The sequence below is a fragment of the Stegostoma tigrinum genome, chromosome 25 (genome assembly GCF_030684315.1).
Source record: "Stegostoma tigrinum isolate sSteTig4 chromosome 25, sSteTig4.hap1, whole genome shotgun sequence".
NCBI lineage: Eukaryota > Metazoa > Chordata > Chondrichthyes > Orectolobiformes > Stegostomatidae > Stegostoma > Stegostoma tigrinum.
The window spans coordinates 4,652,436-4,724,524 of NC_081378.1; the positions used below are offsets into that span (position 1 = coordinate 4,652,436).

Consider the following 72,089-nt stretch of genomic DNA (forward strand, 5'->3'; position numbering starts at 1 on the left):
TAAATGCCCGTAACCAGATAATTAGCACAGGTTTCTGGGTGTCCAGCATCATCATCATTAGGATGCAGTACCTTATTAAATTCCTCAATTATTCTCTGACACATTTGTCATTTAGATATTTTTCCATTGTTATGTGACTTTTAAAATAATTTTATTCATGGGATTTGGGCATTGCTGGTTGGACCAGCATTTATTGTCGATCCCTAGTCACTGCTGAAAAGGGGGTGTTGAGCTGTCAAGTTCCAAATAGTAATACCCAAATTCTCAAAATGGATTACACATTTAACCAGTAGGAAAGTCAGACTAATCCACATAAGGTTTTGCTTAGGCCCAATTCTGCTCCCAACACTTTAGGATGTATCTAGAAGTTTGTTAGAGATTGGAGAGGGGATTTATTGAAAGGTTGGGTTGGTAAGTATGGTGTAGTTTTGAAGCGAAGGAAACTGAGGTGAGATTTGATAGAAGGTGAACAATATTACAACAATTGCAGATAAGGTAGACCGGCAATATCTTTTCCCATCAGCTGTTTCTACTAAGGACCGGGGAATACAGATTTAAAATCAAGAGATCCAGGATGAAGAATCTGCTGTCCATGAGAATGGTGGGTGTGGAACAATTATTTTAAGAGGAAATTAGATGTCCATTTGCAGGAAATAAACTTGCAGGGCTATAGAATTGAGTTGGGGAGTGGGAGAGACTGGATTGTTCCATGGGCAATTAGCAGAAAAGTCAATGGGCTGCATGGCCTTTGTGGTGCAAATTACTCTGCAAAATGGCTCAATTGACATGGAAGGTATTGGTTTACTCTATAAATTGAATATGTATTGCTTTGTTGTGTGGAGAATAGTGACTACGCAGTTCAGTTGTGTGGACATTTGCATTAAGTTCTGTACCACCAAAAGAAATAGACTTGTATTTATTTAGCATCTCCCAATGGGCATTGCAGCCAATGAAGTATTTTTGCCCTGTAACTACTGTTTTAGGGAATGTGGCAGCTCATATGTGCACATAAACAGTAATGCAATGATGAGAATATAAACTGAGGGATCAATCTTGGCTAGGGTGGTATTTTTTCTGCTTTTCTTCAAAATATGCTATGGGATCTTTTACATCCACTTGAGGAAGCAGAGAAAGCCTCTAATGTAACATTCCATCTGAAAGATAGTACGTCAACTTTGCACCACTTTGTCAGCACTGCATGGGACGGTCAGCCTGGAATCAGTGCTCTTGTGTCTGGAGTGGGACTGGAACCCATAACTTTGACTCAAGAGTCCCACCAGGTACAATTTTTTTGCAAATGAGTCAATTACATGCACGATTTTCAGCAGAGACATTGTGAGTTACCTTTCATTGTAGATAGGGAATTGTAGGTGCACATACATCGGTGAAATAATGCTGAAAATCTTGGTATTTTAATTTATGGTCATTGAATTGGTTGCTCCTTCTAAAGTCATTCTCACATCTCTGTTGCTCATCTGGGAACTCTTTTAACTCAGAAGACTGAATGTTTATGCTCCAGTCCTGGATCTGAACACAAGATAAATCTAATAATTTGCTCTGCATTGCTGGGAATGGCACTTCTCAGATGAGATGCTATGCTCAGATGGATATTTAAAAACATAAGGCGCACTCGTTTGAAGAAGAGCGGGTGGGGGGGGGGGAAAGTCCTGTTATCTTAGCCAATCTTTATCCCTTGAACAACATTGGTTGATTAGAGTTTATCTTATTAGCCATGATGATCTTGAACGGAGGACTAAACTCGATGGGCTGAATGGCTTACTTCTGCCTATGGTTTTGTTATAAAATCCGTGATAGGGGTGCACGGTGGCTCACTTCTGCCTCACTGCACCAGGGACATGGGTTTGGTTCCAGGCTTAGGCGACTGTCAGCATGGAGTTTGCATGTTCTCCCCATATTGACGTGGGCTTCCTCTGGGTGAATTGGCCATGGGAAATGTAGGCGTACCGAATATGGTAGGGGCCTGGGTCTGGGTGGGATGCACCTGGTATGGACTCAATGGGCCGAATGACCTGGTTCCACACTCCAGGGATTCAACGATACTGTGAGTTATCCCATTTCTATCTGCAGGAGTGTGCTATGTGCAAAGTGACATTTCAAAAATATTTCATTCGCTGTACCGTGTAATAGGGAGAAGGCCGACGTTGTAAACGAGGCCTGAAGAAATGCGAGATTTTTCTAATTATCCTCGTCCATGGGAAGCTTCGCGTTATGAATTTTACACAGAATACGGAGTAAGGGCTGATTTGTTTGCAGAATTTTCCAAGAAGGTCTGGGGACGGTTAGTTGTATTTTGCAATAAAGACCAGCCTGCGAATAAGGCAGACTTTGCAAATAATGTTGAGGAGGTGTGCGTGCGTGTGTGTGTAATTGCATGTTTGTCAGAGGAGCGACAAATGCGCAATTTCCGAGGGCGTCCCCGTCTCTGGGATTGGAGTTCAGCGCCGCTCCGCTCTAGGTCTTCGTCTTTAGACGTTTCCCGTGCGATGTCAGCGGCAGCTCGACTGAAAATTCTTCAACAACATCTCACCTCCGGGCTCGTATCCTTTTAAACTCAATAGGACGCATTATGGGGGGAGGCGAACCAAAATTCCTCCCCCGCCCCCCTCCCCCTTCTCCATGTCCTTTCCGCTGCAATCTACTGGGGAACAGTCCTGTGGCAAGGCTAGCGGCGGAGTCCCCGGCGGCCACACAAATGCAGAGGGGGAAGCCTGGCTCGGTGGAATGTCACCGAGCGATATGTTGGGACTTTTCAACCCGTTTAAATTTTTTTTTGAAAATCATTTCCAAGCGCCAATCCTTTCGAGGTCTTCAAAAACAATTCGCATTTAAACGAGAGACAAGATGCACAGACAGAAAATTCCCCCTCAGCAATTAATAACCAAGCTTCGATTTGAAATCTTGCCTTGGTAAAGTACCGTAGGAAGTTCTAAAGCATCTTACAGCCCATGCATCCTTCTGAAGTGAAAGCATTGTTGTAACGTGATACGTTTGCAACAGCTTGTAAAGGTGGCTCAGTGGTTAGCACTGCAGCTTTCACAGCGCCAGGGACCTGGGTTCGATTCCGGCCTCGGGCGACTGTGTGGAGTTTGCACATTCTCCCCGTGTCCGCCTGGGTTTGCTTCGGCTTCCTCCCACAGCCCAAAGATGTGCAGGCTAGGTGGATTGGCCATGCTAAATTGCCCATAGTGTTCAGGGGTGTGGGTTATAGGGGGATGGGTCTGGGTGGGATGCTGCAAGGGGTGGTGTGGACTTGTTGGGCCGAAGGGCCTGTTTCCACACTGTAGGGAATCTAATCTAACAGTTTAGTCTTTAATTTGTTAATAGTATGTGGGATTGGGCCGAAGGGCCTGTTTCCACACTGTAGGGAATCTAATCTAACAGTTTAGTCTTTAATTTGTTAATAGTATGTGGGATAGGCCAGTATTTATTTTATTACAAATTTGGTACTTCAGTTGAAATTTCACCATCAGGATTCAAACCAGTTTCCTCAAAGTGTTTACCTGCGGTTTTAAATTACTATTCCGGTGACATCGTGGCTATGCCTCCACGTCTGTCCGATAACATTTGTTTTTGTGATGTTTACTGAGGGTTAGCTTGACCTGGAGACTGGTGATTGCTCCCCTGCATTCCTTCAACATCGTGTGATGGGGGTTTTCTTCTGAGCCTACCTGACAGAGGACAGTCTGGGCATCTCTTCTGAAAGGCTTCCCCTGTATCATTGCAGTACTCCCTGGGTACTACATCAGACTGTCAGCCCAAATCCTGGAGTGGGACTTGAGCCCATAACCTCTTGACTCATACAAGAGGGTGCTACAGACCAACTGAGTGAAGAAGGGGCTAGGCCTGAAACGCCAGCTTTCCTGCTGCTATGACACTGCTTGGCCTGCTGTGTTCATGCAGCTCTACACCTTGTTATCTTGGGTTAATGAACTTCAGTCAGTCTGTTGTCTTTGTCAGTATTAATGAGACCTTGCTGCCTGTAAATTAGCTGCTGTTACCTCTATTCCAACAGTTCAGAAGTACTTCATTAACTGTAAAGTGCTTTGGGACATCCTTGAGACCTGAAACTTTATAAATGTTCACCTGCTTTTCAAAGAGTTTAAGCTGAAACTGCAAATCTGATTACACAACAGTTGGCTACTTTTTCTTAGCTCTCACTGTGACCCAGCAAACATCCAAATAAAAAAACCTCATGACAGAGTGACACAGCACAGGAGAAGGTTCTGTGCCCATCAAGTCTTATGCTGGCTGTTTGAAGGGATTATCCAGGAAGCACCATCATCTTCTCCTTTCCTCTGCTCCTTAACAGATTTTCACCTTGAACTGTCATATTTGCTTTGAAAGATTGTGCCCTTACTGTCAGCACTGCATTAAAAATAAATTTACACCCAGAAATGGTCACTTTTTATTCGCCTAAAATGCCAAAAATACACACACAACATGCAGGGTCCATTCACAAAAGCTGATGTTACCTCCCTTTATCCATCTTTCAGATAGCCGTTCCCACCTCTGGAGAAATCAATCCAAATGCTCATCCTAGAAGACTCTGGTAAGTAATGAGCCAAGTCTTGCTGAGTTAATAATGACATGTTAGCAGTGCACTGCAGCAATTGCAGGTGTTTAGCAGAGATGCTCTAAATCGCTAGTCTCCTGAATCTGCCTCTGTCAATTTCCATTCCTCTGCTATTCACCTTCACAAGTTGTATCTCAGCCTGAGCCATTGTAGGAGCTTTCTGGATTTGCACATTAAAAAACACGGTGGGTCAGTGCTTAGCACTGCAGCCTCACAGCGCCAGGGACCCAGGTTCGATTTGTGCATCGGGCGACTGTCTGTGTGGAGTTTGCACATTCTCCCCGTGTCTGCATGTGTTTCCTCCGGGTGCTCCAGTTTCCTCCCACAGTCCAAAGATGTGCAGGCTAGGTGGATTGGCCATGCTAAATTGCCCATAGTGTTAACGGTTGTGTGGGTTATAGGGGGATGGGTCTGGGTGGGATGCTTCAAGGGGTGGTGTGGACTTGTTGGGCTGAAGGGCCTGTTTCCACACTGTAGGGAATCTAATCATTCACAACACTTAGGCCGGTGGTGAGCTGCCTCCTTGAACCACGGTAGTCCATTTGGCGAGGTAGACCCACGTTGGCATTTGGGAGGGATTTCCAGTGTGTTCACCTAACGACACTGAGGGAAAGGTGATATATTTCCGCATCAGGATAGTGGGTGCCTTGAAGGGAAATTAGCATCATCCACTTGCCCAAATACTGCCTGATCCTCATTGGCACATCGAGCAATATAGATTTTAAGTTAGCCAAAAGAAAGCAGTGTGATGTAGAAATTCACACTTCAATGAATTTTTAAAAAAATAGAAAATGCCAAAGAATCATGATTGGAAGAGTGACAGCCAACAATGCATTGTGGGAATTAGGCATGGGAAAGTCGTCAACACAGCAATCTGGGAAATCTGGATGGGAGGTGAGTGGGTGAATAGAGTAGAGTATCTTTTATTTGTCACATGCACTTGAATGAGTACAGTGAAAAGTTTGTAATGTTGTATCTCAGCGTCATCTTAGGTGCAGATACTTTAAAGAACAAAAACAGAAGTTGCTGGAAAAGCTCAGCAGGTCTGGCAGCATCTGTGAAGAGAAATCAGAGTTAACGTTTCAGGTCCGGTGACCCTTCCTCAGAATTCAAGGGTCTCAGGACCTGAAACGTTAAATCTGTTTCTTCCTCCACAGATGCTGCCAGACCTGCTGAGCTTTTCCAGCAACTTCTGTTTTTGTTCCTGATTTACAGCATCTGCAGCTGTTTCAGTTTTATTACAGATACTCTTAAGTATTGTTACAGAATTGAAATAGTAAACAAAAATAGACTAGTTTGGGAATAGAGAGTTTAAAAAGCCCAGAATGAAAATAAAAAGTATCTTTAAAGTGCTCAATTTATAGTCCCTTCTTGTGACTCTGTGCTAGCTGGGTTTCAGAACACGAAGCCTCGTTGCCGCCTTGCGTTAGCCTCTGGCCTAGACTCACCTCCGTGACTCGTCCATGTCAACACCACCACCTCCACTCCCCCTGGCTGGCCTGAGCTCGCTCTGAGTGACAGTGCTCTAATTAGTGCACAGTTCAACTAATAGTCACTGAAAGACATTTGATTTCAAAGGCTGTTTCCGTTATTCAGGTGTATTTCTCCAGGCACTGTACTTTGCATTTTCTGCAGTAATGTTATCAATCTTCACAATTTTAAACAAAAGTAATACTGAATCTGGAATTAAGTGCTGCTGTTTTAAATTCACGATGATTAAACTACCAGATAGTTAAATCTCTCCAAGAAACATAGAAAATAGGTGCAGGAGGAGGCCATTCGGCCCTTCAATCATGGCTGAACATGCAATCTCAGCATCCTGTTCCCACTTTCCCCCTATATCCCTTGTTCCCTTTCGCCTAAAGGGCCACATCCAGCTCTCTGTTGAATATGCCTAATGACCTGGCCCCAACAGCTTCCTGTGGGAGAGAATTCCACAGGCTCACAACTCTCTGAGTGAATATAATCCTTCCTCATCTCTGTTCTGAATGGTGTACCCCATTCTCTCCTGATTCACAAAAGTTTCTTTAAGGAAAGAAATCTGTTTCCCTGACCCAGCCTGACTTGCACTTGTTTCCAGGTACACAAAAATGTGGTTGCTTTTTACCTGTGCTCTGAGATGGCCGGGCTAGTTATTCAGATATATCAGACCCCTGTAGAATATCCACTGTCTGTGCACCACCTTGTCAGCAGCTAGTCAGGAAAGCAGCTTGCCATCACTGTCAAAGTTAATTAGAGATCGACAGCCCACCCCCAACGATGCTCACATCCCAAGAACATTTATTTCAGAAATTGAAACAAACAGTTATGGTTTCTGGATGATCTCAGTAGGCACAAAATTGAGCATTTCAATGCAGGAAATGTCTGATGAGAGCTGCAAAGTGTTTTAGACCCTCTGTTTACCGTAATAAATATCTAGTAATATTTGTTCTTATTTAATGATTAATTGGTGTGATTTACAACATGGTCTTGAGCTTTGGTCTGTTGTTATATGGGTTTTAGAGTCCCATCAGCCTGCTCCTGGCCTCCCTCCCTTCAATCATTTCCTAATCATATACTTATCCAAATGTCTTTTAAATTCTGTAATCCACCATTTTCTCGGGGAAGTCATTCCATACTCAAACCACCCTCTTGTGTGAAAAATTCACCCCCCCATGCCTTTTTTAAATCTCTCTCCTCTCACCTCAAAAATGTGCCCCCAATCTTGAAATCGTCCATCCTAGGGAAAAGACACCCACCAGTATCTGTGCCCCGCATTATTTCATAAACTTCCATCAGGTCACCTATAAATCTCCTAAGCTCCAGTGAAAAAAGTCCCAGCCTATCCAGCTTCTCCCTATAACTCAAACTACCATTACCTGGCTATGTCCAAGAAAGAAAAGTGTGTTTAATGAGAACAGATTGAAATCTTCTGAGTAATCTCCTGCTACAGTCACAGAATTATTACAAAGCCCAGAAGGAGGCCATTCAGCTTATGTGTGCCTGCAGTAACTCTGAACATTTGGATCTGGTGCAAAATTTGTGTCTTTTCCCTGTAACCCTGCAAATTAGATAATTATTTAAATAGAAACAATACCCTGTTGAATGCCTTAGTTGACTCCACTTCTGTTGCATTTCCGAGCAGCGCATTCCATGCTCTGACTACTTGATGTGTGAAGGCATTTTTTTTTCTCCACTCACATTGCTTCTTTTGCAAACCATTTTAAATCTGCACTCCCTGGTTCTTGATCCTTTACGACCAGGATTAGTTTCTCCCTGTCAGTACTGTGCTGAGTTTTGAAAACTTCAATCGGATCTTCTCCTCGCCAGATCCCACCATTCCAATCTGCACTCCAAACTGAAACAATGCCCTCTGTTTTTTAATGTAACCTGAAGAAGCTGGTGGAACTGCCAATAAAGGGGTGTCACATTTGTGGCTGAGTTTTGACCTAATTGAGTATTATAGAGGAAGAAAATGATTGAGAAATTTTACAGGATGTGTTGAGCAATGTAATGAGGGACTGTGCTAACTGAGTGAATGGTGAGTGGGAGATTTACCAGAGTTCCCAGCAACACATTGAATTAACATGCCAAGGTGTTGAACTGATTCTTGGGAATACAATTCCTGCTGTTGGTCAGCTTGCTGCTCAATTTGACTTTTTTTTAAAAATGGCATTTAACAACAAAAATTTCACCTACATTTTTGTTTAGATTAGATTCCCTACAGTGTGGAAACAGGCCTTTTGGCCCAACAAGTCCACACCGCCCCTTGGAGCATCCCACCCAGACCAATTCCCCTATAACCCACACACCCCTGAACACTACGAGCAATTTAGAATGGCCGATCCACCTAGCCTGCACATCTTTGGGCTGTGGGAGGAAACCCACGCAGACACGGGGAGAATGTGCAAACTCCACACTGACAGTCCCCTGACACTGGAATTGAACCTGGGTCTTTGGAGCCGTGAGGCTGCAGTGCAAATCACTGAGCCACCGTGCCACCCCTTACATTTTCTTTGAGAAATCCTGAATGGTCATATGAATATCTCTCTGTCATTTAACCCTTTAAGCTTTTTAAGTTTTATATCTTTGGGTCAAATGAGACTATCTTGGGCTGCTGCTGTTTGAGAACTCTTATGCTTGCATCAGTTGTTTACTGCTTGTTTTAAGATAGTTTGATTGCCCCATAGTATCTACAGGATAAGAGTGTTCAACATCAAGCTATGGACGCCAACATAAAACATCGTGTTCATTTTGTGTTCCAAAACTACATTGCATTCAGTCTCATTATTTTAAATTATCTTTTTGTATCAAGCTACACTTTGGAAAACAGAGTTCTGACCCCTGAGCAGAGACTGTTTTATGAAGAAAATGGATTCCTTCTTATTAAGAAGCTGGTGTCTGATGAGAATATTGAACTCTTCAGGTGAGCTCTTACATCTTGAGAACGAAAGCTGACGTTTATGTTGAACCTCATCACATCCTAAAAACATCCCAAAGCTTTTCACTTTCACTTCCCTCAGTACAATAACAGTACTATGATCCAGTCAGATCTTAGAGTGAAACCTGGCCTTGATAGATCCTGAGATAACACGGTGTGGAGCTGGATGAACACAGCAGGCCAAGCAGCGTCAGAGGAGCAGGAAAGTTGACATTTCGGTTCAATACCCTTAGATCCTAAATTCTACTTTGCAGGCTTTTACTGTGGTGGCTAGTCGCTGAACATATTCAGAAGAGTTGCCAGTGTTCTTTGACAAAAAAAAACACAATTTATTGCACAACAGGAAGTAACAGACAAAGGTAGAAATATGAAAATTTAGATTTTCACAAACAGCAAGACATAAGATGTAAAGTCAGAAGTGGGCTATTTGGTCCAATGAGTCTGCTCTGCCATTCAATGAGATCATTGCTGATCTGATAATCCTTAACACCATTCTCCTGCGTTAACCCCATAACCTTTGATTCCCTTAGTGATTAAAAATCTGTCACTGCCTTGAATATAGTTAACAACCCAGCCTCTGTGTTTGAGAAGTCTATGGATTTACTTCCCTCTGAGAGAAAACAAAGTTTTGCAACATTAACTGAAGAAATGTTTAAACTTTTTTGAGGGACAACAATAATTTTGGTTCAGTTCAGAATCAGGTTTCAATTCAGAAGGACAGTTTTAAACAGACAGAAGGATGTGGCTTTATTGTGTGGCGAAGTTTCCGAGCTATGAGACTTTCTGTAGAGATTCTGAAACTATCAGAAGCAAAAGCAAAAGCAAAAGCAAAAAACAAACAAACAAAAACAGCACTGGAAAGAAGTCTGTAAACCATCAAAATTGGAAACACAGTCAGGTAAGTCAGAAGTTAATGAGTAGTTAAAACAAGGAGCAACACTGCACCGTGACTAAATATCTGTAAAGGATATTCCTGGGAAAAGACTGAAATTGCAATTGTTCTCCTAGTCATTTAACTTAAGCCACATGCCTTATTTGAAATGATGTCCTTAGTTCACTGTTCCAAATGACTTTCTGACTTGTGGGGATTAAGCATAGAAGTGAAGTTACACATCATCATTACCGCCACTTTAAAGTCTAAATTCCCAAATAATAATATTGCAAACAGTAAGAGGCAAATCCCATTAGAAATGAAAACAGATTGAAAATTGAGGATAAAAACTGAAAGAATTGTAAATACTGTAAATTAGAGCAAGAACAGAAATTGCTGTAAAAGCTCAGCAAGTCTGGCAGCATATATGGAGAGAAATCAGAATTAACATTTTAGGTGGAGTAACCCTTCCTCAGAACTGATGGAAGCTAGGAAAAGAGATAATGGGAACTGCAGATGCTGGAGAATCCAAGATAACAAACTTAGAGAGCTGAAGGGTCCAGACCCGAAACGTCAGCTTTTGTGCTCCTTTGATGCTGCTTGGCCTGCCGTGTTCATCCATCTCTACACCTTGTTATCTCTTATGTATGACAACAAGGCCTGGTTGTGGGGCTTGGGGTAAGGACATGGGAGGGCTCAAGGCCTAAAGTTATTCGACTCGATATTGAGTGTGGAAGGGGTGCAGGGTCCCCAAGTGGAAAATGAGGCATGAAAACAGAAATTGCTCGAAAAGCTCAGCAGGTCTGTGGCAGCATCCGTGAAGAAAAGATTGAAGTTAACGTTTCAGGTCTGGAGACCCTTTCTTCAGAGCCGTAAAATGAGGTGCTGTCTTGCAGCTTGCCCTAAGTTTCGCTGGAGGGCTGCAGCAGGCCTGAGACACAGATGTTGGCCAGGGAGCAAGGTGCAAGTTGAAGTGGCAAAAATTGAGGATGAGTATTGACAGTAAAGATACCGAAAAAGCATTTCTTTCAAGTATTTCGATGGACAGGCAAATTTACCCTTTCTGTAGAAATAGCCTGAGATAATAGAAATGGTGGCATTCCTAGAAATGCTATAAAAACACACAGTTAAAACTAACATTGGTTCAACAAATGAAATGATAGTCATCCCAGATCTATAGTCAAGAATTGTGGAGCAGTGACGGTCATTATATTGGAAGTCATTACACAGGGGACAGGCACCTGTTGAATAGGATCAAATCTCTGTGGAACTCATATTCAGCCGAAAGGACTAACACAGACATATGTATCTATAAATCCATTTGTCTTCCATTCCACCTAAAATGAAATGGATTTGATTTTTCAGGAGTAAACTGAAGACTAACAATACTAACTACTAATTATTACCGTGATTTATGACCTGAGTAAATGTTAATTTTTTGTAATAAAGATGCACAATTTTCTTTACAGAGAAGAGTTTGAGAGGATCTGCCGGAGGACAGTTGAGGTTCCGGGATTAACGATAATGAGAGATGTATCCATTTCTAAAACGGAATACATTCCAGATCAACAAGCTACTTCTAAGATCCAAAGTTTTGAGAACAATGAAACCATGTTTAAATACTGTTGCTTGCCAGAGGTGAGAGATACAAATTGAGGACTGAGTACAAAGGCTGTGTTTAATTCATGTAAAGGAAGGTGACCCATGGATAGAAATATATCCGGCAGTTTTCTGGAATTTGCTGGTTGAGAGTGTGGGGAAGGTGGATTCAATGGCTTTCAGAAGCAGAAGTTCTTGAATTGGATTATTACTTGAAGGGAAAAAGCATGGTATGTCTATGGGAATAGAAGGGCTTTGGTGGTGCAGTAGAAGTGACTTACTTTTGAGTCGGGGGCCTGGGTTCAAGTCTCACCTGTTGCAGATGGTGTAATAACATCTGGAGTTTAATTTGGATAAATGTGAGATTTTGCGTTTTTGATAAAAATGATTCACTGTTTAAATAATTAAAAGGCTCCTCACACAGCACATTCCAAACCCATAACCTCTTCCATCTAGAAAAATAAGGTTAGGACTTATACCATATGACATAGGAGTGGAAGTAAGGCCATTCAGCCCATCGAGTCCACTCCGCCATTTAAATCATGGCTGATGGGCATTTCAACTCCACTTCCCTGCACTCTCCCCGCAGCCGTTGATTCCTTCTGAGATCAAGAATTTAACAATGTCTGCCCTGAAGACATTTAATGTCCCGGCCTCCACTGCGCTCTGTGGCAATGAATTCCACAGGCCCACCACTCTCTGGCTGAAGAAATATCGTCTCATTTCAGTTTTAAATTTACCCCCTCTAATTCTAAGGCTGTGCCCACGGGTCCTAGTCTCCCTGCCTAACGGAAACAACTTCCCAGCGTCCACCCTTTCGAAGCCATACATTATCTTGTATGTTTCTTCTGGATCTCCTCAACGTTCTAAACTCTAATGAGTACAATCCCAGGATCCTCAGCCATTCATCGTACGTTAAACCTACCTTTCCAGGGATCATCCGTGTGAATCTCTGCTGGACACGCTGCAGGGCTAGTATGTCCTTCCTGAGGTGTGGGGCCCAAAATTGGACACAGTATTCTAAATGGGGCCTAACTAGAGCTTTATAAAGCCTCAGAAGCACATCGCTGCTTTTATATTCCAACCCTCTTGAGATAAGCGACAACATTACATTTGCTTTCTTAATCATGGACTCTACCTGCAAGTTAACTTTTAGAGAATCCTGGACCAACACTCCCAGACCCCTTTGTACTTCTGCTTTATGAATTTTCTCACTGTTCAGAAAATAGTCCATGCCTGTATTCTTTTTTCCAAAGTGCAAAACCTCGCATTTGCTCACATTGAATTTCATCAGCCATTTCCTGGACCACTCTCCTAAACTGTCTAAATCTTCCTGCAGCCTCCCCACCTCCTCAGTACTACCTGCCTGTCAACCTATCTTCGTATCATTGGCAAACTTCATCAGAATTCCCCCAGTCCCTTCATCCAGATCATTAATATACAAAGTGAACAGCTGCAGCCCCAACACTGAACCCTGCGGGACACCGCTCATCACCAGTTGCCATTCCGAAAAAGAGCCTTTTATCCCAACTCTCTGCCTTCTGTCAGACAGCCAAACCTCAATCCAAGCCAGTAGCTCACCTCGAACATCATGGGCCCTCACCTTACTCAGCAGCCTCCCGTGAGGCACCGCATCAAAGGTCTTTTGGAAGTCTAGATAGATAACATTCACTGGTCTAACCTATTTGTTACCTCTTCAAAGAATTCTAACAGGTTTGTCAGGCACGACCTCCCCTTACTAAATCCATACTGACTTGCTCTAACCTGACCCTGCACTTCCAAGAATTTAGAAATCTCATCCTTAAAAATGGATTCTAGAATTTTACCAACAACCAAGGTTAGGCTAATTGGCCTATAATTTTCCATCTTTTGTCTTGATCCTTTCTTAAACAAGGGGGTTACAACAGCGATTTTCCAATCTTCTGCGACTTTCCCAGGCTCCAGACCATAACCAAAGCCTCCGCTATTTCCTCAGCTACCTCTCTCAGATCTCTAGGATGTAGCCTATCGGGGCCAGGAGATTTATCAATTCTTAGACCTTTTTAGCTTTCCTAGCACTTTCTCTTTTGTAATGCCTACCATACTCAACTCTGCCCCCGACTCTCCTTAATTGTTGGGATACTACTCATGTTTTCCACTATGAAGACTGACGCAAAGTATTTATTAAGTTCTTCAGCTATTTCCTTATCTCCCAATGTTTGGTTTGTTTTTGGAGACCCTCACGGTCCTGATGCAATGACATGACACTGACCTGTTTAGAAAAACACAAATCCTTTATTACAAAGCAAGTACAAGTTGTGGAGGATCACTGTACTCAACCCGGCACAGAGTGTAGAGTCTCGTAAGCAATTCTCCCCGAGCAGCGGACAGTCCCCGCTTTTTATACCTTATTGAGTGCATAATACATAAAGCAACTTTACATCTCACAATGGCATGACACATGATACAGTCACTACATTGGACACTGACATGAGACACAAACAATTACTACATTGAAAACATAAAGAGAGCAGGATCTAGGCCCGAAACGTCAGCTTTTGTGCTCCTGAGATGCTGCTTGGCCTGCTGTGTTCATCCAGCCTCACATTTCATTATCTTGGATTCTCCAGCATCTGCAGTTCCCATTATCACAGGATATAGTATCGATTGTTCATGAAGTGACTGCTAACGGCAGGAGGCGATTTCAATTTGCTGAAGTGACAGAATGTAATTTCATGCTGCCGAAGTGTCTGGCTTGAACAAAAGTCAGTGCACTGGCCCCTTTGTCAGAGACAGAAGGCACATACCTCAGAAGTCTCTCACCTTTACAAATGCTCCTCACTTAATCTTATTTGCGACAGTTTCCACATCCCCCCCATGCAGGAAGATAAAGATTTGCACAGTTTAACTCTAATTCTATTCAGGCAGGAAGCTTAAGGCAGTGTCTGCATACCTATGTGTAGGAAGACAAGGATTTACAGAGTTTTACACCTAATTTCTATTTGAACAGGAAGTTTCTGCATACCTATGTGTAAGCAGATAAAGGACATTAATTTATAGAAATATAGAAATCAATGGGATGTTATCCCAATAACATCTCATTCCCTCCTTTTGTCATTCCATGATAACCTATTTTGGGGCCGAGAATGGAGCTGCCAGCCTGTCAAACACAAGGGTGCAGGCATGCCATAAATGTACAGCAGGCAGCTATGATAACTACTAGAACAACTAGCCCATGTAGCAGGTATGAGCCCCAAGAACCACCCATAAGCCATCCCAACAAGCCCTCCCCAGGTCGGGGTCCCTCTCTGTACTGTTCCAACTGCCCCTGTATGGCTTGAATAGCCTGGGTAGTGTTATAGGACTCGTTGGTGACATGGATAATGCACTTGTCCCCGATAATAGTGCATACTCCTCCTTGCTGAGCCAGATGATAGTCCACTGCATACCAGGTTTGAACAAAGAACAAAGAAACCTACAGCACAGGAACAGGCCCTTTGGCCCTCCAAGCCTCCACCGATCAAGATCCTCTGTCTAACCTGTCATCTATTTTCTAACGGTCTGTGTCCATTTGCTCCCTGCCTATCCATGTACCTGTCAAAATATATCTTAAAAGACGCTAACGTGTCTGTGTCTTCCACCTTTGCTGGCAACACTTTTCAGGCACCCACCACCCTCTGTGTAAAGAACTTTCCACGCATATCTCCCTTAAACCTTCCTCCTCTCATTTTGAACTCATAACCTCCAGTAATTGAGTCCCCCACTCTGGGAAAAAGCTACTTGCTATCCACCTTGTCTATACCCCTCATGATTTTGTAGACCTCAGTCAGGTGCCCCCTCAATCTCCGTCTTTCTAATGAAAATAATCCTAATCTACTCAACCTCTCTTCATAGTTAGCACCCTTGATACCAGGCAACATCCTGGTAAACCTCCTCTGCACCCCCTCCAAAGCATCCACATCCTTTTGGTAATGTGGCGACCAGAACTGTACACAGTACTCCAAATGTGGCCGAACCGAAGTCCTATACAACTGCAACATGACCTGCCAACCCTTGTACTCAATACCCCGCCCAATGAAGGAAAGCATGCCATATGCCTTCTTGACCACCCTATTGACCCGCATTGCCACCTTCAGGGAACAATGGACCTGAACACCCAGATCTCTCTGTTCATCAATTTTCCCTAGGACTTTTCCATTTACTGTATAGTTCGCCCTTGAATTTGATCTTCCAAAATGCATCACCTCACATTTTCCCGGATTGAACTCTATCTGCCATTTATCTGCCCAACTCTCCGGTCTATCTATATTCTGCTGTAATTTCTGACAGTCCCCTTCACTATCAGCTACTCCACCAATCTTAGTGTCACCTGCAAACTTGCTGATCAGACCACCTACACCTTCCTCCAAATCATTTACATATATCACAAACAACAGTGGTTCCAGCACAGATCCCTGTAGAACACCACTGGTTACAGGTCTCCAATTTGAGAAACTCCCTTCTACTACTACCCACTGTCTCCTGTTGCCTAGCCAGTTTTTTATCCATCTAGCTAGCACACCCTGGACCCCATGTGACTTCACTTTCTGCATCAGCCTGCCATGGGGAACCTTATCAAACGCCTTACTGAAATCCATGTATATGCCATCTACAGCCTTTCCCTCATCAATCAACTTTGTCACGTCCTCAAAGAATTCTATTAAGTTGGTAAGACATGACCTTCCCTGCACAAAACCATGTTACCTATCACTGATAAGCCCATTTTCTTCCAAATGGGAATAGATCCTATCCCTCAGTATCTTCTCCAGTAGCTTCCCTACCACTGACGTCAGGCTCACCGGTCGATAATTACCTGGATTATCCTTGCTGCCCTTTTTAAACAAGGGAACAACATTAGCAAGTCTCCAGTCCTCTGGGACCTCACCCGTGTCTAAGGACACTGCAAAGATATCTGTTAGGGCCCGGCTATTTCCTCTCTTGCTTCCCTCAGTAACCTGGGGTAGATCCCATCCAGACCTGGGAACTTGTCCACCTTAATGTCTTTTAGGATACCTAATACTTTCCCCTTCCTTGTGTCGATTTGACCTGGACTAAGCAAACATCTATCCGAAACCTCAACATCTGTCATGTCCCTCTCCTTGGTGAATACTGATGCAAAGTACTCATTAAGAATGTCACCCATTTTCTCTGAATCAGCGCATAACTTTCCTTCTTTGTCCTTAAATGGGCCAATCCTTTCTCTAGTTCCCTCTTGCTCTTTATATATGAATAAAAGGCTTTGGGATTTTCCTTAACCATGTTTGCCAGCAATATCTCATGTCCTCTCTTAGCCCTCTTAATCCCTCGTTTCAGATTCGCTCTATATTCCAGATATTCTTGCAAAGCTTCGTCTGTCTTCAGTCGCCTAGACCTCATGCATGCTTCTTTTTTTTCTTTTGGCTAGTCTCACAATTTCACCTGTCATCCATGACTCCCTAATCTTGCCTTTTCCATTCCTCATTTTCACAAGAACGTGTCTGTCCTGCTAATCAACCTCTCCTTAAAAGCCTGCCACATATCAAATGTGGATTTACCTTCAAACAGTTTCTCCCAATCTACATTCCTCAGATCCTGCCGAAACTTGGTATAGTTGGCCTTCCCCCAGTTTAGTACTCTTCCGTTAGGACCACTCCTATCCTTGTCCATGAGTATTGTAAAACTTACGGAATTGTGGTCGCTATTTCCAAAGTAGTCCCCTACTGTAATATCAACCACCTGGCAGGGTTCATTCCTCAGCACCAGGTCCAGTATGGCCCCTTCCCAAGTTGGACTACATACACACTGCTCTAGAAAACCCTCCTGGACACACCTTACAAATTCTGCTCTGTCTTGACCCCTAACACTAAGTGAATCCCAGTCAATGTTGGGAAAATTAAAATCTCCCATCACCACCACCCTGTTGCTCCTAGACCTTTCCATTATCTGTTTACATATTTGTGCCTCTATCTCACGCTCGCTGTTGGGAGGCCTGTAGTACAGCCCTAACATTGTTACTGCATCCTTCCTATTTCTGAGTTCTACCCATATTGCCTCACTGCTTGAGTCCTCCATGGGGCCCTCCTTCAGTGCAGAGCATAGTTTGCTGAGCACAGAGCCGAAGTTCTGCTAATTCTTGGTTGACTGCCTTCAGTGCCGTCATTGTGCTGTTCCCCAGGGCGGTGAGCGCACATACAAGGTAATTCCAATTTTTTGCGGCCACCGCCCCTGGGGAGCCTCCCAAGCTGACAGTTCCCAGGAGGCTGTATCCCAAGGAAGAGCCCAAGGCAATCGGGTTCTGCCATGCAGCGCAAAACTCCCGGCTAAGGAAGCGTGTGACAATTCGCCGTTGAGTTCGTGCTTGTTGGGGACAAGGGACCGTGATGGGCCCAATGGTGCCAACAGCAAACAGCACCGGCAGGGTTGGAGTGGCAGTTGTGAAGGTCCCATTAAGGAGGAAAACAAATCCCTTCTTAGCCTGGTAGCAAGTAACAGACTCACGTATTCCTTGATAGCTATTCCAGGAGGACTGACCATTATGTTGATGGTAATCTGTGGAGTTAAACGGAAACATCCCACAGTCCGTTTCTCCATGGGTGCCATTACAACCCCCACATGCTCACTGTATGCCTGGGGTCACAGTCACTGGCTTAGATTCTAAACAGGGGCAGTTCAACACTGCTCCCTTAGTTGTGCAAGTCCTTTCTACGCACCAGGAAACATTATGGGGGTGATTAGTGACTAGGGCATGCACACAACAAGTCCCAGTTCCATTAAAGCAAAACAAATAACTTGGGATTTGTACAGTTAACCCTTTCCTTCCCATGCCTAGGTTTAGTGCCTATACAATCCGAGGGACCATTAACTACCAATTCCACACACCTACCCTGCACACCTCTCATCCAAGTTCCCCTCTCCCCTCAGCAAGGTTTACCGGAATACTCTAGTTCATAAAGCTGGTAGGGTTCCAGCCTGGTGTTGCCACAAATAATGCTTCTACAGACTGTGCTAGTGGGTAACATGCTGTCTGATTCCTGTGCAGCTAGACGTGTGTCCTATAAAACAGATTGTCCTGCTGGCCATGCACGGGCAGAATAATACTCAGTCCAATGGTTAATTGCGAGCTGATGAGGAAATCCATCGTTTGCAGTCACTTAGGTGGATCCAGCGATTCTGTCCTTTAACTTTAAGAGCTGTCGGAGTTTGAAGAAACACTTGATACGGTCCTTTCCACCTTGGTCCAAGCTTGGGACAATCCCAGTCCCGGACAAGTACTAAATCTCTGATCTGTGGCCATGAAGAGCAATCCTGGTCCTTGAGGCCTTGGTCCAGTGTCTGCGGAGGTGTTCCAAAGGCACACTTCACCTGCGAATGGAGAAACTTTAGAGATGATGTTGGTTGTTGGAAGCAGCTTTGCATTTCTTCTCCCATCACATTCAGGCCAATTTGGGTGGGTGGGCTGGTATTGGCCTCCCAGGGTGTTCTGCTGGGTCAGCCATAGACTATTTCTGCTGCTGAGAGCCCAATAGTCGCGTGGGGTGTTATTCGCATGTGATACAAGGCTAGTGGCAAAACCTTTAACCAATTAAGGCCGGTTTCTGATGTCAACTTGGTCAGTTTCACTTTGAGTGTTCAGTTAGCTTCTTTCTACTATCCCTGCCGCCTGGGGTGGTATGCACAGGGGAATTGCTGTTGGATGTGTAACATATCACACAATTCCTTATTAATCTTTCCTACAAAGTGAGGACCATTGTCTGAACTAATTTGTTGAGGCACTACAAACTTCGGTACTATTTCAGTTAATAATAGTTTTACTACTGTCGAGGCTTTGTTGTTTGTCGTTGGAAAAGCCTCTATCCACCCACTGAATACATCTACAATGACAAAACAATATTTGTAACAGTTTATGCTCGGTAATTCAATAAAATCTAGCTGAATGCATTCAAATGGTCCACCTGGCAAGGGTGTTTTTCCTGGTGAGCATCTCAGCCCCTGACCCACACTGTTTTGCTGGCATGTGAGACATGATGCTGTACCAGACTGGGCTGCCTCGTTCAGCCTGAGGTGCCACCGGGTACAGAGCATAATATCGCTCATTCCCTCCTTGCCAAGGTGGGGGTGTGTCAGAATACAGACAGTCAATAGCATCGGTAACAAAGTATCAGGTATACCCACTTGACCGACTGGGGTAACCCAAAGGTCTGAGGACACAGAATGCGAACATCCATGCACCTTCCAAATATGCTTTTCAGAAGCAGGGGCGTCCCCCTGTTAGTGCTGAACAGTGACCATATCTGGCATGCCCATCTTGTCTGAAGAAGGCGTGTCATTCACCGCCTGCTTGTTCAGAGGGTATAATAAAAATTTGGTCTGCATCCTGTTTGGCAGCCAGATCAGCCTGAGCGTTGCCCCGAGTAACTACAGAATCATCGGAGGCATGGGCAGCGCATTTGATAATAGCCAATCGTCTAGGGAGGAGGATTGCCTGGAGAAGGGTTTTTAACATACAGGGAATTCTGGATGGGTGTACCTGAGGGCGTTAAACATCCAAGCTGAGACCACAACAGCCAAAGTTGTGGGAGACTCCAAAGGCAGAGCGAGAGTTGGTGTAAATATTCGCTGACTTCCCTGCGGCTAAGATGCAGGCACGGGTGAGCGCAAAACATTCTGCCTTCTGAGCAGACACTGGGGGCTCAAACGCTGCCCACTATAATGTGGAGGCAGCATCGACAATCGCCTATCCAGAGAGGGGGGTACCCAAGGGAGACATGGAGGAACTGTCATCAAGAAACAGGGTAAGGTCCGGGGAAGGGAGTGGAGCATCAGTAAGGTCCAGGCGGGGAGAGGTTAGAAATTGGTCCCTTAGCAAGCAGTCATGTGGGGGTTCTAAGAGCTCGTCTGGGGATTCGCTCAGAAATGTGGCTGGGTTAATAGTGGAGCAGGAAGAGGTAAGGAGAGGTAACGCTGCCCATGCCTCCGATGATTCTGTAGTTACTTGGGGCAATACCCGGGCTGATCTGGCTGCCAAACAGGCTGCAGACCAAATTTTTATTATACCCTCTGAACAAGTAGAATCTGGGAACAAGGGGGTTATCCCTGAGCTAGTGTCCAGGCAGGTGGAGTAGTAGACAACTGGCCATTATGGTTCAAGTTTAAAGGGCCTACTGTAAATCTATCAGTTACAGTATGATGTATGCGCATGTGTAAATGATGTAGTAGACTGCGACAGTTATATCCTTGATCTCTGAAGAATGGCAGCACATACACAAGAGAAAGAAACAGGAATGTGGGGTTGAAACCCACAATGAGATCAGCCATGATCTTAGTGAATGGCAGAGCAGATTTGCAAGGCTGCTCCTGCTCTAAGTCCTATGTTCACTATTGAGGAACAGCAGGGCAGGGAAGCGGGGGTTGCAAAGTAACAGCTGACAAATCAGACAGACACAGTAGAGATGCTGCAGCATGTAGTGGTGGGTTCAGGATTGGCTGGCTTTAATCACATGGCTTCATTGTAGCCCTGGTGTATGCAGAAGCAGCAGAAGAGAGTAGGATGACTTCCCACTTACAGGCAGTAAACAGTGAACACTGGGATGGGGCAGGGGATTGGGTTCAGAACAGGAGCATTCTCTCCCTCACCTTGTGGACTTGAGGGGAGCACCAAGGAGCGTAGACTGACCCATGGCAACGATGGTGCTCGTGGTAGTGAGGCAGATCCACACACTTGGTGGGACAGCTTCAATACCCACTCCACATGATGATTACTATCATTTAGGAGGAAGGGCAACAGGGTTATTACACAGAGGGAATCTCTGCTCTGTCCCATGTCTTATTTGCACAGTGTCACAATGTCCCATTTGCCAAACTGAACCAGGGAGGCAGTATTGGCACTAACATTGCAATGGTGTCCTGAGCTTAGAGAGAGAGTGGCTGGAGGGGGACGAAAACGCTAGTTGGTTTAAAAAAATTACCAAGCAAGAGTTGGAGGTTTTGGAGGTGTGTGTGTACATCACCATCAGTCAACATCTAGTCAAGAATTATAGTGTAAACACTGTTTGAACAGGCCCAGAATGGTGGTTGAAAGATTCAGCATAAGATTGCTCTTAAACAGCAGCAAACACCCTTTCTGTCAAATAATTATGTCCTAGCACAATCAGGAAAATTGTGGCTCCAGGATTCCTTTCACTGGTTATAGCAGAAAAATACAACTGATTGACCAGATTATACATGCTAAAAAATTAACCAAATTTGTCATGCACAAAAATCATAAATTCTTGGAAAAAAGAGAGTTAATGTTTCAGGTCCAGCGACCCTTCCTCAGAACTGGAATGGATGAACGGATGATGGGCCCAAGGACCCAGCAGGGCCACAGCTGTGGGAGAAGTTTCAAGAGGTATCAACGACCTGGAGAAGTGATTGTGAATTTCAAAACAATGGCGCGTGCCATTGATGGAAAGGCGCTCTCCTGCCTTAAAGCCGGGGGGGGCGGAGGGGGGATGGTGGGGCAGAATTTCATGGTGCTGGATATCTCAAATGGTTTCTGGTCTGTCCCGGTTCGGCAGGACCAGTACAAACGCGCATTTACTTTTAAAGGACAGCAGTACATGTGGATAACAAAGTGTGGAGCTGGATGAACACAGCAGGCCAAGCAGCGTCTCAGGAGCACAAAAGCTGACGTTTCGGGCCTAGACCCTTTCATCAGAGAGGGGGATGGGGAGAGGGAACTGGAATAAATAGGGAGAGAGGAGGAAGCGGACCGAAGATGGAGAGAAAAGAAGAAGATAGGTGGAGAGGAGAGTATAGATGGGGAGGTAGGGAGGGGATAGGTCAGTCCAGGGAAGACGGACAGGTCAAGGAGGTGGGATGAGGTTAGTAGGTAGGAGATGGAGGTGCGGCTTGGGGTGGGAGGAAGGGATGGGTGAGAGGAAGCACAGGTTAGGGAGGCAGGGACAGGTTGGACTGGTTTTGGGATGCAGTGGGTGGAGGGTAAGAGCTGGCCTGGTTGTGTGGTGCAGTGGGGGGAGGGGGACGAACTGGGCTGGTTTTGGGATGCGGTGGGGGAAGGGGAGATTTTGAAACTGGTGAAGTCCACATTGATACCATTGGGCTGCAGGGTTCCCAAGCGGAATATGAGTTGCTGTTCCTGCAACCTTCGGGTGGCATCATTGTGGCACTGCAGGGGGCCCATGATGGACATGTCATCTAAAGGATGGGAGGGGGAGTGGAAATGGTTTGCGACTGGGAGGTGCAGTTGTTTAATGCGAACCAAGCGGAGGTGTTCTGCAAAGCGGTCCCCAAGCCTCCACTTGGTTTCCCCAATGTAGAGGAAGCCACACCGGGTACAGTGGATGCAGTATACCACATTGGCAGATATGCAGGTGAACCTCTGCTTGATATGGAAACTCATCTTCGGGCCTGGGATAGGGGTGAGGGAGGAGGTGTGGGGGCAAGTGTAGCACTTCCTGTGGTTGCAGGGGAAGGTGCCGGGTGTGGTGGGGTTGGAGGCAGTGTGGAGCAAACAAGGGAGTCACGGAGAGAGTGGTCTCTCTGGAAAGCAGACAAGGGTGGGGATGGAAAAATGTCTTGGGTGGTGGGGTCGGATTGTAGGTGGCAGAAGTGTCGAAGGATGATACGTTGTATCCGGAGGTTGGTGGGGTGGTGTGTGAGGACGAGGGGGATCCTCTTTGGGCGGTTGTGGCGGGGGCGGCGTGTGAGGGATATGCTGCGGGAAATGCGGGAGACGTGGTCAAGGGCGTTCTCGACCACTGTGGGGGGAAAGTTGCGGTCCTTGAAGAACTTGGACATCTGGGATGTGCGGGAGTGGAATGCCTCATCGTGGGAGCAGATGTGGCGGAGGCGGAGGAATTGGGAATAGGGGATGGAATTTTTGCAGGAGGGTGAGTGGGAGGAGGTGTATTCTAGGTAGCTGTGGGAGTCGGTGGGCTTGAAATGGACATCAGTTACAAGCTGGTTGCCTGAGATGGAGACTGAGAGGTCCAGGAACGTGAGGGATGTGTTGGAGATGGCCCAGGTGAACTTGAGGTTGGGGTGGAAGGTGTTGGTGAAGTGGATGAACTGTTCGAGCTCCTCTGGGGAGCAAGAGGTGGCGCCGATACAGTCATCAATGTAATGGAGGAAGAGGTGGGGTTTGGGGCCTGTGTAGGTGCGGAAGAGGGACTGTTTCACGTAACCTACAAAGAGGCAGGCATAGCTGGGGCCCATGCGGTTGTCCATGGCCACCCCCTTAGTCTGTAGGAAGTCGGACGAATCGAAAGAGAAGTTGTTGAGGGTGAGGACGAGTACACGTGGAGTTGTCTGCCACAGGGTTTCTATAAGTACCCCAGCATTTTCCACCAGTGTATGGCAGACTGTTTAAAAGATTTCAGTGAGCCGCACAGGCTTGTACAGTCCGTGGATGACATCCTGTTGTTCACAGAAAATAGTGAGGAACATGGCCCCCTACTTAGCGAGTTGTTACAACTCTTGTGCAAGAGCGGGTTGAAGGTAACCCTGAGAAGGCACAGATAGGGTTGAGGGAGGTCAAGTTCCTGGGACTGACCCTGAGGGCTGGAGAGCGCAGCATAGATACAGCACAGGCTGAAGAGGTCTTGGGGAAGTGGCTTGATACTTTTGAATAGTGCCCAGGATGTAATCTGTAAAATCTTCTGGGTTAGTCTTTCGATCGAGGGCCCTTGACATAATTAAACACATCTCTTGTGGCTTCCAAGGGGGATAGACCTGCATTGTATTTTGACCCCCTTGTGTGTTGGGTTTGGGTGATGGACCGTGAGATTAGGAAATTGTTGCTGATTTTTCTTAGGGGACGGTTTTCCGAGCGTCTCTCCCAAACCCTGTCCTCACATTCTCTATCCTCTGCCTGTGAATCGGGACTATCATACTCTTTGCTACTTGTAGAATCGCTAGGGAACACTAAACAGGTGCTGGAGGGTCGATTGAACTGCACATGGGACTTATGTTTTTCCGGGCTTCCCTTATGGGTTTTAAAAGAATCCTGCCGCCCCTCCTTTTGTCCACTAACGGTGTGTTCTGCATTCTGTTTCCTGTTTTGCTGTTTAGTTTTAGACGTAGTACGACAGGAGACAGGGTCTGTACAAGCCGCGGGTTTGTCAGGAGACTCATGTGGGCTGATTACTGAAGGGCTTGGAGATTCTATAGCAGGAGGCTTGGCTTGGCCAGTGTACGGTGGCGGTGATAGGGCTACGGGCAATTGCTGGGACTGATGGCAGTGTTGGCGTGGCCAAGGACGGGTAGAGTTGTGGAGGGGGTAGTGGTCCCGATGGGGCAGAGGGGTGCCTTCCCCAGTCATCCTTGTCTTGTTCATCTGTATCATTATTGATTTCTCAGGCAGCTCCTCAGCTCTCTTTCTCCAGGATGACATTAACCCTTCCCATTTGCTTCCCACTTTATGTGTCCATAGTGCCTCCTCGGCTTTAATACGTAGATCCATATCCCGCGTTCTCCCTAACGGCCAATTCTCATCTCCCAATTTTTTGTTTAGGCATGCCGAAAGACGTCTGTACTGTACTTCATTTTCGGGGTCATCCCGGCATAACCACTGTAAAGGGTTACAATCCGACACCCGACTTATCTAACGCACTTTTACTTCTTACTTATTTCTAAATACTTCACCAGTGTCCATAGTCTTAACCCCCACTTCAGGGTGCTGAACTTCGCGTGGGGGATTTCCCCTCTTAACAACCGGCCTAAGGCAGGGTGGCTGACGCAGACAGACGCTGTAACTATTCTATACCGACGTCTGAACACTTGTTCTACTTTACCATATTATACTAACCCCCGCCCCCGGACTTACTTTACCACTTTTACCTGGGGACTCTAACCCCGGCCTCCTGGGGACTCTAACCTCCCGGATTTCCCCAGTTACCTGACCTGGAGACGGTAACCTCCCGGATTTCCCCAGTTACCTGACCTGGGGACTCTAACCTCCCGGATTTCCCCAGTTAGCTGACCTGGAGACTGTAACCTCCCAGGTTTCCCCAGTTACCTGACCTGGAGACTGTAAACTCCCGGATTTCCCCAGTTACCTGACCTGGGGACTCTAACCTCCCGGATTTTCCCAGTTACCTGACCTGGAGACTGTAACCTCCCGGATTTCCCCAGTTACCTGACCTGGGGACTCTAATCTCTCAGATTTCCCCAGTTACCTGACCTGGGGACTGTAACCTCCCGGATTTTCCCGGTTACCTGACCTGGGGACTGTAACCTCCCGGATTTCCCCAGTTACCTGACCTGGAGACTGTAACCTCCGGATTTCCCCAGTTACCTGACCTGGGGACTGTAACCTCCCGGATTTCCCCAGTTACCTGACCTGGGGACTGTAACCTCCTGGATTTTCCCAGTTACCTGACCTGGGGACTGTAACCTCCCGGATTTCCCCAGTTACCTGACCTGGGGACTGTAACCTCTCGGATTTCCCCAGTTACCTGAACTGGAGACTGTAACCTCCCGGATTTCCCCAGTTACCTGACCTGGGGACTGTAACCTCTCGGATTTTCCCAGTTACCTGACCTGGAGACTGTAACCTCCTGGATTTTCCCAGTTACCTGACCTGGGGACTCTAACCTCTCGGATTTCCCCAGTTACCTGACCTGGGGACTGTAACCTCCCGGATTTCCCCAGTTACCTGACCTGGGGACTGTAACCTCCCGGATTTCCCCAGTTACCTGACCTGGAGACTGTAACCTCCCAGATTTCCCCAGTTACCTGACCTGGGGACTGTAACCTCCCGGATTTCCCCAGTTACCTGACCTGGAGACTCTAACCTCCTGGATTTTCCCAGTTACCTGACCTGGAGACTGTAACGTCCCGGATTTCCCCAGTTACCTGACCTGGGGACTCTAACCTCTCGGATTTCCCCAGTTACCTGACCTGGGGACTGTAACCTCCCGGATTTTCCCAGTTACCTGACCTGGAGACTGTAACCTCCCGGATTTCCCCAGTTACCTGACCTGGGGACTGTAACCTCCCGGATTTTCCCAGTTACCTGACCTGGGGACTCTAACCTCCCGGATTTCCCCAGTTACCTGACCTGGGGACTGTAACCTCCCGGATTTTCCCAGCTACCTGTCCTGGGGACTGTAACCTCCCGGATTTCCCCAGTTACCTGACCTGGGGACTCTAATCTCTCAGATTTCCCCAGTTACCTGACCTGGGGACTGTAACCTCCCGGATTTTCCCAGTTACCTGACCTGGGGACTGTCACCTCGCGGATTTCCCCAGTTACCTGACCTGGAGACTGTAACCTCCGGATTTCCCCAGTTACCTGACCTGGAGACTGTAACCTCCTGGTTTTTCCCAGTTACCTGACCTGGGGACTCTAATCTCTCAGATTTCCCCAGTTACCTGACCTGGGGACTCTAACCTCCCGGATGTTCCCAGTTACCTGACCTGGGGACTGTAACCTCCCGGATTTCCCCAGATACCTGACCTGGGGACTGTAACCTCCTGGATTTTCCCAGTTACCTGACCTGGGGACTGTAACCTCTCGGATTTTCCCAGTTACCTGACCTGGGGACTGTAACCTCCCGGATTTTCCCAGTTACCTGACCTGGGGACTCTAACCTCTCGGATTTCCCCAGTTACCTGACCTGGGGACTGTAACCTCCCGGATTTTCCCAGTTACCTGACCTGGAGACTGTAACCTCCCGGATTTTCCCAGTTACCTGACCTGGGGACTGTAACCTCGCGGATTTCCCCAGTTACCTGACCTGGAGACTGTAACCTCCGGATTTCCCCAGTTACCTGACCTGGGGACTGTAACCTCCCGGATTTCCCCAGTTACCTGACCTGGGGACTGTAACCTCCTGGATTTTCCCAGTTACCTGACCTGGGGACTGTAACCTCCCGGATTTCCCCAGTTACCTGACCTGGGGACTGTAACCTCTCGGATTTCCCCAGTTACCTGACCTGGAGACTGTAACCTCCCGGATTTCCCCAGTTACCTGACCTGGAGACTGTAACCTCTCGGATTTTCCCAGTTACCTGACCTGGAGACTGTAACCTCCTGGATTTTCCCAGTTACCTGACCTGGGGACTCTAATCTCTCAGATTTCCCCAGTTACCTGACCTGGGGACTCTAACCTCCCGGATGTTCCCAGTTACCTGACCTGGGGACTGTAACCTCCCGGATTTCCCCAGATACCTGACCTGGGGACTGTAACCTCCTGGATTTTCCCAGTTACCTGACCTGGGGACTGTAACCTCCCGGATTTTCCCAGTTACCTGACCTGGGGACTGTAACCTCCCGGATTTTCCCTGTTACCTGACCTGGGGACTCTAACCTCTCGGATTTCCCCAGTTACCTGACCTGGGGACTGTAACCTCCCGGATTTTCCCAGTTACCTGACCTGGAGACTGTAACCTCCCGGATTTCCCCAGTTACCTGACCTGGGGACTGTAACCTCCTGGATTTTCCCAGTTACCTGACCTGGGGACTCTAACCTCCCGGATTTCCCCAGTTACCTGACCTGGGGACTGTAACCTCCCGGATTTTCCCAGCTACCTGACCTGGGGACTGTAACCTCCCGGATTTCCCCAGTTACCTGACCTGGGGACTCTAATCTCTCAGATTTCCCCAGTTACCTGACCTGGGGACTGTAACCTCCCGGATTTTCCCGGTTACCTGACCTGGGGACTGTAACCTCCCGGATTTCCCCAGTTACCTGACCTGGGGACTGTAACCTCCGGATTTCCCCAGTTACCTGACCTGGGGACTGTAACCTCCCGGATTTCCCCAGTTACCTGACCTGGGGACTGTAACCTCCTGGATTTTCCCAGTTACCTGACCTGGGGACTGTAACCTCCCGGATTTCCCCAGTTACCTGACCTGGGGACTGTAACCTCTCGGATTTCCCCAGTTACCTGAACTGGAGACTGTAACCTCCCGAATTTCCCCAGTTACCTGACCTGGGGACTGTAACCTCTCGGATTTTCCCAGTTACCTGACCTGGAGACTGTAACCTCCTGGATTTTCCCAGTTACCTGACCTGGGGACTCTAACCTCTCGGATTTCCCCAGTTACCTGACCTGGGGACTGTAACCTCCCGGATTTCCCCAGTTACCTGACCTGGGGACTGTAACCTCCCGGATTTCCCCAGTTACCTGACCTGGAGACTGTAACCTCCCAGATTTCCCCAGTTACCTGACCTGGGGACTGTAACCTCCCGGATTTCCCCAGTTACCTGACCTGGAGACTCTAACCTCCTGGATTTTCCCAGTTACCTGATCTGGAGACTGTAACCTCCCGGATTTCCCCAGTTACCTGACCTGGGGACTCTAACCCCGTCCACCGGGCGACTCCAACCTCCCGGATTTTACTTTACTAACCTGGGAACTCAAACCTCCTGGCGTTAGGATTTAGCAGTGTTCAAGACCGTGAGTCAGCTCGGGGTTCCGTCAGTACAGAGCCCCGCAGGGACAAGAGGTCACATGGTGGCAGGTTAGTGAGAGAGACCAAGGTGAATCGTACCTTGCGGGCCCGTCAGTCTCACTCCACCGACACTCAATCGATCACTTATTCAGCCCCCCACGTGAGACTGCTGTTTCTGTTGGAATCCTGCTCACAGTGCCAAATGTTTGGTTTGTTTTTGGAGACCCTCACGGACCTGATGCAATGACATGATACTGACCTGTTTAGAAAAACACAAATCCTTTATTACAAAGCAAGTACAAGCTATGGAGGATCACTGTACTCAACCTGGCACAGAGTGTAGAGTCTCGTAAGCAATTCTCCCCGAGCAGCGGACAGTCCCCGCTTTTTATACCTTATTGAGTGCATAATACATAAAGCAACTTTACATCTCACAATGGCATGATACATGATACAGTCACTACATTGGACAATGACATGAGACACAAACAATTACTACATTGAAAACATAAAGAGAGCAGGATACAGTATTGATTGTTCACGAAGTGACTGCTAACGACAGGAGGCGATTTCAATTTGCTGAAGTGACAGAATGTCATTTCAAGCCGAAGTGTCTGTCCTTCCTTATTGCTCTCTTTGTTATCCTCTGTTTGTTTTTGTAGCCTTCCCAATCTTCTGATTTCCCAGTGCTCTTGGCCACTTTATAGGCTGTCTCTTTTCCTTTGATATATTTCCTGACTTCCTTTGTCAGCCATGGCTGTCTAATCCCACCCTGGATAATCTTTCTTTTCTTTGGGATGAACCTCTGTCCTGTGTCCTCAATTACACCCAGAAACCCCTGCCATTGTTGCTCTACTGTCCTCCCCGCTCGGCTCTGCTTCCAGTCGATTTTCGTCAATTCCTCTCTCATGCCCCTGTAATTACCTTTACTTAACTCTAACACCATTACGTCCGATTTTGCCTTCTCTCTTTCAAACTGCAGACTGAACTCTACCACATAATGATCACTGCCTCCTCAGTGTTCCCTTACTTTAAGATCTTTTATAAAGTCTGGCTCATTACATAGCACTAAGTCCAGAACAGCCTGCTCCCTTGTGGGCACCATCACAAGCTGTTCCAAAAAGGCATCCTGTAAGTATTCCATGTATTCCCTTTCTTTGGATCTATCGGCAACATTATTCACCCAATCCACCTGCATATTGAAGTCCCCCATGATCACCGTGACTTTGCCTTTCTGACATCCCTATCTATTTCTCGGTGTATCTTGCGCCCCTGGTCCTGATCACTGTTAAGAGGTCTGTACATAGCTTCCATTATAGTTTTTTTTGCCTTTGTGGTTCCTCAACTCCACCCACACAGACTCCACATCCGCTGACCCTATGTTATTCAATGCCATAGATTTAATTCCATTCTTAACTAACAAGGAAACCCCACTCCCTCTGCCCACTTCCCTGTCTTTTCGATAAGAATTAACAGTACAATTAACAGTAGGACCCTGGGTAGTTTTACAGAACAGAGAGACCTAGGGGTTCAGGTACATAATTCTTTGAAATTTGTGTCACAGACGGACAAGGTGGTAAGAAGGCATTTAGCACGCTCGCCTTCATTGCTCAGACCTTTGATTCTTGGAGTTGGGACGTCATGCTGAGGTTGTACAGGACATTGGTGAGGCCTCTTCTGGAGTACTGTGTGCAGTTCTGGTCACCCTGTTATAGGAAGGATATTATTAAATTAGTACGGGTTCAAATATGATTTATGAGGATGTTGCTAGGAGCGGAGGTTTTGAGTTATAAAAGTAGGCTGGGACTTGTCTCACTGGAGCTTCAGAGGTTGAGGGGTGACTTTACAGAAGTTTATAAAGTCATGAGGGGCATAAATAAGGTGCATGACAAAGGTCTTTTCCCTAGGGTGGGGAATTTCAAACTAGGGGCGTATCTTTAATGCGAGAGGAGAAAGTTTTAAAAGGTACATGAGGAGCAACGTTTTAGACAGAGAGTGGTTCATGTGTGGCATGAACTTCCAAAGGAACTGGTGGATGTGGGTACAGTTACAATATTTAAAAGACATTTGGGTAAGTACATGAATGGGAAAGTTCTGGAGGAATATGGGCCAAACGCAGGCAAATGGGATGAGTTTATTTGGGAACACTGTCAGTATTGACTAGATGGACCAAAGGGTCTGTTTCCATGCATTATGACTCCAACTCTGAACAGTTTGATTCGGAAAATATCTAGGAGTGTAAGTAGGGATCATTATGTTGCTTGTGCAGAGAGCCAGGACAAACAGGACAGGTCAAATGGCCTCCTGAATTGTAACCATTCTGTGTTGCTTGTCAGAAACATTATGTAGTTTCATTAATAATTTGGACATTTAAATAGCAGTTTATGGTGAAATATTTGTGACTCTGTAAGTCATTCTCATATGTGAATGGTAACCGCATCGGATTCAAAACCTTCTCTTTCACGGTAACATTTGTTGTTTGCTTTCAAGTGGTTTGTTGAATTCTTTAAATTACCGACAGGATTGCTTCACAGTGAATTCTGTGACAAAGAGGAGTAATCTGTGATGTTTCTTCTCAATTATATTTGGTTTTGGTTTTTAGATCTTGAAGTATGTGGAGTGTTTTACTGGCCCCAACATCATGGCGATGCACACCATGCTGATCAACAAGCCCCCCGATTCAGGTATCGGAAAGAAAGTTTCACTCAATGCATGTTTAAAACGCTCCTGAGACAGCACCTTCCAATCTCATAACCACTTCCATCTGGAAGGACAGGGCAGCAGATACACCACCATCTGTATACTTCCCCTCCAAGCCACTCACCATCCTGACTTGGAAATGCATCGCTGTTCCTTCACTGCAGCTGGGTCAAAGTCCTGGAATTCCCTTCCTAACTCTGGGTGTCTGGGGGTGGACTGCACAGTTCAACAAGGCAGCTCCCACCGTCACCATCTGAAGGGCAACTAGGGACGGGCAGTATGAGCCAGCGAAGCCCACCTCTCGTAGGTGAAGTTTGTTTTGAAACTAGTGTAGTGCCAGATTGTCAGTTTTCTTACGGAACTAATTAAGGTATTCATATATTGTCATGAGCTGAAAAATTCCAGCTGCAAATGTTTTGAAGCATTGAACCAATTAATCCCTTAAAATTAATGCTGTTCCCACTGCCTGTAGACTTATTTTCAGTTTTCTGATAACAGCTGCCAGTCATTTACTGCATTATGTCACAATAAGCTTTAACTTGCAAAGTAGTTATTAAGGTGAAGCGTTCTGTTTTATTTTTCCCCTTCCCCCGTACGTGGTAGATCTTGGCAATGATGTGGACATTTGGTAGCTCAAGATATATTGTGGGAATTACTCGGTATTAATACCTCAGTAAGAGCTGGAGAGAGATGATAAACGTTTGTCAAAGTTGGGGGAAGTGATCACCGTATGTTTTGCCTTTCCAGGAGCAAAGACATCCCGACATCCTATGCATCAGGATTTGCATTATTTCGCCTTTAGACCTGCGGATTGGATAGTGTGCGCGTGGACAGCCATGGAGAGAGTGGATCGCAACAATGGATGCCTTGTTGTGCTGCCAGGGACACACAAGGGGAGACTAAAACGACATGACTACCCAGAGTGGAAGGTGTGTGCTCGGCTACAGTGCTGTCTGTGTGCAACAAAAATCAAATGATTTAAAGAAAAAAAAACACCATTGCAAACACACGATGTTGAGAAAATCACTGAGGGTAGGAAATGAGAGGGAGGCGATACATAGCCAACAGAAGCAGAGGTGAGCCACTTGGCGCCTCAAGCCCGCTGCAACATTCAATAACGCCAAGGTTGATCTGGTCATAGTCTTCGCTCCAATTTCCTGTCTGCCCCTCCCACCACAATGCTCGACTCCCTAGTCTACTGAAAATCTGTCTAAAGCATTTTTGTAACAAACTTGAAAGACCCAGCCTCCAGTACTTTCTATAGTAGAAGAGAATTCCACACACCGTCAGCTGTCTGAGAGAAAAAAATAACAAGTCCTGGTCTCTGTTTTAATAGAGGGACCCTTAATTCTGAAACACCTCCTTTAGTCTCCCTTACAAGAGGAAAGTAACTGCAAATGAGGAAATTCAGAGAGGAGCATGGATGACGGGTAAAGTGCCTGACTATAATATTTTTGCAAGCACAGAACTGCGTAGTGGTGAGATGGGTAGTTGTCATGGTAACTGTTAAAAAACACTTCTGTTGCACATTGAAAGCACACATATACTAAACAAATCACTAGATTTTATTAGAAACTCCGTTTTTTTTCTGCTTTGCCTTCATTAATCCTTATTTTATATTTTAAGGTTAGACTTGTGTTGGCTGCTGTGATCTGTTGTTGATGGCCAGTGCTGGCCATGTTGATTTGAGCGAGCTGGACTCTTGGTCACCATCATGAAGAGTCGGTGTTCCCAACGTTCCTTTTTACTTTGGGATTTACAGGGGCAGCTTGGACGAGTGTGGTGGAGGAAAGGCACTTCTAATGAGAGTAGGCTCTAGTCTAAAGCAAGATGTAGCTTATTGCAAGATAGCAACTATGTACTGAGATCGAACCAATTAAATGTTGACCTCACTTTTCATTTTAGTGCAAGAATTAAGAATGCTTCTGCAACTGTCAAAAAACAATTGCTGTCTCTCACAGTTGCAGCACTTCCAGTTTTCAACAAAAAAGCTCCTTTGTGTTTTTTATTTGTTCCCAGGAAATGGGTATCCCCTGTCTGGGATACCCATGTCCTTTATTTATTGCCCCTCTGGGGTGCTGAGCAGCATCTGTGGAGAGAGAAACAGAGCTAACATTTTGAGCCCAGACTGACACATTTTCAGAAGGCCAGCCTCTTTCTGCAGCATCCACAGTATTTTGCTTTAATCTGAGTTACCTCTGGTGCCCTGGCCCATTATTCCTCAGTCAGCATAGGGAAAGATTAGTTGTCCAGCCATTATCCCATTGTCGGTTGTATGAATTTCCTGTGACCACATTGGCAGCCTCTTGTTTTTATACGTTGGATGTGGGCATCACTGGTTGTGCATTTATTGCCCGTCCCTAGTTGCCCTTGAGAAGGTGGTGAGGAGCTGCCTTCTTGAACCTCTGCAGTCCACACACCGTAGATGGCTCTAGAATTCCACTGGGGAAGGAATTCCAGGATTTTGACCCAGCGACAGTGAGGGAACAGCAGTATGTTTTCAAGTCGCTTCTAATTTAATTTTAAGTGCCCAAATTTTGTGATTCTCAGTTGCAGCTGAGGATAATTGATGTTCGTTAACCAGAAAAGTAATATATTGTTTCTCCATCTCCTGTATGTATGTTCAGGGCGGTGTCAACAAGATGTATCATGGCATTCATGATTATGACCCTAGTCACCCCAGGGTTCACCTTGTGATGGAGAAGGGTGACACTGTGTTCTTCCATCCTCTGCTCATTCATGGATCGGGAGCAAATCAGACTCAGGGCTTCCGAAAGGTAAGGGATCACTTGCGATGAAAGGTAACGAACAGATCTGAGATGCACTTGATGCAGCAAGCTTAACGAGGACCTTGCTTTGCAAAACCGACTCACCCCACAAACTCAACCTGGGACCTTCTCATTTTGGTGCAAGCGTTTATAGATCATCCCTTGTTGCACTTGAGACGATGGTGGTGATCTATTTTGTTGCACTTCTGCAGTCCATGTGCTCTGTCTAGCCCCATCAGGTTGATTTCAGAGTCAACAGGGTTGGCTTATGAGGAGAGATTGAGTAGACTGGGACTGTACTCATTGGAATTTACAACAATGAGGAGAGATCTTACGTAAACGTAAGAAATTCTAAAGGGAGCAGATAGGACAGAAACAGGGAGGTTGTTTCCACGAGAGGCGAAACTAGAACGAGTAAGGCATAGCCTCAAAGTAAGCATGTTTAGGAGTGAGTTGAGGAGAAACTTCTTCACCCAAAGAGTTATTAATCTGTGGAATTCCCTGCCCAGTGAAGCTGTTGAGGATACCTTGTTGAATGTTTTTAAGGTGAAGATAGATGGATTTTTAAACAGTAAAAAAACTAAGGGTAATGGTGAGTGGGCAGGAAAGTGGAGCTGAGTCCATAGAAAGATCAGCCATGATTTTATTGATTGATGGAGCAGGCTCAATGGGCCAGATGGCGTACTCCTGCCCCTGGTTCTGATGTTCTTGCTGATCCATATGACTGACTGCCTTGACATCTGGATCAGCCCTGTCAGGAGGTGCACTGGACTGATACATCCACCTTTCTGTGTTAAGTCATGTTTGTACAAAATCTGCTTTGCAGGTCAAAGGCCTTCGGTGTGCTATTCCAGGTACAGCAGTGTACAGAGATTATTTCAGTTGTGTTTTGTACTTTTTGTGTGTTTATGGGAATTGCATTCTCAGGTTCCATTTATTTTTCTGTGAAAACTGGAGAATATTTTTCACTGCCCTTCTGTGTTTGCACTTTCCCAACGAGAAGGAAGAAATGAGGGTTAATTGAAATGTTAAGGAGCACCTGCAGGTAATTGGAGTCAAGCATGTGGAACCAGGCTGGCCACATTTTTGTTTATAAAGACAATGACACAGGAAGTGTTGAAATAGGTGCTGGAAATATAATTTCCTGTCTGGCTTCAAGCAAGAATCTAATCGTCTGCAACCAGATATCAGTAATCCCCTGTTACAACCAGGTGAGGAAGAGTGAAGTTGGCACTCCTGTTTATAATCAGCTCGGTTTGTCTCAACAAAGATAGTTAATAATGCTGCCATATTAGGCCTCAGTTATAACATTGTAAAGACCCCAGAGGAGTTTAGGGCTTCTCTTTCATTAGATAGAGAGAGAGAGAACTGGTGGTGGTTTAACCTGAGGGTCACCATGCCTCAGGTGAGGGGAGAGGCTGAGAAGGAGAGCCCTTCATGGGAACCTCAGCTAAAGCAGGAATGGAACCCTGATGGGTGGTGTCTGTCTGCACCGTAAACAAGCCATCCAATCCACTGAGCATCAAAGGTAAGGAGCCAGTCGAGTGAAAAGAAGAATTTTATTATGAGTAGTTCAGCTATAATGCATGATTCGTTAACATGAATTGACTGTAACACGAGTGATGAACACTGAATACTGTTTGGAAAAGCACAAACTTTCTGTTGTACAGGTGTAGCGATTTCCTGTAGCAATTTCCCTCTCACGTGATTTTCTATAGCAGCACTTTCCATAGTGCGAGGTCTTGCAAGAATGCAACTGTGTTACAGGAGAACTGTACTGACTAACCCCAAGATAACCAATAAAGCATGGCATTCAACACACACACACACACACACACGCACACGCACACGCACAACATATGCTCACCACACACGCACCACAAGCAAAACACACACACATACACTCTACTCACACACACGTGCACTCTACTCACACACACATGCACTCTACTCTCACACACACACACACACACACACACACACACACGCACAACATATGCTCACCACACACGCACCACAAGCAAAACACACACACACACACTCTACTCACACACACGTGCACTCTACTCACACACACATGCACTCTACTCACACACACACATACACTCTAAACACACACACACACTCTACTCACACATACACACTCTACTCACACACACACACACACACACAAAACACATGCTCACTACACACGCACACAAAACACACGTTTACCACACACAAAACACACACACATGTTCTCTACACACACAATACACATTCACTACACACACAAAACACATGCTCATGCGCACTCAAAACACATACTCATGCGCACAAAACACATGCTTACTACAGATGCACACAAAATGCACGTTTACCACACACAAAACACACACACACACATGTTCACTACACACACAAAACACATGCTCACGCGCACACAAAACACATGCTCTCGCGCACACAAAACACATGCTCACTACACACGCGCACACACACACAAAACACATGCTCACACCCACACAAAACACATGCTGACTACACATGCACACAAAATGCACGTTTACCACACACACACACACACACACGTTCACTACACACACAAAACACATGCTCACGCGCACAAAACACGCGCACAAAACACATGCTCACGCGCACACAAAACACATGCTCACTACACACGCGCACACACACACAAAACACATGCTCACACCCACACAAAACACATGCTCACTACACACACACATGCACACAACACACATGCTAACTGCACACTTACACAAAACACATGCTGACTACACGCACTCAAAATACATGCTGCTCACTACGCACACACAGTCACACACACACACCCACACAAAACACATGCGCACTACACGCACGCACACAGAACACATGCTCACTACACGCACACACACAAAACACATGCTCACTGCACACGCACACAAAACACGTGCTGCTCACTACACGCACTCACAGACACACACACAGACACAGACAAACACAGACACACACACACACACAGACACCGTAAGGGTAAGTCGGAATAGAGGAGAGTATCTGCACAGAAAGGAAAATGTTTAAAGTCTTAGATTTAACCTGCGTCCTCAATTGTTTAATTTGATATGTATCTTTTAGCGGTTGCGGAACTTAATAGATCGATTTGTGTTCTTGCTAAATAGATGCTTCTCAATTTGATTTATCACCAGGCATTGTCTTTTTGAGAGAGGCTGAGAAAAACAGAGGGCAAGCCTTCCATTTTTGCAGCTATAAATCCATTCTCTCCCCAAAGGCACCTACCTGAAATACTGTTCACATGGCTTCTTTGTTTCTCAAGCCGGATACAATGTAGGCGATCTTCATCCTAATACATAAAACCATTGGAAAGGTTTTAGCCAAACGGGAGAGATAGGTCTGAGTGAATGGCTACTGTCATTCTGATGGTACTTCATTTTCAGTTCAGACCAATTTTCATTTTATTATTAATATTTTCATTAACTTGACTCAAACAGAAGGAAACTTACATTTGATTCCTTTTCATTTAGCCAACATCACATTACTTCCAGCATACTGTCTTGGTGTGATCATCGCTGAGGTTAAAAGTCAGATTTAGGTCAGATGTCAGGGTATGGCTCTCCTCCCAGATGATAGTAAATCACTGGAACAAGTTAGCATTCTGTGCAGTGGCTGCTGACTTAACTCAACTAAGAGCAGGGCTTGTTTCTTACTGCAGTTAGATCAACTCTTACAGTTTTTTTTGCGCTCTACAATCTTATGCGATATGGACATCGCTGACAGGGCCAGCAGTTATTGCCCGTTCTTAATTGCTGAGAGGCTAGTTAAGATTCAGGCACATCGCTGAGAGTCTGGTATCACATGTTGGACAGACCCAGGTAAGGATGGCAGATTTCTTTCCCTCAAGGACATTAATGAACGGGGTGGGTTTTAATGCCAATTGGTAATAGTTTCATGATCACCATCACTGAGACTAGCTTTACAACCATGCCTTTCTCTTCTGGTCATTGCATTTAAAAGTTGCTAACTGTTGTGGTGGGATTGGAGCACACGTCCCAGATTTATTAGTCTAGTGCCATCATGCCATCCTGGCAGGGGATTCAGGACCCGGGATCTGGCCTAGATTTTAGGGATAGGAGAGGAATTTCTTATAGATTTCCCCTATCAGGGCCTTCCTGTTTCTTTCCCCTCTCATGGATAATCTCGCGATTTCAGATGAGGTGAGTTCTGTTGTGCTACACAAACAAGGTAACACAATTATATGAAACATGCTGGATTAATCAGAGGATCACTGCCTTTCCATCAACGTCTGTTTGGATAGATCTCTGTTTTTGCTTTCCACATCTTCAGTTACTTCTGTGTTTGCATTCTGATTATTTTTCTCTCCCCTACCAGGCAATCTCATGCCACTTTGCGAGTGCAGACTGTTACTACATTGATGTAAAGGGTACCAGCCAGGAGAATATTGAGCAAGAGATCCTTGGGGTAGGCCAAAGGAAGTACAATATTGGCCAAGATGTAACTTTGGCAGTAAGTTTTCTTAACAAAAAAAGTACATTTTGTCAAACTGACATTCTATTTTATAAGCAAAACTAGTTGCATCAAGTTCCAAGATAACAAAGTGTGGAGCTGGATGAACACAGCAGGCCAAGCAGTGTCTTAGGAGCACAAAAGCTGACATTTCGGGCCTAGACCCTTCATCAGAGAGGGGGATGGGGTGAGGGTTCTGGAATAAATAGGGAGAGAGGGGGAGGTGGACTGAAGATGGAGAGAAAAGAAGATAGGTGGAGAGGAGAGTATAGGTGCGGAGGTAGGGAGGTGATAGGTCAGTCCAGGGAGGACGGACAGGTCAAGGAGGTGGGATGAGGTTAGTAGGTGGGAAATGGAGGTACGTCTTGTGGTGGGAGGAGGGGATAGGTGAGAGGAAGAACAGGTTAGGGAGGCGGTGACAAGCTGGGCTGGTTTTGGGATGCAGTGAGGGAACCTGCTGTGTTCACCCAGCTCCACACTTTGTTATCTTGGATTCTCCAGCATCTGCAGTTCCCATTATCTCTGATACAAGTTCTGAGTTCTTTATTATTTTGATGCTGTTTGCTTTCTTTCGTGAATTGATTTGTGGGCAGCTACTGTTGTTAAGCAATGGTGTTTAAAGCTGTTCTGTGGGAGATTCTCCACAAATATCTATCTACACAATCCTTAAGACCTAATGCAATTTTTGGCTATTGTGTAAGGACTTCCATCCCGAAACTGCATAAAGGAAATTGTTGTTATCATTGCCGTGTATCAGTACACAGTGTGTGGCAAAAAATGTTGCGAGCACAGCAAAGGCTGTAGCGATGTCAAGTTTCTTGGTATGAACCTCACTGAACAAGATTCCAAAATGATGGAGTCATTCTTGCTATTGGGCATGACACTGTCTACTGTCACACTTACTGAAGAAAGATCGGCATCCTTTCCACCGATCTAACTTAAGGCCTGTAAAGGCGCAACATAGTTTACTGCATTTCTCCGATGTTAACTGTCAGAACCACAGCTTTACAGTGCAGCAGGAGGCCATTCAGCCCATTTTCAAATAAGCATCATTACCTTGTGCTAATCTGCTGCATTTTTCCCAGACCCTCACACATTATTTTTATCCAAATAATTATCAAATGTCCACTTGAATGTCCCAGTTGAAGTGCTGCATTTCCAGGCAATGATTTTGCACCCTAATAATTTGCTGTGTGAATGCCTTTTTTTTTCTCCAGCCAGCTTTGCTTCTTTTGTAAGTCACTTTAAATCTATGCTCCTTTCTTGTTCTTGTTCCTTTTACACCCATAACTAATCTCTCCCGATCTACCCAATCCAGCCTGCTCACGATTTTAACAACTGGAAAATGCAGTTGAACTTGTGAAACTCCACAACTGTAGCTGCAGCAGAACAAGATGTAGATACAGGATAAGGCTATTCAGACCATTGTATCTGTTCCGGCATCCAGCAACATCGTGGCTAAACTGGTTTAGCTCTAAATACTTTATGCCTGCACTCTGATAACCCTCAACTCTTGTCAGTCAAAGATTGCTAAACTCAGCCATTAATGTGAGACACACGGCATGGATACAGACCCCTCAGCCCAAACAGCCCGTGCTGACCAAACCAAACTAGTCCCACTTGCTTGAATTTGACCCATATCCCTCCAAACCTTTCCTTTTCATGGTACTTATCCAAATATCTTTTAAACGTGATAACTGGATCCACCACTTTCTATGGCAGTTCATTCCATGCACTAACTGCTCTGTGTAAAATCATTGCCCCTTGTGTCCTTTTTACATCTTCTTTCACTCACATTGAAAATATGCCCCTTAGTTTTGAATTCCCCTTCCCAGGGAAAAGACCCTTGCTATTCATCTTATCTGTGTCCCTCATGGTTTTATAAACCTCTATAAGGCCACCCTCAATTTCTTACAGTCCAGTGGAAAGCTAGAAATTGCATTAGGTCTTTAGGATTGTGTAGATACTTGTGGAGAATCTCCCACAGAACAGCCTCTCCCAATAACTGAAACCTTCCATTCCCAGCAATACCCTGGTAAATCTTTTCTGAACCCTCTCCAGTTTAATAATATCCTTCCTATAGCAAGGCAGCAGAAGTCTTTAATGACCTACCGTCCATTTGTCCCTGGGAAGAAAATTTGTGTCTGAAAACTGTCTGAGAAAATAAATTTCTCCTTATCTCCATCCTAAACAGGAACCCTTCTCCTTCAGAGAGGTGTGGCCAGCATCGAAGGATTAGCTGAAAGTAGTAACTCCATAAGATTCAAGGAGAGAGAAAGAAATATACAAAATTACAACAAAGAATGCTTTTGCACTACTTTTAAAACAAAGACTGACCTCTCTCACCCAAAGACTGACCTCTCTCACCCCCTTTAAAGTCAGTGTGCAAAGATCATTACACAGCAGCTATGATAATGCCAAATCACAAGCTCTCATGCAGCCTGATCTGAAGGCATTCAATGCTAATACCTCTGTGGTTTTATCTTTCTAGGATGTTTGGATCATCAAAGGACGGCTTGTACAGGGAGAGAGATCTAACCTGTAGATTAATCTTGTCTGAGGGTGCAGTCTGTTTATATACATTTTATTTTACTTTATGCCATCCATCATCATGTGTGTTTCAGATTCTCTGTTAATTAATATTGCTGCAATATAAAATTACACTTATTTAAGTAAGATAAGCCTATTAGTGTATTTGCTTAATCAATTTGCAAAAGGCCACATATAAATAATTTTAAACCAAATATTTTGATGAGCGTTGGGATTGCCCATGGCTGAGGGTGACATAAAATAGCTGCTTGTGAGTTTTAGTTGACACACAATAGCAGAGAAACATTAGGACAGTTGTGGCTTTGTACACAGAATATATCCAAGGTAACAAGATTATGGTAGCACACAAAGGGTTTTACGATGAGAACACAAAGGGTCCTTGTTGCATACATGCAACTGCAGTTATTGGACAGAGACAGCTGGATAAGGACACCTTTGAGTAAGCTGGTAGAAGAATTTCATATCTAGCTGGTTTAAAGTCTGAGATCCACCAGAAATAGATGTACTGTAGTTAAGATTCCCAGATAATCACTTAGAGATTCTGAATATGCATACATAATTTTCTTTTTAAAAGAAAAATCACAATAACCATTGAAGAAGTTTAGGGAGATTGCTCTGACCACGCAGCCTTAGACAGTAAGAAAAGACCCCCCCCCCCCCCCCAACACACACACACACACACACACACACACGCACACACACACACACACTCTCTGCAAGCAGGGCGTTTGGAGTTACAGGTGCAGCAGTTAGCAGTATTGATGTAGTTAAATACAATGCATTGTGAAGGCCCCAAGGATAGAGATAAGGGTGTCTGGGAAATGTGATGAAATTGTGGAAGACAATAAGGATGCCCATCATGGACCATGCAGTCACTTGCTTAACCTGATTGGATGTGTATGTGATTGGTTAGTAATACGATTGGTTTGTAATAGGCTGAACACAAATGTACAAAGTTTGTGTCCTTCCTTTGTCCAGTGAAGAAGCTTCTGAACCCCCAAAGGTTTTGTCCCAGTGATGTAACTTTAAAAAACACTCTTATGCTGGGTGTTGAGTGATTTATTTGGCCTTTTATTCCCAACAACCAGTTTATCAGCCATGCTCAGTGACTCGTCATTGTGGCAGAGACACAGGGTTGCATCAGTGCTCAGTTACACAATCTCACCATAATATTAGCAATACAACCAACTCAATACACGATTAACTACCATCTAAACATCACCGGTTAATTGGTCCCATCTGTTTTTATCTTTTAGCATGTCCATATGATATGTTTGACGAGCTGTGTGAATACAACTTGAGTGTCCAGTGGAAATGTTTAACTCTTCAGAGGCCTTGGTTGCAGAATTGAATACAGGATCGCTCCCTGCTTCCCGAGGGCACACCATGCACACACTCACACACATACATACACGCACACATGAACACATACACGTGTGCATGCACACATACACATGTGCGCGTGCACACACACACACACACAGAGACTTTCTCTCTCACTTACACATTTGATTGCTCATTTGTTTTTGAAAGCTTTGATTATGCCCTCAATGCAGAAAATTGTGATGGCTCACAGTATTGGATACGTCTCTGTTTTAATATGTTGTTTCTAGGTCTTCGTTAAAACAGTGCCCTGTTTGAAAGTGTAAGGAGGAGTAAAGCCATTCTTACCTAACCAGGCCCACTGTCTTAGAGCTGCTTCGTTATGTGCCTGGTTTGTAACTGGGCAGTGGGCTATGGAATTAGGATAATGTTTGCCCTGTCTGCATGACTGTTCAGTGGAATTTGCAATGTCCTGCTCTTCAAACCAATATCTCACACTCTCTGGTGTTTCAGTTCCATGATAATCATTCATCATTTATTCATGGGATGAGGGCCTCACTGGCTATAACGGCATTCATTGTCCATCCCTAATTGCCCAGGGGGCATTTAAGAGTCACCCACATTGCTGTGGGTCTGGAGTCACATGTAGGCCAGACCAGGTAAGGATGGCAATTTCCTTCCCTAAAGGGCATTAGTGAACTAGATGGATTTTTCTGACAATTGGCGATGGTTTCATGGTCATCATTAGACTGCTAATACTTTAAAAATAAAATGATCGAATTCAGATTTGCCATCTACTGTGGCGGTGTTCTAACTGAGGTCCCACAAACATGACCTGAGTCTCTGGATTAACAGTCCGGTGATAATACCACAAGGCCGTTTCCTCCCCTCTACACGCAGGCTCTCCAGCGTGATTTCAGGTGTTACGTAGAACACAGAACAGAACAGCACAGCACAGGCCCTTCGGCCCATGATGTTGCACTGACCTATTATCCTACTAAGATCCATCCACCCCGCATGCCCTACATTTTACTATCCTCCATGTGCCTATCCAAGAGTCGCTTAAACATCTCTAAGTATCTGACTCCACTACCACTGCCGGCAGCACATTCCGCACGCATTCAAAATTCTGAGCAAGAAACTTGTTGAGTTTTTGTCTGTTCATTGCTTGCAGACTGAAAGCACCAATATCACACTTACGCAGGAATCAATGTTATTTCAAAAAACTTTGAGTAACTTCTCACAAGTGAAAGAACGGCAGTTGCCTGGTTGTAACTCAGTGATTTTTTGTTCAGTTGATTCTTGTTCTTCAGTTTCCTGTTTTTTGGCTCAGTATCTTCATTCCTCAGATACTACGACCTGATAGAACCAGAAAACAGCCTCTCTTTGTCGAAATGGTGCTGCATTAGCAACAACAGTGATGGAGAAAACTTTAACCAAAGTGAAATTAACTCTAATCTTTTCTTCAGAAAAAAACATGTGTACTTATAAGCTACTAAAAGGTTTGCTGGTGGTTAACTGCATAATCTCACCACTGTGAATAAAAATTTGCAGCGTTGACAGAGCATGTCTGTTGAGGGGATATTGGATCGAATGCTAAAGTAAGAATAGTAAAGTATCCGTAGTCCCCACCAGACTGTAAGGCTGTTCTCTCTTCAGAGTGAAACAACCTGGCAGTGGTTTATCCTGATGGGTATCACACAGATGACGAGGAGACCTTCATCATAACCCCAGCTAGTGCAGGAATTGAACCCACGCTGTTGGCATCACTTTGCATTGCAAACTAGCCATCCTTCCAACTGACCCCATCATTGTTGTCAGTGATAATGGGAACTGCAGATGCTGGAGAATCCAAGATAATAAAGTGTGAAGCTGGATGAACACAGCAGGCCAAGCAGCATCTCAGGAGCACAAAAGCTGACGTTTCGGGCCTAGACCCTTCATTAGAAAAGGGGAATGGGGAGAGGGTTCTGAAATAAATAGGGAGAGAGAGGGAGGCGGACTGAAGATGGATAGAGGAGAAATAGATAGAGAGGAGAGTATGGGTGGGGAGGTAAGGAGGGGATAGGTCAGTCTGGGGAGGACAGACACGTCAAGGTGGGGGGTAGGGGCATGAGGTTAGTAGGTAGAAAGTGGAGGTGTGGCTTGAGGTGGGAGGAGGGAATTGGTGGGAGGAAGAACAGGTTAGGGAGGCGGGGATGAGCTGGGCTGGTTTTGGGATGCAGTGGGGGGAGGGGACGAACTGGGCTGGTTTTGGGATGCAGTAGGGGAAGGGGAGATTTTGAAGCTTGTGAAATCCACATTGATACCATTGGGCTGCAGGGTTCCCAAGCGGAATATGAGTTGCTGTTCCTGCAACCTTCGGGTGGCATCATTGTGGCACTGCAGGAGGACCATGATGGACATGTCGTCTAAAGAATGGGAGGGGGAATTGAAATGGTTCGTGACTGGGAGGTGCAGTTGTTCATTGCTAACCAAGCGGAGGTGTTCTGCAAAGTGATCCCCAAGCCTCCGCTTGGTTTCCCCAATTTAGAGGAAGACACTCTGTGTACAGCAGATACAGTATACCACATTGGTGGATGTGCAGGTGAACCTCTGCTTGATGCGGAAGGTCATCTTGGGGCCTGGGATGGGGGTGAGGGAGGAGGTGTGGGGGCAAGTGTAGCATTTCCTGCGGTTGCAGGGGAAGGTGCCGGGTGTGGTGGGGTTGGAGGGGAGTGTGGAGCGGACAAGGGAGTCACGGAGAGAGTGGTCTCTCCGGAAAGCAGACAAGGGTGGGGATGGAAAAATGTCTTGGGTGGTGGGGTCGGATTGTAGATGGCGGAAGTGTCGGAGGATGATGCGTTGTATCCGGAGGTTGATGGGGTGGTGTGTGAGGACTAGGAGGATTCTCTTAGGGCAGTTATTGAGGGGGTGGGCTGTGAGGGATGAGATGTGGGAGACACGGTCGAGGGCGTTCTCGACCACTGCAGGGGGAAGTTGCGGCCCTTGAAGAACGAGGACATCTGGGATGTGCGGGAGTGGAATGCCTCATCGTGGGAGCAGTTGCAGCGGAGGCGGAGGAATTGGGAATAGGGGATGGAATTTTTGCAGGAGGGTGGGTGGGAGGAGGTGTATTCTAGGTAGCTGTGGGAGTCGGTGGGCTTGAAATGGACATCAGTTACAAGCTGGTTGCCTGAGATGGAGACTGAGAGGTCCAGGAAGGTGAGGGATGTGCTGGAGATGGCCCAGGTGAACTGAAGGTTGGGGTGGAAGCTGCTGGTGAAGTGGATGGAAATGAAGTGGATGCATCATTGTTGTATTAGTTTACCTCTGCGTCTTTTTCCATTTTTACGAACTCACAGCGAGGTCTGTCTGTCCAATGAGCTGACCACTGGGGCCGGTAAATTTGGAAGAGAGAATTCTTGCTGGTGTGATTTAAAGGGCTGCAGCACCAATTAGAGTCATAGAGATAGACAGCATGCAAACAGACCCTTTGGTCCAACTCATTGATGCCAACCAGACATCCTAAATAAATCTAATCCCATTTGCCAGCATTTGACCCACATGAGGTTTGTAGCTCGGGTTGTGGATGTTATGATTGGCTCGCTGAGCCGGTTCATTGTTCTGCAAGATGGCCGCAGGATGATGAAGGTAATGATCAGCGATGCGCACTACCGGCTCCATGAAGAACCATGAACCAGCTTGGCGAGCCAACCAACCACAACACCCACAACCCGAGATACAAATCTACTCCAAAACCTTTGAGACCTACGGGCGAGGTACTCTCAAATTGGCACGAAAATGGGAGAACTACGCTAAGTGACAGTGCGCTACGCACAAGCAACTCTACTTCCTACACAGATGCCTCAGGAACCAGAAATTACCACCCAGTGTGAGATAAAACACCCGCCAGCAACCCACAAGCACACAGGACAGCAGAACACAATGGCCGCAGGATGGTGAAGGTAATGGTCAGCAACAGACGTGAGAAATGTGGAACGACGAACCAGCTTGGCAAGCCAACCAACCACAACATTTGCCCCATATCCCTCCTTATTCATGTACCAGCCCCTGCCACTTCTTCTGGCAGCTCATCCCATACACACACCACCCTCCGCATGCAAAAGTTGTCCCTTAGGTCCCTTTTAAATTTTTCCCCTCTCACCTTAAACCTGTTCTGGACTCCCCCCACACTGGGGAAAACACTGCCTATTTACCCTGTCCATGCCCCTCATGATTTTATAAACCTCAATAAGGTCACCCCTTAGCCTCCGATGCTCCAGGGAAATGGCCCCATCATTTTGGCCTCTCCCTGGACCTCAAATCCTCTAATTCTGGCAACATCACTGTAAATCTTTTCTGAACCCTTTCAAGCTTCACAACATCCTTTCTATTGCAAGGAGACTAAGCCCACCAACTCACACAGCTATCTAGAATACACGTCAGCCCTCCTACCTTCCTGCAAAAATTCCATCCTCTATTCCCAATTCCTTCGCCTCCGCCACATCTGCTCCCAGGATGAGGCATTCCACACCTGTACATCTCAGATGTCCTTGTTTTTCAAGGCCAAATTTCCCCAGACCCAACGCATCACCTCTGACACTTCTGCCATCTGCAATCCCACCCTACCACCAAAGACATTTTTCCCTCCCCACCCTTATGTGCCTTCTGCAAGGACCACTCTCTCTCCATGACTCCCCTGTCCACTCCACACTCCCCTCCAGCCCCACCACACCCAGCACTTTTCCCTGCAATGGCAGGAAGTGCTACATCTGCCCCTACATCTCCCTCCATCCCCCTCCCAGGTCCCAAGAAGACTTCCCACATCAAGCAGATGTTCACCTCCCATTGTGGCCTCCTCTACATTGGGAAAACCACGTGGAGGCTTGGGGACTGCTTTGCAGAACAACTACGCTCAGTTCACAATAAACAACTGCACCTCCCAGTCGCTTTTTTCATTTATATAAACGATTTGGATGTGAACATAGGAGATATGCTTAGTAATGTTGCAGATGATGCTAACGTTGGAGGTGCAGTGGACACTGAAGAAGGTTACCCCAGAGTTCAACAGGATCTTGATCAGATGGGCCAGTGGGCTGATGAACAGCAGGTGGAGTTTAACTTAAATAAATGTGAGGTGTAACATTTTGAAAAGGTAGATCAGGGTAGGACTTGTACACTTAACAGTAAGGTCCTGGAGAGTGTTGCTGAACAAAAACACCTTGGAGTGAAGCTTCGTATTTCCTTGGAAGTGGTATCCCAGGTAGATTGAATAGTGAAGAAGATGTTCGCTTTACCCGTAGCAGTCAGTGTATTGAGTGTAGGAGCTGGGAGGTCATGTTGTGGTTGTACAAGACATTGGTTAGGCCACTATTGGAATATTGTGCGCAATTCTAGTCTAAGATAACAAGGTGCAGAGCTGGATGAACACAGCAGGCCAAACAGCATCAGAGGAGCAGCAAGACTGATGTTTCGGGCCTAGACCCTTCTTCAGAAATGGGGAAGGGGAAGGGGGTTCTGAAATAAGTGGGGGGGGAGCGGATAGAAGATAGAAGAGGAGAAGATAGGTGGAGAGGAGACAGACAGGTCAACGAGGCTGGGATAGAGCCAGAAAAGGTGAGTGTAGGTGGGGACGGAGGGAGGGGATAGGTCAGTCCAGGGAGGACAGACAGATCAATCTTGTGGCATACTGCTGGGCACAGGCCTCCAGTCTGAAAAGCAACCCTCCACCATCACCCTCTGTCTTTTATCTTCAAGGCAGTTCTGTATCCAAATGGCAAGTTCTCCCCAAATTCCGTGTGATCTAACCTTGCTAACAAGTCTACCACGAGAAAATTTGTCCAATGCCATACTTCATTCCATATAGATAATGTCCACCGCTCTGCCCTCATCAATCCACTTTGTTACTTCTTCAAAAAAAACCCAGGTTAGACAGACATTATATCCCATGCACAAGGTCATGATGACTATCCCCAATCAGTCATTGCTTTTCCAAATACATGTAAATCCTGTCCCTCAGGATTCCCCTCCAACAACCTGCCCACCGCTGATGTCAGGCTCACTGGTCTATAGTTTCCTGGCTTTTAATAATCAACTTTCTTAAATAGTGGCACCATGTTAGCCAACCTCCAGTATTCTAGCACCTCATCTGTGCCTATCGATAATACAAATATCTCAGCAAGGAGCCCAGCCATCTCTTCTCTCACTTCCCACAGAGTGCCAGAGTACACCTGCCAGGTCCCAGGGATTTATTCACCTTTATGTGTTTTAATATGTTCGGCACCTCCTCCCATTTATTTCCCCGAGTTCTCTATGTTCCACATCCTTCTCCACAGCAAACAGATACAAAATACTGGTTGAGAGTCTCCCCCATCTCCTGTGATTCCACAGGAAGGCAGCTGTGCTGATCTTTAAAAGGATCTTATTCTCTCCCTATTTACCCTTTTGTCTTTAATGTATTTGCAGAATCGCTTTGGATTCTCATTAACCCAATTTACCAAAGCTACCTCATGTCCCCTTTTTGCCCTCCTGATTTCCCTCTTCAGTATACTCCTACTGCCTTTATACTCTTCTAGGGACTCTCTGGATTCTGCAGTCTATACTGACAAACACTTCCTCCTTATTTTTGACCAAAGCCACAATTTCTCTGGTCATCCAGCATTCCCTACACCTACCAGCCTTGCCCTTCACTCTAACAGGAACAGTTTGTGGAGTCTGCTGATCTCATTTTAGAAGACTTGCCCATTTCCAGCAATCCCTTTTACCTATGAACATTCGCCCCCAGTCAACTTATGAAAATTCTTGCATAAAAGCATCAAAATTGGCCTTCCTGCAATCTGTAACTTTATTTTTTAGATCTGGTCCGTCCTTTCCCATAACTATAGAATTATGGTCACTGGCCCCAGAGTGCTCCCACACTGGCACCTCAGTTACCTGCCCTGCCTCATTTCCCAAGAGGAGGTCAGGTTTCGCACCTTCTCCAGTAGCTACATCCACACACTGAATCTCAAAATGTTCTTGTACACACATTTAACAAAGTTCTCTCCATCTAATCCCTTAGCACTATGGCCGTCCCAGTCTATGTTTGGAAAGTTAAAATCCCAGACCATAACCACCCAATTATTCCTACAGGTAACTGAGACATCCTTACAAATTTGCTTCTCAATTTGCTGTTGACTATTGTGGGAGGGGCGCGGTGTCTATAGCATAATCCCAATAAGATATTCATCACTTTATTTCTCAGTTCCACCCAAATAACCTCCATGGGTGTATTCCCAGGAATACCCTCCCTAAGTGTCTCAGTAAGTTATCCTTAATCAAAAACGCCACTCCCCCTTCTCTTTTGCTTCCCTTTCTATCCTTCCTAAAGCATCAATACCCTGGAACATTAAGCTGCCAGTCCTGTTCATTCCTGAGTCACATCTCTGTAATTGCTATGATATGCCAGTCCTATGACCCCAGCCATGCACTGAGCTCACCTGCCTTACCTGTTAGCCCTCTTGCATTGAAATAAATGCAATTTAATTTATCAGTCCAAGCTCATTCTTTGCTTTATTATTGCCTGCCCTGACTCTTTGACAAACTTCTTTTCCCAACCGTATCAGTCTTAGACCGCTCTCTTTCCCCACTATCTCCCTGGGACCACACCCTCCCCAGCACCCCCAACCCCCTTCTAGTTTAAATCCTCCTGAGCAGCACGAGCAAATCTCCCCACTAGTATAGTAGTCTCCTTCCAATTGAGGTGCATTGCCTCCTTCTTGTTCAGATCACTTCTACCCCAAAAAAGATTCCAATGATTCAAAACTGTGAATCCTTCTCCCCTGCACCAGCTCCTCAGCCACGCATTCATCTGCTCCATTATCCTCCTACTACCCTCGAGGAGTTCCTTTTAAAATCCTGCCGAACGTCCTATATTCTCTCATATTCTCTCCTCAGAATCTTGCCCTTCTCTCTTGCTGTGTCGTTGTAAATAGTTGGATCCCATCTCTGCCTCCACTCCACATACTGCAGTGACTAACAAGATTTTGCAAACTGAGGCTGGTGGCAGAAATGGATGTGATTTCTTTTTAGTAGAAGTGGGAGATATTGGATCTTAGATTTCCTGGTGGCATTATGCGCTTGGATTACAAAATGCATAATGAATCAAGATAGCTTAGTGTTACAAGAGAGTGAAACAGAGAATTTTAAATGATCAATGAACGTTTTTAGTTAATTAACCTTTTTTATATTTTATATTATTAAATAGAGATAGTGAAAAATATGGTCATGAGATTTCTAGTGCAGACTATAATACACAGATCTTTCATTTAAAGTTTCCAATAATGACTTACAAAGGAAATATGACAATCTGTTCAGAAGCTGCTTTAAAAGTTTTCAATGGGGATAACACTTACAGATCAATGAATGATGGTCCTGAGATGCTGGAACAGGCACTGACTGAAGGCAGGGTTTATCTCACTCAAGCTACAAGATATTACCTCTCAGAAAGCATCCTTGACAGTATACAAAAACAGGATGGTAATGCTCTGCCACAACCAGAGGCCCAGGCTGCAAAGGTGAGAGATGGTTTAGTGAACCTGAAGGACTAACATCAAAATAACACAACTCAGCAGAATCCTGCAGCAAATATCTGAACCTGTTACTTTGTACTGCACCTTTTCCTGCGTCCCTCTATCTGACCCTTACCAGATAGAAAGGGGGGCAAAAGAGAAGGGGAAGTGGCGTTTTTGTGGACATAGGAAGCTGACATATAAAGGGTGCAAGTTGTGTTTGGAGCAGTTGTGACACTAATCTAATGGTGGCTTCTAGAGCAAGTTAGATGATGGGGACTGGCATAGTTGCTGGGTTATTAATCCATAGACCTAGGTATTGTCCACACAGAGAATGCTGGAGCAACACAACTGATCTGGCAGCATCTGTGGAGTGAGAAACAGAATTATCTTTGGTTCAGAGTTATCTTAGTCCAGTACAACCCTTCTTCCAAATGTCCCAAATGATCTATGTTCAAATTGCCACCATGGTAGATCTTCAGTTCAATAAAAAATTGGAATTAAATGTCTCATGATGACCATGTTCTGGACACCCATTTGGCTCACTAATCACCTTTAGGGAAGGAAGATACCATCCTTACCTGGTCTGGTCTACAAGTGATTCCAGACCCACGGCAATGTGGTTAGCTCTTAACTGGCCTGTGGATGATTAGGGATGGGCAATAAATATTGGTCTAGCAAACCTTGTGATGCCAACATCCCATGAATGATATATATTTTTTAAATCTGACAACAATATTACAACAACCTGGAATTACCAATGATTTCAGTGTAATCGAGGGAACTTCATCTTGAGGTGAGAGGACATGTGGTGCAGTTGGTGGGAGCTCTATTTCTGGAACAGAAAATCTGGGTTCAGCTCCCACTTTGATGGGCTTGAGGACCAGGGATGTGGCCAAACACTTTGATTAACAATGCACCTATTGTAGGCAGGAAGAGTAAAGAGAAATCCCTAATTGGCTAGAACTGTGCCCAGCAGCAATGCAACAGCAACTTAACACTAAAAGTTTCTTCCCAGGAGCTCTTATTCATTGAGCAGGAATCGTCTTCATTTCATACACACATTTCAAGGTCAAGAGTGTCTGCAATGTTAGTGAGGGAATCCTGGGACTTTGTCCCAGTGACACTGAAAAAATGGCAATATATTTCCAAGTCAGGATAGTGAGCAGCTTGGGGTGAATCTTGCGGAGGGGAGTGCCCCCATGTTATCTGCTGCCCTTGTCCTTCTAGTCAGGAGAGGTCGCAGATTTGGAAGCAGAAGTGCCGTTTTGTACAATCTTCAGGCAGTTTAGGCTGAAAAGTCATCTTGAACGGCTTAGAGAAAAGCTCCAGATGGCAGGGGTTGTGGCTGTAACAAAAAGAAAGGATACTCTACTAGGCTGTAGAAAACATGAGCTCAAGGGTCACCTTAAATAGTAAGTGAGTAAACAGCTTGCTTTGGGCCTCAGGATGAGATATTGTGAAAGCAGTAGCAAGTGAATGCACAGAACTTTTCAGAAAAAGAAGCTGATGCCCAGCTGAGTGTGAAGCTTTTGCATGGAGACAGGAGATGATCTGAGAAAACAACTGTGCATAGCAACCATTGACTCAAAATGTATGATCTACAAATGCACTTCCGACTGTGTGTATGAGTCAACAATGAAACAACTGGTCTCAGGTTTAATGTCTAACATCTCAAAGACCCTAGAGACACATTTAAAAAAATTGAGTATCTAGGAAGGCTGAGTCTTCCTGTCTGTCACAGACACTTCCTTCATTTTAAACTTATTACTTGTGTTAGTGTGTTTCTTTGATAGAATGTTTTTATTACTGCTTCTGTATTGTAGATAGTAAAAAGAAAATTATTTATTATACTCAAGAGAACTTGAAATTTGACTCTTTTTGTGCAAACGAGTTAATTACATTTAATTAAAATAATATACCGGTTTAAGACAAACATATTTGATGCAACTAACTGAGCGAGGGTTTAAAAAAGGGGAGTCAATTCCCCCTACTCACTTGATCACAACAAAAACTAACTAAAATGTCAAAGATGTGAATTGTTCCAGTACTTACAGAGTATCTTGTAAAGATTAATGTGTTGTTTTATAAACTGGCTTTCAGTAGCCACTAGAGGATGCTATGGGATAACCTCATTTTGCACCAGTTCTGCACATGTGCTATTCAGCAGCATGGTTCCGTTTTGTTTTCATTGTACGTATTGTGGGGCGTGCTGGTCTTGCTGTGTGCAAAGTGATTGAAATGTGTGCATTAAAACCGATTTGCTCTTGCAATCTTGCTTCTCAGATTTAAACCTGAGGGCAAGTGTTTTTTGAAGCAAAGGTGTTATGGGATATGGGCCAAAGGCAGGTATATGGAGTTAGGCCACTGACTAATCCTGATCTTGTTTAATGGTGGAAGAGGCTCGAGGGACCTACCGTTGTTCCTGTGATCCTAGTTGAATGGAATTCCCAACTTGACCCCAGTAATAAGAGATAACAAAGTGTGGGGCTGGATGAACACAGCAGGCCAAGCAGCATCTTAGGAGCACAAAATTGGCCTGCTGTGTTCATCCAGCCCCACACTTTGTCATCTCGGATTCTCCAGCGACTGCAGTTCCCATTATCTTTGACCCCAGTTACGGCCACTTGCAGTACCTGATTTCATTTCCAAATGATTTAAACTGATAGTTACGTTCAGACATATTTAATTATCTACCTTAAAATTGAAAACAAAAACACAATATGCTGGAGAGAGAGTGAGAACTGCTGATGCTGGGGTCAGAGTGGAGTGTGGAGCTGGAGGAACACATCAGAGGAACAGGAAAGTTGACGTTTCGGGTCGGGACCCTTCTTCAGAAATGTCAGCTTTCCTGCCCCTCTGTTGTTGCCTGGCCTACAATGTGCTGGAAATGCCTCAAAAAATCAGGTAGCGTCTGTGGAGACAGAAACGGTTGATGTTTCAGTTCAATAATATTTCATCAGTTTGAACTTGCTTTGTTTTTAGTGAAACTTTATTCGAACTAATTTCTTCAAAAAAGGAGCACCTTACAAAATTAAACAAGTCACAAAAAGACTGAGTTTTGTTGCAGCAAAATTCTGAATCACTGGATGAAAATTATTTTTTGTCTCATGCTGTTTCGTCGCTGACAATAAAGATGAGAAATCTATGTGACTAGATGAAACTGCGAGGCTCTTACAATTGTATGTTGAATGATTGTTGTGCCAGATTGTAAAACTGAACATAGTTATTGTAAAGTAACAGGTAAAGTTACCACAATACTATCAGACCACAGGGCTGCTATCTCTTCAGAGAGAGACATCCGGTGGTGTCTAACCTGAGGGTCAGGAAAGGGGAAAGATTGAGAAGGAGTATCCTTCAGGGTAATCTCAAAACTGTAGGAGCAGATGTAGGCCATTCAGCCCATCAAGTCTGCCTTTCTTTCTTTTCCCCACAACCTTCTAATAAAAAAACACGCCTTTTTCAGCCCTGGATATACTTAATGATCCAGCCTCAACAACCCTCTGTGGTAAAGAATTCCACAGATTCACTATCTCTGAGAGAAGAAATTCCTCCTCCTCTCTGTCTGAAATGGAGGACCCCTCAATCTGAAATGATGCCTTGTGGTGCCACTCACGAGGGGAAACAGCCTTTCAGCATCTACCTTGCCAAGTGGCCTGACAAACTTGATTTGCTTCAAAATGAGGTCACCTCTCATTCTTCTAAACTCCCAAAAGTAAAGGCCCAACATACTTAACCACTCCTCATAAAAAATTCCCCTCGATGCCAGCGTACCTCTACTCAGATAAGAGGATCAGAACTATTCACAGTACTCCAGCTGTAGTTTAACAAACACGTCATTATTTTTACATTTTCCTGCTTTATATCCTACTAAATTAGTGACAGAGTCAATCAAAATTGGAGTATCAGCTTTGGAAAGGTTTGTATTTGTATATTGCTTCTCACCATGACCTGAGGTCTCAAAGTGTTTCCCAGCCAATTAATTGCTTTCGGAAGTGTAGTTACTGTTACAGTCTACAAACTGATCTCTGGCTGGGTCTACAGTGGGTAGTCAGGTAGCCAAGAAGGAGAAACATACTCGCTCTCATCCTCACCAAAATGCCTGGTACACATAAATCTGTCCATGACATTATTGTTAAGAGTGATCACTGCACAATCCTCGTAGAGACAATGTCTTTCCTTCATATTGAGTATTCTTTACAATGTGCTGTGTGATGCTATTACCATAGAAAATGGGTTTAATAAGGTATCATCAACAGAGCTATCAAGCAGCACCTGCTCAGCAATAACCTGCTCAGTGACGCCCAGTTTGGGTTCTGCCAGGGCCAATCGGCTCCTGACCTCATTGCAGCCTTGGTTCAAACATGGACAAAAGAGCTGAATTCAGGAGGTGATGTGAGAGTGACAGCCCTTGATATCAAAGCTGCATTCAGCTGAGTGTGGCATCAAGGAGCCTTAGCAAAACTGGAGTTGATGGGAATCAATCAACTCTCTGCTGGTTGGAGTCAAACCTGCCTGGGAGCCTTCAAGAAGGGTCCAGACCTGAAACGTCAATTTCCCGGCTCCTCTGATGCTGCCTGGCCTGCTGTGTTCCTCCAGCTCCACACTGTTATCTCTGACTCCAGCATCGGCAGTTCTCACTATCTCTGACACTGCAGCACGCCTTCAGTTTATCACAGGACAGATGGGACTTGATCTTGAACCTTGTGATTCGGAGCTAAACTTGCAACCCACTGAGCAATGGCTGACACAGAATACCAGAAAAAGGTGGGAGCGTTACAGGATTTGGTTTTAATCAAGTTAAGATTGGCAGTTGTGATGGAGAAGTTGCAGAAGTTTTGCATTTAGTTTTGAACTGTTTTGAGACGACCCAAGAATTCAGGGACAAAAGGCAGAGCATTTGCAAGATGCAGAGTGTCAGGTTTCCAGTTTCTGTGTAATTCCTGGCAGAGCACACACAGGCTGAGCACAGACATAGAGCAAGTGTGTTATAAATGCTTTGCATTCCTTAATAGAAGGAAACACAGCACTTCAGTAATCCATTACAACGGTGGGCAAACTCTTTTCAGTAACAATTGGAAGTGTCAAGATAAAGTATCCGTGAGTTTCCTTCTTGTTACAGACTTTGGTTTATTGTGTTATGTAGCAAAAACCTGAATTGAAAACAATCCAAAGGCGTTTCTCTTTACAACGTTGCAACAGCCACTGGATGATGAGCCAGACTTCTGGAACTTGCAATTGAACCAAGAACTTTCCTGCTATTAGTATTATCAAATTGTAAGTTTTTACGAGTTCATTTTAGGCCATGCCTTACTGGCATGTTGGAAATCGAGCCCCACTATTCCCAGAGACATTATAAAAGTTAAACATTTTTATCAAAGTTTGCAAAATTTACCGGTCCTTTAATAATTTCAAATTATTCCAAATAAATAGCTTCCAGTTACAGATAGAATTATACAGAATGGAAATAGACACCTCATCCCAGCTCATCCATGCTGACCAGTGCCATGGAACCAGTGCCATTGCCTGCATTTGGCACATATCCCCTTAACCCATTCCTATTCATGTACCTATCCAAATGCCTTTTAAATTTTACCACTTCCTCCGACAGTTCGTTCCATATACCTTTTGTGTGAAAAAGTTGCCCCTCAGGTCCCTCCTAAATCTTTCCCCTCTCACCTTAATTCTATGCTCTTTGGTATTGGGCTCATCCCAGGGCCAAAGGAAAATCAGGCAGTGAGCCTTAATGGCTACCGCCCAATGGCTCTGACCTTCGTCGCTCTGATGTACTGAGAGCTTAGTAATCGCTCACAACAACTTCAGCCTCTCAGATCGCCTTGATCTGCTACAATTTGCCTGCCATCACATATGTTACCTCCCTGGCTGTACACTCATCCCTGGAGCATCTGGATAACAAGGATACCTATGTCAAACTCCTATTTATTGACTTTAGCTTTGCTTTTAACATCATACTTCCAACCAAATTCACCTCCAAACTTTGAGACCTAGGACTCTGCTCCCCCTTCTGTAACTGGATCCTGGACTTCCTGACCCATGGACCACGGTCAGTAAAAATAGGGAACATTACCTCCTCTACCATTATCCTCAACTCTACTGCCCCACAAGGCTACATACTCAGCCCCCAACTATACTCCTTATACACTGTGAGGCCAAATTCTGTCACAACTCCATTTACGAGCTTGCTGATGACAGCCCCCTGTAGGTCAGATCTCAAAACAAACAAAAAGATAGAATGCAGGGAAGTGCTTAGCAGCATGGTGTAAACACAACAATTTCTCCATCAATATCAGCAAAACAAAGGAGCTGGTCATGGAAGCAGAATGGAGAAGGAATGCCTGAGAAGGCCATTCAGTGCTCCCTGTCCACAGGGTTTGCTGCGATGATCCTTTTGGCTGCCACTTCCTGTGGCTCATTGATTTTCCTTATCCAGGTACCATCACCTGTTGACAGGAGGCACGGGGCAACTGGTTTACAACTTACAAAGTCTCTGACTTATCAGTTAAAACACCACAGCTTTCAGCAACTGGTGAGGGAAGTAAAGCTGGGTTCTTTCAGGCTTGAGGGTTTTTGTTGTTTTTGCAGCCAGAGGACAGCTCCTTTGTATTAGATAGCTTCTGCCTTGTCTTTCATACCCTCGATGTGTTCAGGGAGTTGATCACACAGTTGTTCTTAAGCAGCAATCCTTTGTCATCAATAATTGGTCGCTGTTCCTTGCTACTGGATCGATCTCCCCTGGCTCCGGGTCATCTACAACTAGATATTCCCCACTGCTTGAGCAAGCATCTCCGTAAACCTGTATTTAAAAAGCACAGCAATCCTTTCCATAGTGCCTGGTTTGTAAAACAGTCTTTTTCCCATTTCAGTTGAAATGAAAAACACAGAAACAGAAATAATAAATTAATCGTCTTTACATTTCGTTGATACTTTATTCTCTCTTCAGCCAGCGTCATGTTTTTAGCTTCCACTTCACCATCACGTCCTGATCTACACAGCATCCCACAGGGAGGCAGTGGCATGGCAACCAGTGCTCCAATAATGTTCTTGTATTGGATTTTCAGGCCTGGACGGTTCACCTCCTTTACCAAGGGGATGGTGGGGGTGGGGTTACTGACAGACACAGCTCTTCAACCATTTTATTACATGGGCCAATCACAAAAAGAAGCACTGGCTCCCAAAATATTGTAACTCTGTTTTTGTCTCAATGATGAGCTGTTTTGGATTCAGGATATCACTATCTGTTAGTAGATTGAGCCGTGGAATGTTGTAAATTAGATTACCTTGGAGTAGGAGTTAGTGACAGTCCCAGACTGAAAGATTTGGACTAAAACCTTGAAGAGGATATGAAGCTGAGCTTCAGTTAGCCTTGCGTGTATGAAGTTGCAAATCAGCTGAGTAACATGTATAGATATCTTATGAATTTAACCTTAACTGTTTCAATAGGCTTGCAGAACCTTGACACAAAGTTTTTATTAATGTAACACCTTACTGAAGTTAAACATCTCATGATGCTTCAGAGCAGTGTTAGCAACCAAATTTAGAGTGTAGATCACATAAGGAGATATAGGACAACTCAGTTAAAATCATAACTTTGAATAAGAATTTAAACGGGGAGGTGGTGATAACATCACTGGATAATGTTATGATCCCAGATCATATTATTACTGGACAAGTCAGATCCCAATCTGGAATCTGGCTTGATAGATGTTATTTTGTTTTAGTTTGAATTTAATGAAATAGTTTCTCACTGAGACGAAAGCACAATAAAATAATACAAATAACAATAATATGGAAATTTACTAGGCAAAAGAAATTAAGATAAAATAGAATAAACTGATCAAATTAATTATCGTACAAATTCAAAGAATTTTAAATGCACAGCTATAATCACATTAATCCAAAAATGCACTTTTACAAGTTCTGAAAAAAAAATCCCTGTTCAGCTCTCAAAAGCAACTTTTGGACAATATTCAGACCAGAATCCTTCTCTCTAACATTTCACTAACTCAAGGATACTGTGCCTTTAACTCCTAGAGTGGAACCACTGCTCACTTATTCCTGGAGCTACCATACACCTGAGTTTAAACAGTTCCATACCTGTATATGATATGGGGAAACCACTTGATAAGCATGTTGATGAAAATCCAGGTTTACAAGGCTGCAGTCATCACCACACTGCTCTAGGGCTCCGAGGCCTGGGTTCTGTATCAGAAACAGATGTGGCTGCTGGAACGATTCCACTAATGTTGCCTGCGCTCTATTTTGGGCATCACCCGGCAGGACCGTGTCTCTAACAACAAAGTGCTGGAAAAGGCCTGACTCCCCAGCATCGAAGTGACCCTTCTCCTGAAGCAACTTCGATGGTCGGGTCACGTATCACGGATGGACAACACCAAAATACCTAAGACAGTGTTCTTCGGGGAACTCTGCGATGGCAAAAGAAACCGTGGTGCCCCGCGCAAGGGCTACAGGGACCAACTGAAGCAACAGCTGTCTCAGGCCGGCATCACCTCAACGGAATGGCAAAAGCTGGCCTCTGACAGGGACACATGGCGGAAGAAAACTACGACGGTGACGGAGCAGTTCGAATGTTCGAGGAGAGCAGCTGCAGAGGACAGATGGAAACGCAGGAAGGAGCCCTCATCTTAAGCCCCGCTGTCCGGAGCATTCCTCTGCCCGCACTGCCCCACGATCGTCAGGTCCAGGATAGGACTCTACAGCCACCAACGGTTGTGCCAACGAAATCATGACGAATCTCTTCCCAACTGATCTTCTCAAGCGAAGAATCTGCCTGAACCTGTATATCCGTGCCAAGGCTTCACAGAATTACCCAAGACAAAGTGAAACTCAAACAAACGTCTCTCAATCTGTTATTGATGTTTTCCCTTAAGGTTATGAAAAACTGTCAGTTCAGACACTTCGAACAGAAATCCTGAGGTACTATTATCATAAATTCCTAAAATAAACAGAGATATTGGGTTGCCCAAGGAGCCCTCACAAACTATTTTAAAATAAATCACCATGGCTACAGAAATAGTTACAAGCTTCAGATGCACAGAAAATATGTTACAAACTTGCAATTCAGAACTCCAGACTAATGTTCTAGGAATGTAGGCTTGAATCACATCATGGCAGATTGTGATGTTTAAATTCATTAATGTACAAAATCAGAAATTGACCAAAAGGCGACCACGTAATCATTGTCATTATCCCACAAACACATCTTGTTCACTAATGTTCTCTTAGGAAAGGAAATCTGCCATCGTTACCTGGTCTGACCTGCATGTGAATCCAGGCCCATTGCAATGTGACTGATCACTCTCGGCATTTGGATTGGGCAATAAATGCTGACATGGCCGCCTCTGCGCACATCCCATGAACAAATAAAGCAATCAGCGAGCAAACTCACACCCAGAAACTCAACCTGAGCTACAAATCTTCTCAAAACTCGCTAAGTAAAACAACCTTTGTAAAGGAAGAGGTGCAGTGGTTTAGGGAATAAAATTAGTTCTTGGGGAATTAACTGCTGAGCTGAATGGTGGAGACTGAAGGAAACTGCACATATGCAAGAGGCTGGAATTGGAGGATCCCAGAGCTGCAAGGCAGAAGGAGAGTACTGAGATAGGGAGTGTGGAGATCATGGCCTGGTTTTAAACAATGAGCTGTTTAAAATTGATACATTGCCAAATGGGTAGGTCAGTGTAGGTCTTCTAGCACACAGGTGATTGAGTTACAGACCCCTTCCCAATGAGGTTTCCCAAATGGTTACTGTTCCAGATCAGAAATCCCAAACTGTTCAGCACCTGGGTAAGGAGGGATAAAGCAGCCACCCCTTCTTCACTTACCACTCCTACCCTTGGTTAGTCACAACAAGTTCACTTGAAAACAATCTCTTCCTTTGTGAACACCACCCCCTGCAAGTTCCCCTCCAAGCCATTCGCCATTCTAACTTGGAAATGTATCGCCGCTCCTTCACTGCCAGGGGTCAAAATCCTGGAATTCCCTTCCTAATTGCATTGTGGATCAATCTACATCACATGGACCCACAGAAGTTCAAGTCAGTGAATCACCACCAGCTTCTCAAGGGCAACGAGGGTTGGACATTAAATGCTGGCCTGGCTTGTGATGCCCACATCCCATCAACAAATAAAATCAATGTCAACTACCAATCAGAACATATCAGAAAATAGCAGGCACTCTTCCCATACTTTCTGGTGTGTCAGTAAAGACCAGAACATACTAGGTGGTGTGTCTTTCACACCTTGTCCTAACTGGAAGACAAGGTTCTCAGCAAGTGTTCAGAAGATTAACTGTCTAAAACAGAAAAAACACTATCACTGAAGCTAAAGATTCAATTTGTGTTTTCTATTTGCAGCATATAGGTATCGCTGGCTGGCCGAGCATCTATTAGCCAGAGGGCAGTTCAAAGTCAACCACATTGCTGTGGGTCTGGAGTCACATATAGGCCAGGCCAGGTAAGGATGACAGATCTCCTTTCTAACAGAACATCGGTGAACCAGATAGTTCTTACAACAATTGTCAATTTGACAGTCATCATTAGATTCTTAATTCCAGAATTTTAATGGATTCAATTCATTTGCTGTGTATAAGATTAGAACCCAGATCCCTGGAACCTTAAAAACCACAAGAACTGCGGACGCTGTAAATCAGGAACAAAAACAAAGTCGCTGGAAAAGCTCAGCAGGTCTGGCAGCATCTGTGAAGGAGAAAACAGAGTTAATGTTTCGAGTCAGGGTTTCAGGTTCTGAGGAAGGGTCACCAGACCCGAAACATTAACTCTGTTTTCTCCTCCATGGAAGCTGCCAGACCTGCTGAGCTTTTCCAGCAACTTTGTTTTTGTCCCTGGAATCTTACCTGGGTCCCCAGATTAAAAGGGCCCAGTGATAACACCACTAAGAGTCATAGAGTCATACAGCACAGAAACACCCTTCAGTCCTACCAGTCTATGCTGACCACAATCCCAAACTAAACTAGTCCTTTTAGCTGCTGCTTCTCCTGTTTGGGTTTGTCATTTTTTATTGCACAAGCAGGTATAAATGACTGTGAATAATCCACTTGAATAGTAACCCTCCCCGATTTTTGAGAGCTAGTATTTTGTATTTTAAGATCTTTAACGAGACCTTTAATGATGTTTTTAAAGATCAGTAACATGAATACCAGGCAGAGCGGGCTTTGTTCTCACCGCTGTGTTGGAGTACTTGCCATGGACAATTTATGAACTAAAGAGAAGGCGTTTCCTCAAGATCTTTATGACTAAAGAACTCTTTCATGGTAATTTGGAAATTGCAATTTCTTTCCCAGCAGGATACCTCAATAGTACAAACATTGCAGTGGTTAAGTGTGGTTTGTTTCTTGCAGTGGTAATTCTGCATACTTTATCTGAGGAATTAGCCTGTTTTTGCACTTTGCAAGCCTATGTAATTAATATAAACAGAAATGAGGTGTTGGTTGATGCAAGCAAACTGGAGCTGTGTATTAACTTCAACCACAGCACCTATCATCAACCTCGCTTGCAAACACAACATGTGCCCCTTTTAGAAAGCAGCAGCAACCAACTTACATTTTTCAGCAAGATGTAATGTCTGTACAGAGGTTTTTTTTAGTTCTAACTATAAAGTTCTAACCAAAGAACGGAACTGAACAAAATTTCAGCCAGGCGTTCCATCTGGACAAGCCCAGAGCTCTAACCTACCTGGGTTTCCATCTGAGACAACATAACATCAATGATTAGTGGGCCAAAGGGCCTGTTCCTGTGTTGTATTTTGTTGTATTATAGAGTTGTAGAGTCATACAGCTCGGAAACAGACCTTTCTGTCCAACCAGCCCATGCCGAACATAATCCCCAACTAAACTAATCCTGCCTGCCTGCTCCTGGCCCATGTCCCTCCAAACCTTTCCTATTCACATACTTATGAATATGTTGTAATTTTACCCTGCATCTGCCACTTCATCAGGAAGTTCATTCCACACACGAACCACCCTCTGTGAAAAAAATTTGCCTCACATCTTTTTAAAATCTCTCTCCTCTCACCTTAAAAATGTGCCCACTAGTCTTGAAATCCCCCATCCTAGGGAAAAAAATAACTCCAGTAACTGTATCTACACCTCTCGTCATTCTATAAACCTCTATAAAATAGCCTCTCAAATTCCCACGCTCCAGCGAAAAAACAACCCTCTGTAACTCTCTTGTCCTCTCCACCTACCTTCTCTATCCATCTTCGGTCCGCCTCCCCCTCTCTCCCTATTTATTCCAGTTCCTTCTCCCCATCCCCCTCTCTGATGAAGGATCTAGGCCCGAAATGTCAGCTTCTGTGCTCCTGAGATGCTGCGTGGCCTGCTGTGTTCATCCAGCCCCACACTTTGTTATCTTGGATTCTCCAGCATCTGCAGTTCCCATTATCTCTGATCACAATTTTAACCAGCCTGTCTAGCCTCACTTTATTACTGAAACCTTCCATGCCCAGCAACATCCTGGTAAATTTCTTCTGAACCCTCTCCAGGTTAACAATATTCTTCCTATGACTGGGCAACCGGAATTGGCCACAGTGCTTCAAAAGAGACTTCACCAATGTCCTGTGCAGCCTCAACATGACATTCCAACCTCTGTTCTCAAATGAATGAGCAATAAAAGCGAGCATGCCAAAGGCCTTTTTAATTGCCCTGTCTATATACAATGCAACATTCTGTACCTGAATTTCTACGTCCCCTGTTCTACAACACTACCTATAGCCCAATCATTATAAGCCCTACCTTTGTTTGTTGTACTTATTTAGAGCTTGGGAGCAGAGACTGAATTGTGTTTCCATCACTGTACATGCAAGATTAATCTGAACAGGCTGAAGAAAACCTAAATTAAATAATCCTTGTATATGTCTTGGCTAGTCTCCATCAACAAACATCTAATTGGCAAAGTTCGATTCTCCCAATCAAGGATGTTTGCTTCATACGAGTATCTGTGGTCACTCCAAGGTTTACAGAACTGTTGTCTCTGGCATGTTAATCTTTAAAACACCAATGTGCAATTTGAAGGGCAAAACATGTAAGAGAGTAAATTCTTACCAGATAAAATGCTTTCACTAGCAGAAGATACACAAACAGCGTTCATCACACTGATATAAAATGTTAACTGTTTCATCTTGAACAGATGCTGACAGACCTGCTGAGTTTCTCCAGCAGAGTCCAGCATCTGTGGTTCTTTGTTTCAGTTTGCTGCTTTTCGCACAAACATCCGGTTGTAGATACTAGATTAATAAAGGTAATGCAAGGAAAGGCAAATTGTTCACATTAGAGCTCAGTCCTCTGCTGCAATAAAAAAGCGTGGATCTGTGTAATGCTGCAAATAAACCCTATGCACCGAGATGATGAATTCCTGTACATTTCCTGAACATCATGGAATCATTGCATCACAAGGGCCTTGTGGCACAGAAACAGACCATTCAGCCCATCATACCTGCACCTGCTCTTCAAAGGACCATGATGAACAAGGGGAGGCAATGTTTTAGTGATATTACCACTGGAACATTGATCTAGAGACACAGGTAATGTTCTGAGGACATGAGATTGAATCCTGCCATGGCAGATGGTGGAATTTAAATTCGGTAAAAATCCAGAATTAATAGTCTAGCAATGACCAAGGAATCAATGCCAATTATCAGGGGAAAACCCATCTGGTTCACTAATGTCCTTCAGGGAAGGAAACTGCCATCCTTACCTGGTATGGCCTATACGTGACTCCAGACCCACAGCAATGTGGTTGACTCTTAACTGGGCAATTAGGGATGGACAATATATTGGCCAGTGATGACAACATACCATGAATGAATTAAAAAAAAACAAAAATCTGCTTGGGGGTATAGGTTTTGAGGAGGGTGAGGATATTAAGGTTTATGCGTAGAATTCCAGAGATTAGGATCTATGCAGCTGAAGGCACTGGCAAACAGCTTTCGGGTATAAATGCAGAGTTTGAGCCTCTAGAGCAGATACAAAATGAATTATTAACCTGGAAACACCATGGAGTGTTGAGGCAGCTTGGTCATGAGGTAGGAGTTGGATTGTTGGCATGGATGGTTTAATTGAAATGCACTTCCTAATCTGCAACCAGAAATTTGTTTGGAGCTGCTCCTACCCCACCTGGGTAAATTGACAGGACGGGTACCTGGGTCAGGAGTAATGGAAGTTCTCTGGTGGACTGTGGTTTGTCTCCTGCTGTCAGTCCTCTCTTGATCAGTGTGAGAGTCTGACAATGTAGGAGAATTGGAACTCTCTGCATCCAACTCACTGATCTATGTTTCCTTTCAGTGAGGCTGTCTGGAGGAGTAGACTATTGATGAAATCATAGAATCCCCACTGCAGACCATTCAGCCCATCAGGTCCATACCAACCCTCTGGATAGAGTCCCACCCAGACCCACTCTATCTTTATAACCCTGCATATCTCATGGCTAACCCACCTAGCGCACACATCAATGGACACTATGGGCAATTTACCATGGCCACTCCACCTAACCTGCACATCTTTGGACTGTGGGAGGAAATCAGAACACCCGGAGGAAACCCACACAGATACAGGGAAGAATGTGCAAACTCCACACAGATAGTTACCTAAGGGTGGGATCGAACCCAGGTCCCTGGCACTGTGGGGCACTGAGCCACTGTGTCACCCAATTGTTAAATTAATTCTGATCCTTTCCACTAACCCCCATGTGAACATTCCCTTTACTGTTTGCCTTCCATATCACTGGAAACATTTGGTGTTATTATTTTTGTATCACTTATTGCAATTTATTCTCCCCTTCCTCTCCTGAAAGCCTTCTTTTTTGAGATACAGTTCCAGGGCATTAATTATCTATTTGCTCAATACTCAAGCAAGTCATTACTCACCATAGTCCTTGCAGATGAATTTTGGCAAAATCATTTCACCATGAGGGACTTGACAGTCATGTGGAATACTCCTGGAATCACTGTGATAAGGAGCAGGACCTGGGCCCATTTATTTACCCACCTCTCAAATCAGCTTCATGGATTGCTTAGCAACATGCTAGTTAGGTTGAGCTAAATCTGAGGAAGATTGAGCAACTTTGCTCTGCTCACACTCATTCCTATGTTATAATTGTGGGCAATAGCAGTCCATATTCAAATGGGACAAGACAATATCTGGACTTAGGCTGACAAGTCGCAGGTAACATTTGCGCCATGCAAAGGCTATCTCCAAAAGAGACAGTCTAAGCAGACCCCCTTGACATTCAATGGTATTACCATCACTGAATCCACCCACTGTCAAGATCCAGGGCGATACCATTGATCAGAGACTCAGAACATAAAAACAATGGCTACACAAGCAGGTCAGAGACTGGGAATACTGCAGAGAGTAACTCACCTCCTCAATCCCCAAAGCCTGTCCACCATCTACAAGACACAAGGCAGGAGTGTGATGGAATACTCCCCACGTGCAACTCCAACAACATTCAAAAATGCCAGGGGCATCAAAAGACAGGCAGGAAATGCTGACCAGCCAGTGACGCCCATGTCCCATGAATGAATAAATAAAAAGCACAATAATAGGATGCACTTGGGTGAGCTGGCCACATTTTTACAATCTACTTCGTAGATAACATGTTGAGTGCTCCGAACTGTTCCTTTGTCAGCTGTTTCCACTTCCTCCAGTAACAACTATTTTTTCTGTCATGCATATTCTGTTCATCTTCAATAGGCTGGCTTGTGGGTTTGTGCATTGGTGTCTCTTCTAATCACACCAGTTGGATGATAAGAAGTAACAGCTTTCAAATTCAAATTGGAGAGTTCCAACAAATGATTACTTTCCAAACATTAATAGAAACAGACTTCTGTCAGGCACCCCTCAACCTTCTGTGTTCCAGTAAAAACAAACCCAATCTATCAAACCCTTCTTCATCACAAAAATCCCTCAACATCCTGGTAGACCTTTGCTGTACCCTCTCCAAAGTATCCACATCCTTCTGGTGGTGTGGTGACGAGAACTGTAAACAGTATTCCAAGTGTGGCCTAACTGAAGTTCTGTAAAGCTGCAATATCACTTGTCTATCCGTATACTCAATACCCTGTCCAATGAAGGCAACAGGCCGTAGGCCTTTTTACTACCTAATCTGTCTGTGCTGTCACCTTCTGTGGACCTGCACACCCAGATCCCTCTGCATATCAATACTCCTAAGGGTTTTGCCATTCACTGTTTAATTTCCACCAGTACTTGACCTTATGAAATGCTTCACCTCACATTTGTCTGGATCAAATTCCTACTGCCATTTTTCTACCCATGCTTCCAACTGATCTATATCCTGCTGCATCCTCTGGCAATCCTCCTCACTATTCGCAACTTCACTTTGTACCGTCCACAAACTTACTAATTAGACCAGCTACCTTTTCCTCCAAATCATTTATGAAGACCATGAACAGCAGAGGTCCCAGCACTGGCCCTTGTGGAACACCTCTTGTTACCAGCTGCCATCCTGAGAAAGACCCTTTTACCCCCACTCTCTACTTCCTGGCAGAGAGCCAACGTTCTATCCATGCTCGCACCTTGCCTCTAATACCATGGACCCTTATCTTACTCAGCACCCTCCTGTGTGTCACCTTGTCAAAGGCCTTCTTGAAGCCCAGGTAGATAACATCCATTGGCTCTCCTTGGTCTACCCTGCTCGCTACTTCCTCAAAGAATTCTAGAAGATTTGTCAGGCATGACCTCCCCTTGATGAAACCATGCTGAGTCTGCCCTATTTTACTATACACTTCCAAATATTCAGAACTCTCATTCTATAAAATGGACTCCAAAATCTTACCCGTGACCGAGGTTAGGCTAATTGGTCTGTAATTTTCCATCTTTTGCCTTATCAATATCCTCAGTTGACCAGAAACTGCTGCTACAACAGCGGCTCAGAGGCTAGGAAAACTGCACCAAGTATCTCACCTCCTGACTCCCAAAATCCTCTCCACCATCCACAAGGCACAATTCAGGAGTGTGGAACACTCCTCACTTGCCTGGATGGTTACAGACCCAACAACTCTCAAGAAGCTCCACACCATTCAGGACAAAGCAGCAAAGCAGCCCACTTGGTTGGCATCACATTCTTAAGCATGCACTCCCTCCACCACTAACACTCAGTAGCAGCAGTGTGTACCATCTACAAGATACACTGCAGAAATTCACCAAAGATCCTCAGACAGCACCTTCCAAACCCATGATCACTTCCATCTAGAAGGACATGATGTGGAGGTACCGACGTTGCTTGGGGTGGACACCGTCAGAAGTCACAAGGCGCCAGATTATAGCCCAACAGGTTTGTTTGCAACAACAAGATTTTGGAACATTACTCCTTCAGGTGATTATAACCTGGTGTCATGTGACCTCTGACTGAGAAGGCCGAGGGCAGCAGATAAACACCATCTCCCGCAAGTTCCCTTCCAAGCCACCCACCATCCTGACTTGGAAATACATTGCCATTCCTTCATTGTTGCTGGGTCAAAATCCTGGAATTCCACCCCCAAGGGAATTGTGGATCGCCCTCCAGCACATGGACTGCAACAGCTCAAGAAGGCAGCTCACCATCACCACGTTTGCAAGGGGCAAGTCGGGACAGTCAATAAATGCTGGGCCGGATGGAGATGCCAATGTGTCCCATGGATGAATATTTTACAAACTTCAAATAAAATACAATTGTGTTAGCATCACTATTTCCCATTGGACATTTTACTATCACTGATTAATCCTGTCTCATTGCGTGATATTCAATGTAAAATTGTTTTTGTCCTGAATTGGTTCTGCAGGAAGCGATCACAGAAACAGCCTACATGACTTATCTGTGATAATGGGAACTGCAGATGCTGGAGAATCCAAGATAATAAAATGTGAGGCTGGGTGAACACAGCAGGCCCAGCAGCATCTCAGGAGCACAAAAGCTGACGTTTCGGGCCTAGACCCTTCATCAGAGAGGGGGATGGGGTGAGGGTTCTGGAATAAATAGGGAGAGAGGGGTAGGCGGACCGAAGATGGAGAGAAAAGAAGATAGGTGGAGAGAGTATAGGTGGGTAGGTAGGGAGGGGATAGGTCAGTCCAGGGAAGACGACAGGCCAAGGAGGTGGGATGAGGTTAGTAGGTAGGAGATGGGGGTGCGGCTTGGGGTGGGAGGAAGGGATGGGTGAGAGGAAGAACCGGTTAGGGAGGCAGAGACAGGTTGGACTGGTTTTGGGATGCAGTGGGTGGAGGGGAGGAGCTGGGCTGGTTGTGTGGTGCAGTGGGGGGAGGGGACGAACTGGGCTGGTTCAGGGATGCAGTTGGGGAAGGGGAGATTTTGAAACTGGTGAAGTCCACATTGATGCCATTGGGCTGCAGGGTTCCCAGGCGGAATATGAGTTGCTGTTCCTGCAACCTTCGGGTGGCATCATTGTGGCAGTGCAGGAGGCCCATGATGGACATGTCATCTAAAGAATGGGAGGGGGAGTGGAAATGGTTTGCGATTGGGAGGTGCAGTTGTTTGTTGCGAACTGAGCGGAGGTGTTCTGCAAAGCGGTCTCCAAGCCTCCGCTTGGTTTCCCCAATGTAGAGGAAGCCGCACCGGGTACAGTGGATGCAGTATACCACATTGGCAGATGTGCAGGTGAACCTCTGCTTAATGTGGAATGTCATCTTGGGGCCTGGGATGGGGTGCGGGAGGAGGTGTGGGGGCAAGTGTAGCATTTCCTGCTGTTGCACAGAGGGACTCTCTCCGTGACTCCCTTGTTCGCTCCACACTGCCCTCCAACCCCGCCACACCCGGCACCTTCCCCTGCAACCGCAGGAAATGCTACACTTGCCCCCACACCTCCTCCCTCACCCCATCCCAGGCCCCAAGATGACATTCCACATTAAGCAGAGGTTCACCTGCACATCTGACAATGTGGTATACTGCATCCACTGTACCCGGTGTGGCTTCCTCTACATTGGGGAAACCAAGCGGAGGCTTGGAGACCGCTTTGCAGAACACCTCCGCTCAGTTCGCAACAAACAACTGCACCTCCCAGTCGCAAACCATTTCCACTCCCCCTCCCATTCTTTAGATGACATGTCCATCATGGGCCTCCTGCACTGCCACAATGATGCCACCCGAAGGTTGCAGGAACAGCAACTCATATTCCGCCTGGGAACCCTGCAGCCTAATGGTATCAATGTGGACTTCACCAGTTTCAAAATCTCCCCTTCCCCAACTGCATCCCTAAACCAGCCCAGTTCGTCCCCTCCCCCCACTGCACCACACAACCAGCCCAGCTCCTCCCCTCCACCCACTGCATCCCAAAACCAGTCCAACCTGTCTCTGCCTCCCTAAATAATAAAATGTGAGGCTGGATGAACACAGCAGGCCAAGCAGCATCTCAAGAGCACAAAAGCTGACGTTTCGGGCCTAGACCCTTCATCAGAGAGGGGGATGGGGGGAGGGAACTGGAATAAATAGGGAGAGAGGGGGAGGCGGACCGAAGATGGAGAGTAAAGAAGATAGGTGGAGAGAGTGTAGGTGGGGAGGTAGGGAGGGGATAGGTCAGTCCAGGGAAGACGGATAGGTCAAGGAGGTGGGATGAGGTTAGTAGGTAGCTGGGGGTGCGGCTTGGGGTGGGAGGAAGGGATGGGTGAGAGGAAGAACAGGTTAGGGAGGCAGAGACAGGTTGGACTGGTTTTGGGATGCAGTGGGTGGGGGGGAAGAGCTGGGCTGGTTGTGTGGTGCAGTGGGGGGAGGGGATGAACTGGGCTGGTTTAGGGATGCAGTAGGGGAAGGGGAGCTTTTGAAACTGGTGAAGTCCACATTGATACCATATGGCTGCAGGGTTCCCAGGCGGAATATGAGTTGCTGTTCCTGCAACCTTCGGGTGGCATCATTGTGGCAGTGCAGGAGGCCCATGATGGACATGTCATCAAGAGAATGGGAGGGGGAGTGGAAATGGTTTGCGACTGGGAGGTGCAGTTGTTTGTTGCGAACTGAGCGGAGGTGTTCTGCAAAGTGGTCCCCAAGCCTCCGCTTGGTTTCCCCAATGTAGAGGAAGCCGCACCGGGTACAGTGGATGCAGTATACCACATTGGCAGATGTGCAGGTGAACCTCTGCTTAATGTGGAATGTCATCTTGGGGCCTGGGATGGGGGTGAGGGAGGAGGTGTGGGGACAAGTGTAGCATTTCCTGTGGTTGCAGGGGAAGGTGCCGGGTGTGGTGGGGTTGGAGGGCAGTGTGGAGCGAACAAGGGAATCACGGAGAGAGTGGTCTCTCCGGAAAGCAGACAGGGGAGGGAATGGAAAAATGTCTTGGGTGGTGGGGTCGGATTGTAAATGGCGGAAGTGTCGGAGGATAATGCGTTGTATCCGGAGGTTGGTAGGGTGGTGTGTGAGAACGAGGGGGATCCTCTTAGGGCGGTTGTGGCGGGGGCGGGGTGTGAGGGATGTGTCGCGGGAAATGCGGGAGATGCGGTCAAGGGCGTTCTCGATCACCGTGGGGGGAAAGTTGCGGTCCTTAAAGAACTTGGACATCTGGGATGTGCGGGAGTGGAATGTCTTATCGTGGGAGCAGATGCGGCGGATCCCCCTCGTTCTCACACACCACACTACCAACCTCCGGATACAACGCATTATCCTCCGACACTTCCGCCATTTACAATCCGACCCCACCACCCAAGACATTTTTCCATCCCCTCCCCTGTCTGCTTTCCGGAGAGACCACTCTCTCCGTGAATCCCTTGTTCGCTCCACACTGCCCTCCAACCCCACCACACCCGGCACCTTCC

At 45.4% G+C, this 72,089-nt stretch overlaps 1 protein-coding gene across 2 annotated transcripts; it reads left to right on the forward strand.

Annotated features, from left to right (window-relative positions):
- Nucleotides 1–2,399: 2,399 nt before the first annotated feature.
- Nucleotides 2,400–44,315, forward strand: phyh (phytanoyl-CoA 2-hydroxylase). Of its 2 annotated transcripts, none has more exons than XM_048554368.2 (9): nucleotides 2,400–2,558; nucleotides 4,515–4,570; nucleotides 8,889–8,999; nucleotides 11,355–11,523; nucleotides 31,485–31,566; nucleotides 32,330–32,511; nucleotides 34,210–34,359; nucleotides 38,743–38,877; nucleotides 41,369–44,315. In XM_048554368.2, the coding sequence occupies exons 1-9, from the start codon at nucleotides 2,415–2,417 to the stop codon at nucleotides 41,420–41,422; spliced, it is 1,083 nt and encodes a 360-aa protein (XP_048410325.2). In that variant the 5' UTR covers nucleotides 2,400–2,414; the 3' UTR covers nucleotides 41,423–44,315. The 2 variants fall into 2 exon arrangements, with proteins under 2 accessions (XP_048410325.2, XP_048410326.2); XM_048554369.2 differs by having other exon boundaries at nucleotides 2,406–2,558; nucleotides 42,684–44,315.
- Nucleotides 44,316–72,089: the final 27,774 nt, after the last annotated feature.

Bases quoted from the DNA above. Each gene is read 5' to 3' on its own strand.
- phyh (XM_048554368.2), top strand. From the start codon at position 2,415: ATGCGCAATTTCCGAGGGCGTCCCCGTCTCTGGGATTGGAGTTCAGCG. The intron at 4,571-8,888 runs GTAAGTAATGAG...TTTTGTATCAAG, and splicing joins GCTCATCCTAGAAGACTCTG to CTACACTTTGGAAAACAGAG. The intron at 9,000-11,354 runs GTGAGCTCTTAC...TTTTCTTTACAG, and splicing joins GAGAATATTGAACTCTTCAG to AGAAGAGTTTGAGAGGATCT.